Source organism: Phyllobates terribilis, unplaced genomic scaffold (assembly GCF_046119375.1).
Source record: "Phyllobates terribilis strain yellow unplaced genomic scaffold, ASM4611937v1 Scaffold_11__3_contigs__length_659146591, whole genome shotgun sequence".
NCBI classification, from domain to species: domain Eukaryota; kingdom Metazoa; phylum Chordata; class Amphibia; order Anura; family Dendrobatidae; genus Phyllobates; species Phyllobates terribilis.
The window spans coordinates 558,752,330-558,824,418 of NW_027362771.1; the positions used below are offsets into that span (position 1 = coordinate 558,752,330).

General features: G+C 47.9%; 2 protein-coding genes across 3 annotated transcripts in view; both read right to left on the reverse strand.

The window, feature by feature from the left end:
• BNIP3L (BCL2 interacting protein 3 like) overlaps positions 1 to 1,934 on the reverse strand; it is a 20,458-nt gene extending 18,524 nt beyond the window's left edge. The window contains exon 1 of the mRNA XM_073654069.1: positions 1,780 to 1,934. Within this exon, the coding sequence (XP_073510170.1) occupies positions 1,780 to 1,888 (109 nt within the window). The 5' untranslated portion in view covers positions 1,889 to 1,934. The remainder of the gene's footprint in view (positions 1 to 1,779) is intronic.
• Positions 1,935 to 14,048: 12,114 nt separating this feature from the next.
• PPP2R2A (protein phosphatase 2 regulatory subunit Balpha) lies at positions 14,049 to 49,574 on the reverse strand. Of its 2 annotated transcripts, none has more exons than XM_073654071.1 (10): positions 49,405 to 49,574; positions 38,423 to 38,497; positions 32,930 to 33,021; positions 31,371 to 31,533; positions 29,413 to 29,525; positions 29,121 to 29,298; positions 27,562 to 27,726; positions 23,029 to 23,198; positions 15,267 to 15,358; positions 14,049 to 15,173 (listed from the first exon to the last, which is right to left on the reverse strand). In XM_073654071.1, exons 1-10 carry the CDS (start codon positions 49,409 to 49,411, stop codon positions 14,894 to 14,896), a joined length of 1,335 nt encoding a protein of 444 aa, XP_073510172.1. In that variant the 5' UTR covers positions 49,412 to 49,574; the 3' UTR covers positions 14,049 to 14,893. The 2 variants fall into 2 exon arrangements, with proteins under 2 accessions (XP_073510172.1, XP_073510171.1); XM_073654070.1 differs by lacking the exon at positions 49,405 to 49,574 and adding an exon at positions 40,855 to 40,994.
• Between the last annotated feature and the right edge of the window lie 22,515 nt (positions 49,575 to 72,089).

Genomic DNA, 72,089 nt, shown 5'->3' on the forward strand with positions numbered 1-72,089 from the left:
ATACACTGGAGGGGGGGGCAGAGGATATACACTGAAGGGAGTGACAGGGGTTGGATGTTATACACTGGCGGGGGAGCAGAGGATATACACTGAAGGGAGTGACAGGGGTTGGATGTTATACACTGGCGGGGGGGCAGAGGATATACACTGAAGGGAGTGAGAGGGGGGTGGATGTTATACACTGGAGGGGGGGGCAGAGGATATACACTGAAGGGAGTGACAGGGGTTGGATGTTATACACTGGCGGGGGGGCAGAGGATATACACTGAAGGAAGTGAGAGGGGGCTGGATGTTATAGACTGGGGGGGTGAGGGGTCGGATGTTATACACTGGCGGGGGGGGCAGAGGATATACACTGAAGGGAGTGACAGGGGGCTGGATGTTATAGACTGGGGGGGTGAGGGGTCGGATGTTGTACACTGGCGGGGGGGGGGGCAGAGGATATACACTGAAGGGAGTGACAGGGGGCTGGATGTTATAGACTGGGGGGGGGTGAGGGGTCGGATGTTATACACTGGCGGGGGCAGAGGATATACACTGAAGGGAGTGACAGGGGGGGTGGATGTTATACACCAGCGGGGAGTGGGGGGTGAGGGGACGGAGGTTATACACTGGGGGGCCAGATGTTATACACTGGGGGGAGCTAAAGGAGAAACCTGAATCAGTAAGACGTGCGTCCCAGTACTCGTCCCACATAGTGCGGATCTGACACATGTGATCCCTCAGTGGTTATATTACACATCGCACATTCATTCCATATGACACATCCTGTTTATGTATGATCACCAGCCAGTCACACGACCGGCATTCACCACAGTGAGGCGCCAGAGGCGACTGTCAATTCCTAGGATGAATGAAGTAGATGCATAAATAACACGGCCAGCACTGATCAGCATTGTCTATGTATGATTCGGCAGCCATCATCCACATTACTATTGTTTACATTGGGTTTTTGTATTGTGTGTTTCACTTTTCACATCATTTAGAGCTTTATTAAAAAAAAAATATATATAAAAAATTATTAATCCTGCAATTCTCACACTGGCCACTGGGGCTATTTAAGACTGGCGCTTCCAGGCTTTTCAGAAGGAGTTTACAGCAGTTTCCTTATCATCAGAGGCAGGGATACAATTTTAAATATAGATTGTGATCGGTAAAAAAAATTTAAAATTTTAAAAAAATCCAAAACAAAACAACCACCCCAATTTAAACGACAGGCCATTCTCTGATGGTGGAGGATTCACCGATAATCTTACATCTAAGTGTTCCCATAGGTCATCTCTAGTGTCCCCAGGACACCCACAGCCTGGGATACAGCAGCTGTCAGCTGTGTGTGACTATGACAACACTGCAGGTCTCCACTAGTATTGAGGTGACAAGTTCCTACACACGAGTCCGAGCTCTGCAGCTTGTGTCCCTCTAAATGATGCAACACTACAACTCCCAGCAGGCGCGCAGCTCGCGGAATAGCGATATCACGTCACGTGACCCAGCGCTCAGACAATAACAACGGTTCGAGACGGCCCCGCCCACCAGTACACGCCCCTGCCTAGTGATTGGACTAATCCAAACATTCTGTTCTTAAGTCCCGCCCACAAGCCACAACGCTCGCTCGTGATTGGCTGCTTTCGATGTTTCTCTCTCACAGCCTTGTCCCCGTTTCTATCGCACACAGAGGCCAAGCGGGGACTGAATTGTTATTTCCGTCTCGATCCCGCGACCAGCACTGAATCCCGCGACCGGCTACGGGGAAGGAAGCGGTGAGCGGAGGCCACTCACCGTGCAGCGCGGGATCTTCCCCGTTGTTGTTGTCGGACATGACGGCGGCAGCTTCGGTCTGTTCTGGAGAAGGCGCCGCACTGCGTAGCCACACCCTGTCTGACGTCATCCCGCATCATCACCTGAGGAAAAGGAGGCGGGGCTAAAGCAATCACATGACTTTATAAATAAATAATCGTTTAACTCTTTGTAGGCTGCTGACGTTACGTGGCAGCCGCTGTGTGGGTCACGTGTCATAATGTTCTAGAACGGTTCATTTTTTTTTTTAAATCGCAGCTTCTGTTTGAAATGTCTCTGTTGCTCCTGGCAACCTGAAGTCGCCATTGTTTTACTTAACCCCTTCCTGCCGCTGCCATTTTTTAATTTTTGCATTTTTTTTTCCCCCAAAATTTTCTTATTTCTCCATCGATTTACCCCAATGAGGGCTTGTTTTTTTTTTTTTTTTTTGCAGGACAAGTTCTAGTTTTCAATGACCTCATTCATTTACTGTAAAATGTGGGGGGAAAAATCCCATAGATCGGACTTTTACGGACGAGGCGATATTGAATATGATTTGTTTTAAAGTTCTGGAAATGGAAGAAACGGGACAAAGATTTTAGAAGAGCGTTTATTACCATTTACTTTTGATTTTAGCCCCCCCTCCTCCTCCTCAGTGGATTCAACCCCACTAGAGTATTGCAGTACATAGTGAAAGTGAACCCCTTCCCCTCCAGCTGCCATGGCAACTAAAGATGAGCAGATAGATGCGAGTGGAATTGTATGGGGATTCAACTAGAATTCTACAAAAATCTGCATCCACCAAAACGCTGATTTTTAATTTTTTTTTGCAATTCACTTTTGTGCAGATTTAACCACTGGACGCCATTTTTCGGAACCATAATGGGCCATAAAAATGTTAAAAATTGTTATACACACCTCTTTGCGCCTTTTGGGCTGTGCCAGACTTCAAGGTGGGTTCTAGTCAGATGTATTGGAGGGCAATGGCATCACGACGTGGGCGGCGTTGTCTTCTTGTGCGCTTGTGTAGAGTCCTCTCAGGCGCCATAACAGCTGGAAGTCCGATACAGTGCGAGACGGCCGAAGATTCCGCGGCGGGTGATGGTAAGTAGCAGAGGGTGAGGGTAACGATTTATTTTTTTAAATATTACATTAGACAACCCAGAGCATAATAAGGCTATGTGCCCACGATGCGGAAATGCTCCAGATTTTTTCCTGAACGTTTCTGCATCTCACTGGCAGAAAAAATGCATGCGGATTGTACATGCGGATTGTACATGCAGATTGTACATGCGGATTGTTCATGCAGATTGTACATGTGGATTGTACATGCGTTTTCCTGCCAGGGACATGTGGAAATGGAGCTTTATTCACTGACATTTCCGCATGCGGGTTGTCAAGCGCTTTCCAAGCGATTTTAGCATCACTTGGAAAGTGCTTGTCAACTTGGTCACACTATATAAATCCATGCAACCGGCATGGATTTATATACTGTGACCGTAAAAGAATGGTAAAAAATAAATATTATACTTGCCTTCTGATGGCCCCGGTGTCCTTATCCGATCCGTCCGGTGTCCCCGGTGGTCTAAAAGGACCTTCCATGACGTAATTTAATGGGTCACGCACCCGCCGACGTCAGTGGTCGCGTGACCGGTCACATGACTAAATTACGTCATGGCAGGTCCTTTTAGACCATCGCGAACTGCCGGGGACACCGGACGGATCAGATAAGGAAAGTGCTTGACAACTTGGTCACACTATATAGATCCATGCAACCGCCATGGATTTATATAGTGTGACCGTAAAAGAATGGTAAAAAATAAATATTATACTTACCTTCTGATGGCCCCCGGTGTCCTTATCCGATCCATCCGGTGTCCCCGGTGGTCTAAAAGGACCTTCCATGACATCATTTAATGGGTCACGCAACCGCCGACGTCAGCGGTCGTGTGACCCGTCACATGACTAAATTACATCATGGCAGGTCCTTTTAGACCATCGCGAGCTGCCGGGGACACCGGACGGATCGGATAAGGACACCGGGGGCCATCAAAAGGTGAGTATAATGTATATTTTTTATTTTATTCTTTTTTTTTTTTTTACAGGTACTATGGTACCCGGGTCTGGAGGAGAGTCTCCTCTTCTCCAGACCCGGGTACCATCCACACATTGAACCGCATGTGCATATGTAGTGATGCGGATGTCATGCGATTCAATGCAAGTCAATGGCAGCGAAAACGCCGCAATTCCGAAATATAATTGGTAGTGCTGCAGATTTTTCCGCAATGATAATCCGCAGCGGAAATTTCCGCAGCATGTGCACAGCACATGCGGATTATCATTGGGGAACATGGCAGACCTTCTACCAAGCATTTTTTTTAAGCGTTTCTGCAGCGGAATTGCCGCTTCGGAAACGCTTAAAAAACGCATAGTCGGCACACAGCCTTAGGGTCGTTAAGTTCACAGAATAACTTCTCCGCAAATCGAGTTTCTCAGGACAACTCAGGGGAATTCGAATTTTGCCTGATCTGCTCATCCTGAATGGCAACCCATCAGCGCACGCTCACACCAACATCCAACCATTTAGAGTCAACTCACTGGGATCAAGAGTGGCTTGTAAACGGTTAAACAGCAGTACTCAGAGCCAATTCTGGTCGCTGCTGTTAGCAGCAGGTGCTGGCTGTATAACATAGCCGATCCCTTCCTGGTATGGAGCGGGTTCAGATCCTGAATTCGCTCCATACACCTGCACCCAGGCAGTGACATGTCATCCTTTATCCCAGTATGCTAATTAGAAGCTCAGTGCTACTTGGGCGTGGCTGAGCAATTCAATGCACCTTTTCACGCCTTCTATCTCTGCCTTTGTCTTGCTTGATTGACAGCTGTCCCACCTGAAATTCCTTCATAAGACTACTAGCACCTGTGCCTGCTGCTGCCCGTTCTGTGCATGCTCCAGTGCTGTTATGAACGGCGCAAGATTTCATTTCTGAGGGCCTGATTCGTCATTTGTGGGGATATTTTTTGTCATTTTTTTCCTCTTGCGGTATTGACTTTTTTTTCTTGCACCAAATTCTTCAAAATGGCGCAAGTGGTTCATGAATTTTGTGCAAGTTAAAAAAATAAATAAATGCTTTTTGTTTTTAACTTTTTTGTGTCTTTTTAGCCCAAGAAAGTCGCATGTTCTGCTAAAATGTCATCATTTCCAACAAGTATTTCAGGCTTAGGTAAAATCACCCAAGGGAACATTAGCACAAAAATGTTACAACTTTTTTTAAAAATGTCAAAATTAACGAATCAGCAGAAAACATGTGAAAACCTCATACTCTGCCCACAATGGCAAAGATCAGAGGTAAAAAGCTGTGCCCTCCCTGGGGACCCACCATAAACTTACACCCGCCATGCCTATCTCAGGGTCCCATCATAGACTGTTACACCCGTGCCCTCCCGGGGACCCACCATAGACTGTTACACCCACCATGTCTTCTCCAGGGACCAACCAAAGGCAGTTATACCCACAGTGTTCTTCCTGGAAACCCATCATAGACTGTTAGACCCCACCGTGCCCTCCTCAGGGACCCACCATAGACTGTTAGACCCCACCGTGCCCTCCTCAGGGACCCACCATAGACTGTTAGACCCCACCGTGCCCTCCTCAGGGACCCACCATAGACTGTTAGACCCCACCGTGCCCTCCTCAGGGACCCACCATAGACTGTTAGACCCACCGTGCCCCCCCCCCAGCATAGTTTGTTAGGCCCATCATACACTGCTACATGTACCATACCCTTCCCAGCATAGGCTGTTAGACCCACCGTGCCCTCCCTGTGGACCCAGCATTGACCATTACACCCACCGTATTCTCCCTGAGAACCCGCCTTAGACCGTAACATCCACGGTGTCCCCTCGAGGGACCCACCCTAGACTCATATAAATGGAGCAGTCAGGGCAATAGCAGTTGGATCTTGTAGATACGCCACAAGTGTCGATGGTGGGAGCAATAGTTTTACATAAAGGGAATGTCATCAGAAAAGAGCTTATTATTTACATCAGGCTTTTGTGTTAAACAGATGTTTGAGGGTTTTTTTAAATTCTTTTTCCTATATCACAGTTTGTATGACAGATGAGCTTTCACCAAATATTTCATGTTGAACTGGACCCAGGACGTAATAGTGGCTGCAGAGCGGAAGAAAACATTTTATTTTTTTTACATTTCTCCTCTCTGTTGCAGAGATATTAGCAATCAAAGTATTTGATTTTTAACCCCTTAAGCCCCAGAGCATTTTCCATTTTTGCATTTTCATTTTTGCTCCCCTTGTTCCCAGAGCCATAGCGTTTTTATTTTTTGGGCAATATGGCCATGTGAGGGCTTATTTTTTGCGAGACGAGTTGGACTTTTCAACGCCATTACTAGTTTTACCATATCCTGTACGGGAAAACGGGAAAAAAAATTCCAAGTGCGCTAAAATTGCAAAAAAAAGTGCAATACCACAGTTGTTTTTTATTTTATTTTTTACCACGTTCACTGAATGCTAAAACTAACCTGCCCTTCATACTCTACAGGTCATTACGAGTTCATAGACACCAAACATGTATAGGTTCTTTTATATTTAAGCGGTGAAAAAAACCTCCAAAATTTGGTAAAAAAAAAAAAAAAAAAATAGCGCCATTTTCTAAGACCTGTAGCGTCTCCACTTTTCGTGATCTGGGGCTGGTTGATGGCTTATTTTTTGCGCACCGGGCTGACATTTTTATTGATAACATTTGGGGTAGATCCGATGTTTTGATCGCCCGTTATTGCATTTTATTGCAATTTTGCGGCGACCAAAAAACGTAATTCTGGCGTTTAGAATTTTTTTCTCGTTACGCCGTTTACCGATTGGATTCTTTTTTTATATTGATAGTTCGGGCGATTCTGAACGCGGCGATACCAAATATGTGTATGTGGGGTTTATTTTTTATTATTTTATTTTGAATGGGGCAAAAGGGGGGTGATTTAAACTTTTATATTTTTTTATATTTTTAAAAACTTTTTTTTTTTTACTTTTTGCATGCTTCTATAGTCTCCATAGGAGACTAGAAGCAGCAACTATCCGATTGCCTCTGCTACATACAGGGGACGAGCAGGTCCCTTGCATGCAGCAGAAATGGTCCTGTGCTATGAGCGCCGACCACTAGGTGGCGCTCATAGCGACAAGATCATGACAACCACAGGCGTCTGCTGCAGACCCTGGGTTGTCATGCCCACCCATCGGCGACCCGCGATCACGTGACGGGGTCGCCGGTGGGCGGGGCTTATGACACGCTACCCAGAAGCGCGCGTTAAATGCTGCTGTCAGAGATTGACAGCGGCATTTAACATGTTAACAGCCGCGGGTGGATCGCGATTCCACCCGCGGCTGTTGCGGGCACATGTCAGCTGTAAGAATCAGCTGACATGTGCTCCGTTCAGTGAGGGCTCAGCGCAGCAGCCCTCACTGAACGGGCAGTACGCAAATATGCGTACTAATACGTCCCCGGTATTTAAGGGGGTTAAAGTCCAAGTGGGTGTTGTCAGACGATTTTCACTGGGGAGGGTTTACGTCTTCTCCCAGTATGATAATGACCAAAGCTATGCAGGCAGCAACACTCAAAGGAAGAACACAGCACCGTAACATACTGCAGGTTTCTTTGTGTGTGAGATGTAATGATATAGTCCTGATCTCCTGGTCTCACCTCCTGCATGATTAGAAAGAGAAAATGACTAACACCTTTCAGATAAAGTCCCTGAGGGGAAGGGGCAGCTGAGTTTAGCTGTGTCACATTACTAACCCTTCTATCAGCTCTCCTTTTCTAGCCCTGTCTGTTCTGTTGTACTGCCGCCCTCCTCACCATCTTGTCTGGAGATGTGTAAGTTATCACACTTATGTCTACTGTGCTCAACTTGTAATCTCTAAGAAGTGAGATCAGGGTGTCATTATCTTTCCCACAGTTGTCCAGAACATGCAGGTTACTCCTGTGAGAGATGTAATGACAGCCCGGTGAAGCAGGGTCAGATGTGAAATCACCTATTGTGATTGATGGATTCTGTGTTATTAGCTTTGTAGAGAGGTTTTATCAGTTATTGTGGAGGAGGAGGTGGAGGTGGAGGAGGAGAGCTGTGACATCACCTATTGTGAACGGTGGATCCTTTGTTATCCACTGTATATAAAGATGGTATCATTCATTGCACAAGGGAGGTGAGCTGTGACATCACCTATTGTGACCGAGGGATCCTGTATTATCAGCTGTGTATAGAGGTGTTACCCGTCATTGTAATCCGGACTATTGAAAAGTCTTCCTGAAAAGACAGAATTCGGGAAGAATAATTTAAAAATAGACCCAGTGGCGACTGTTAAAATATCAAGATTACTAATTTAGGCTTTTTTTTTTTTTTTTTAAGATAAACATTGAGATATGGGGAAAAAATGGCCACATTTCTTAACCCGACACGACATATGATGTGTATATATGTCATATGTCGTGTCTCTCCCTTTGATGCAGGCTCAGGTGATGAGCTCGCATCTTTCCCGACACAACAGCTGATTTCATCAGCTGACATGTGCCCCTAACACCCGCAGCTGTTAACGTATTAAATGCAATACTGCGGTCAATCTTTGACAGCGGCATTTAACTCGCGCAAACCGGATGCACGTCATTAGCTCCGCCCATCGGCAGCCGTCACATAATCGCGGGGCGACGATGGGTTGGCATGACAGCCCGGGGTCTGCAGGAGACCCCTGTCATTGTCATTACTAAGCTGCTATGAGCTCCATCCAGTGATCGGCGCATAGCAGATGATGATCAATTATACTGCACAAAGGAGGGCTACGGCCCCGCTCTGTATAACACGAGCGATCAGATGATTGCAGCTTCTAGTCTCCCATGGAGACTATTGAGAAAAAAAACAATCATTTCAAATTACCCTCCTTTTGCCCCATTCAAAATAAAACAAAAGCAAAATAAAAAAAAAAAAAATACACGTTTGGTATCGCCGCGTTCAGAATCGCTCGATTTATCAATATATCAAAATAATTAATCTGATCGGTAAACGACGTAACGAGAAAAAAAAATCAAAACGCAGAATTAAATTTTCTTTGGTCACCGCAACATTGCATTAAAATGTAATAAAAGGTGATCAAACATAGTATCTGCCCCAAAATGGTATCAATAAAAACATCAGCTCAGTGCGCAAAAAATAAGCCCTCACCCGACCCCAGATCCCGAAAAATGGAGACGCTACCGGTCTCGGAAAATGGCGTGGGTTTTTTTTTGTTGTTTTTACAAACTTTTGATATTTTTTTCACCACAAAGAACCTATACATCTTTGGTATCTCCGAACAGATAATGACCCGGAGAATCACAATGGCAGGTCAGTTTTACCATTTACTGAACATATAAATAAAAAAAATAATTCTGGAATTACACTTTTTGCAATTTCACCGCACTTTGATTTTTTTTTCCCGTTTTCCACTATACTATAGGGTAAAATCAATGATGTCGCTCAAAAGTACAACTCGTCCCGCAAAAAACAAGCCCTCACATGGGCATATTGACGGAAAAATGAAAAAATTATGGCTCTGGGAAGAAGGGGAGCAAAACCGGAAAATGGCCCGGGGGTGAAAAAAAAGGTATACCACGAAAGCATGATTTAAACCATAGGACATTTCCTGACGATACATTACCTTTTACCCTCTTCCTGACATCCACTCTACATGAATGGCACAAGTCGGGAGTGGGTATATGGAGCAGGCTCACGGGCTGAGCCCGCTTCATATCCGGCAGGTGATGTCTGTGTCACAGCCAGAATCTGCCTCTAAGACCATGTACACACGTGGCCTAACATTCGCGGGTGGTCTTGAGCTCCACCCATGACTGTTACATCACAGGTCGGCCTATGGGCACATTGAATGACATGGGATTTGTTTGCAGGGCGCTGATGGGTTGCTTTGACCGCCAGGCGTCCATTGAAGACCTTCGTGTTTGTCACTATGGAGCTTTGTTAAAACCCTACCTGTGACCGAGCTTCAAAGGTGACCGTGATTTTTACTATATGCTGCAATACTGTGGTAGTGCCGACTGCAGCGGGTGAAAAAAGTATTGACCATGACACCAATTTTCTATCTACGATGTGTTCTATACTTATTTTGAATATTCATGCCCTTTAATAAGCAGGCACAAGCTATAGCCCGGCAGTAGCAGGAGCTGCAGCGCGGCTAAGCTGTGTGCCGGCTATGAAGGAGAGTGAAGTCACTGCTCCCCGCGCACACAGAACCAGCGTGGGGAGCAGTGACTTCCGGCAGCTGATCTCTTCATGTGAGCCGCGCATGGCAGTGACGTCATGCGCGGCTCACATGGAGAGATTAGTGCGAGAAGACAGGATGCGGCGCTGGAGGAGAGAGAAGAAAGGCGAGTATGAGTGTTTATTTTTTTTTATGTGCAGTCTGATGGGGATTAGGGGGACCATGCATACTAGGGTATGGATGAGGGGGCCATACAAACCAGGGTAAGGATGAGGGGGCCATACATACCAGGGTAAGGATGAGGGGGCCATACATACCAGAATGGGGAATGGGGGTGACATGCATACCAGGATGGGGATTAGGGGTGCCATGCATACCAGGACGGGGATGAGGGGTGCCATGCATACCAGGACGGGGATGAGGGGTGCCATGCATACCAGGACGGGGATGAGGGGTGCCATGCATACCAGGACGGGGATGAGGGGTGCCATGCATACCAGGATGGGGATTAGGGGTGCCATGCATACCAGGATGGGGATTACGGGTGCCATGCATACCAGGATGGGGATGAGGGGTGCCATGCATACCAGGACAGGGATGGAGGGGTTCCATGCATACCAGGACAGGGATGGAGGGGTTCCATGCATACCAGGATGGAGGGATGGCAGGCATACCAGGATGGGGATGGGGACCACGTATAAAAGGAAGGGGTGGGGAATACATACCAGGATAGGGGATATTGTCAGCATTGGGGGATATTACCCCTATACCAGTGTCAGCAGAAGACCCCCTCCCCCTTAAAAGTGCATCATGAACACATTTTTTGCTTACATTTTTTTTTTCTCCTCCTCTAAAACCTAGGTGCGTCTTATAGTCCGAAAAATACGGTAACATACAGTAATAATAAAAATAAAAAAAAAAATTCAAAAACGAGTGATTCATCCCCTTCTTCCCAATTAAAATTTAAGTGCACCTTCCCACCTACTTGATTTCCCATTTATCTCTGCCGTTCTCGGGTTCTATCAAGCCAGAGGTAGCAAAGAATAGGTGGTGGAGATAGGAAAATAAGCATGTGGGAAAGTGTAGTTAGATCTTTGGCCACATCATGATTCACAGAGCGACTCTGTGCTTTGTTTGAACAGTCATTCTGTGCTTACAGAGTCCCTTTAAAGGTGGAAGCCCAGTGATGCACGTCTCCATTCACACAGGGGACTGTAACCCCTGTTCTGCCAGCAATCACATATTTATGGCCTGCTGTTTAATACCTGTATTTTGTGGCTCAACCCCTTTAAGCAAAATGATCATCACACATTCGTCATGTAGAATCTTTCAATTTTGTGGAGAGAACGGATGAAGGATCTACCACAAATCACAGTAGTCAGTGGTAAACTTTTTTTTTTCTGAATTATGTATGGACCTTCTTAAAACACTTGCACTATTAAAAGTGTCCACACCCCAGATAAGATGCCAGGTAAAAAAAAAATAAAATCCTGTATCATTTCAGAACTTTTTCCACCATTAGGCTATGGTGACACGTTGCAATTTTTTTTTTTTTTTCGGCAGACAAAACCTGTTCTCTCAGCAGGAAAAAAAGATGCTTACAAAAAGCAGGTTTTGCTGAATATTATACACGTCATTTGTCTACAGTACATGCTTAGTAAAGTTAATTTGGCTCACCAAAACTGCTACAAAAATGCATGTTTTTTTTGCAGGGTATTTTGTACTCTCTCATTGCTTTCAATGGGTGAAAAAACGCTGAAAGAATTATAAAGTTTTCCAATTCGTCAGGAAACAAAAAAAACAAGTGCATGAGATTTCTGAAGTCTCATAGCTTTCGCTGGTACTGTAAAACACAGATTTTAATTTGCATAAGAAAAAACTGTAAAAACCGCTGCAAAAATGCAACATGTCAACATAGGTTTAATGTCACCCATAATCTGTACAAATCAATCGAGAAAAACCAAAATCATTGAAAATTATACTAAAACAATGTGGTGGCATAAGTGTAAGCACCCTCTTATAATTGGGGATGTAATTGTGCTCAGAATTACCCAATCACAAGTAATCACGTTACATAGTAGTCAGTGCACAGCTGCTATCATTTACAGCGATTCTCATTAATGCCATAAAAAGTTTTGCTGTTCTAGATGGATTTCCCTGCCGGTTTCTTAGCTGCATTTTACAGCACCATCCATGGTCCGTAAACAGCTGACAACACAGCAAAGGGATCTCATTGTTAAAAGTTATCAGTCAGGAGAAGGGCACAAAATTTCCCAGCCATTAGGTATATCATGTGTAGACATCAAAAAGTGGCTTAAATTTGGCAGAAAAGGGGCATTACCCAGAACTGGACGTCCCTTAAAAGTGGATGAAAAGACCAGAAGAAAATTGGTCCGGGAGGCTGCTAAGAGGCCTACAGTAACATTAAGGGAGCAGCAAGAATTTCCTGCAAGTACTGGTCGTGTACAGCATGTGAGAAAAATATCCCGTATCCTTCATATGTGTGGCCTGTGGATTAGGGTGACAAGACAGAAGCCTTTTCTTACAAAGAAAACCATCCAAGCCCGGCTAGGTTTTGCCAAAACCTACATGAAGTCTGCCAAAAGTCTGTGGGAAAACGTGTTCTGGCCTGATGACATCAAAGGAGAACCTTTGGGGTCATAATTTCAAAAGGTATGTTTGGCACAAAGCCAATACTGCGCATCACCAAAGAAACACCATACCCACAGTGAAGCATCACACTCTTTAGAAGCTGGGTTAAGGAAATCGTCTCTGCCCACAGCAGCATAACATCATTAGATTGGTTAGAAATTAATGGACACCAAAAGTCACGCAAAGGGGTAAAAGTATTTTACAAGGTAAACCCCTACGGATTCAGTGTTTGTCAAAAAACTGTACGTGATGGAATTTGGTCAAGATTTTTACTGAGCTCAGTGATCGAAAGTACATAAAATTCACCTTACTTTTAAACTATTTTACCCTTGAAGACCTGTGAAATCTGTGGGTGACCTGAGTAGGGCGCTGTACAGAGGAGATGCCCTCGTAATGACAGATTTGGAGCTACTCCAATGAAGAGTGGGCAAAGAGCGCCAATCCTACATGTGCCATTATGAGTATAAACTGAATGCTGAAAGAAATTTAAAGGGTACTTCCACAAAGTATTAGTTTCAAGGGTGTGCAGATTTATGCAACCGCATTGTTTTAGTTCTTTATTTTTCTTTTTTCACTTGAAAAAAAAAAAAAAAAAAAAGAAGTTTATTTTTCAACTGAATTGTAGATTATGGGCGACAATATAGGTGGAAAGAGTTCTGAAATAATTCTCCTTGGTGTGATTTTTTTCATACCTGTATAGATATATTTATTCCCATATAGTCTAGCGGTTAGGATTCCTGGTTTTCACCGAGGTGGCCCGGGTTCGACTCCTGGTATGAGAATGCACATTTCAGAGGATAAACAGACCTCATGGCTTAGTGAACCCTGCATTGAGCCGGGGGTTGGACATGATGACCCTGGAGATCTCCTCCACCTCTAACATTCTACGGTTCTCTCTCCCCATATACACAGCGTTTCCTGCACTTAGGTGTCCTTTTTAATTCCGGGACAACTGTTTTAAAGTATTAAAGGGCTTGTCCTGTAAACAACATTTATGACCATATATAATGTCTGGGTGTGCAGCTACAGAGAAACCATCCATCTTGAGAACGTCAAGTCCCCTGTGTGAATGAAGCAGTAATGAGCGCCACTCCAACATGTCGTGAATGAAGTGGTCACTAATGCTGCATTCACCCAGGATCGGTGGAAGGTCTCACATATCCTGTGGAGAGGTCTTACATCTTTACAGACATCTTTGCAGACAAAGCCCATTATTGCTTCTTGTAACCTATATCATTGTATATATTAAAGTGGCGTTCCCAGTCATCACAAAAATAAAAAGGTCTGTGGCTAGGTGATAAGTGGTGAATGGGCACGCCCCTTTAAGTCAGAGTAATGAGTATTTCTAAGAACTACGACACATCCTTTCATTAACTTTTATTCAGTAGTTTTTTATCCTTCGTTTTTTGGCTTTTTTTTTCATTATTTTTTTCATTTAAGTCCTTTTTGTTTTTTTCCCCCCTTTCTCAAATCGCCAAACAAGGCAAGAAGTGATTACAGTCAGGTCGTCATTAAAAATGAGAGACCAAGACGACTTCTGGGTCATAACCTTGTCCCCACCCCCCATCATGCCTCCACCCCTGCCGCGCTCAGCCAGATTCCCTGTGTGCTTTCCCAGCCGTTGGATTTACGCCAGCGCAGGGCGCGACGAGCAGGAAATGGGACCTTTAGGTACGGAAGAATGAGCTTCTAAGATTGCTAGAAAGACATAAAAAGGATGGGGGGTGGGTGGATGTAAAAAAAAAAAACAAGACAAAAAAACCCCGCAAGAACAATATGGAGTGAAGAGGGGAGAAATGCACATATTAAAGCCACCCTGACCAGTCTGGTCCCAAGGAGAGGACCATACAGAGCACAGACTGGGACTGCCATTGACATCTCAACATAAAAAATATTAGACAAAAATGAAATCTACATATCAGGCAAGATGGTTAAAAAGAAAGAAAAAAAATACAGTAATTCCCCACAGGGCGAGAAGACAAGCAGGGGTAGGGATCGCCCTGTGCAGCTATAAAAAAAAAAAATAAAAAAAAAAAATGGAGAATCGATGGCACCTTAAACACTGGAAAAGTCAGACGGGGTGGGACTGGCAAGAGTTCCCGCACGGTCAGAAGTTTTCTTCAGTTTTGGAACGGGGTACGAATTCTAGGCTCGACTATTGGAACTAGTTGGGACTAAAAGGACTGTCCAGTATGGAAAGGCCAGTACTAATTGACCCGGTCCTGGAATATATACAGGTTATTGGTGGTGGCCACAGCAATGATGTTCTCTTTCGGGTGCCAGGCCGTGTGCAGGATCTTCTTGTTGAAGTCCAGACTGTCCACCGTGATCTCGTCCTTCTTCCGTTTGCCGCTGGCGCACACTTTCCGTGGTTTCAGCACCATGCGTGGCTTGCTGTTCTCCCGTGAGGCCTCAAGGGTGATGTCACGTTTGGTGTTGCGGTCAAACATTCGGAAAAAGTTGTTGTAGGAGCCAGTCATGACGACGCTGCGAGGGAAGAGCAGCACGAGTTAATGTCACAATCTGTGTGACGAGCAGAACAATTGCCTCCGTAGGGATCGGCGGCGTCTTATTACTTACTTGTCAGGTCCGTTCCAACAGCACTCAAACTTGTCAAAGATGCAGTCGTTCTCATATAAGGAGCAGAGCTTACTCCTGAGGTATTCATGTACCTGTGCAAGGAAAGCAGAGGGGATACTGATTACGGGGGCATATATCACACACTATGGACCAACGAAGGTGTCGTGTGCCGGAACCCCACCAACATGATCTTGACGACTTCTTCAAACAGGCACAAGTCAAAATCAAGCAGTTTGGTAATTGGTAGTAAAGGGACGAACCCATTTCCCAGGAGATGAGTATCTGCAGTGTGTGCAGAAAGCCTGGTGTAACGTCCTGCGCTTCAGCTGCAGACGGACTCATCTCAGTAATGTACAAATCCCCTTCTACCTTATACCGAAGGGAACAATTTTGACTGTAGACTTCAGCTACAGAAGTTCATAAACCCAGTGCAGGGTCCCCGCAGTAGAAACAACCACAGTTCACATCAGCTTCTTGATTAGCAAATGCATACATTGTTGTAAAAGCTGTTGTGATGACGCAGTCTAACTAGTCTTTCACTTATGCTTGTATAGGTATGACATATTCTTCAGCGGAGTAGAGATCATCATATAAGTCCCTGTGCCTAATGGGACACATGCCCATGGGCCAGTAGAGATCATCATATAAGTCTCTGTGCCTAATGGGACACATGCCCATGGGCCAGTAGAGATCATAAGTCCCTGTGCCTAATGGGACACATGCCCTTGGGCCAGTAGAGATCATCATATAAGTCCCTGAGCCTAATGGGACACATGCCCATAAAAGAGGGATTTTTGGTACTCACCGTAAAATCTCTTTCTTGGAGCCTTCATTGGGGGACACAGGACCATGGGTGTATGCTGCTGTCACTAGGAAGTTGACACTATGCAAAAAAAGGAAAACCGCTCCTCCTCTGCAGTATACACCCACCTACAGGCACCAAGCTCACCAGTTAGTGGCTAGAGCAGTAGGAGAAGCACAAAATAACCAACTATGTAATGCCCAACGGGGCACAACCGTGAAAAACTAAATGGGATGCCCAACAGGGCCAACAGGACATATGTCCAAAAACAGGGAGGGTGCTGTCCCCCCCAATGAAGGCTCCAAGAAAGAGACTTTACGGTGAGTACCAAAAATCCCTTTCTTTATCGCTTCATTGGGGGACACAGGACCATGGGACGTCCCAAAGCAGTCTCTTGGGTGGGAGAACAGAAGATGGTCACAGACTAGGTTAGACTTCGGCAACTGCTGCCTGCAGGACCTTCAGTGCAAGACTGGCATCAGCCGAAGAATAAGTGTGGACCTTGTAAAACCTTGAAAAGGTGTGAAGAGAAGACCACGTTGCAGCCTTGCAGATTTGAGAGGCCGAAGCCTGATGGCGAACCGCCCAAGAGGCCCCCACTGCCCTGGTGGAGTGAGCCCTTACTCCGGGAGGGGGAGGTTTGCCCGAGATGCGATGTGCCTCCAAGATGGTCGAACGTATCCAACGGGCGATGCTCGACTTGGAAGCAGGGAGACCCTTGCGATGCCCCTCAGGGATGACAAAAAGGGCATCTGAGCGCCGAAGGGAGGCCGTTCTGGAAAGGTACACACGTAGAGCTCTGACCAGGTCCAGTTTGTGCAGGGACTTCTCCCGTGGATGCACTACAGCAGGGCAAAAGGAAGGCAAAACGATGTCCTCATTAATGTGAAAAGCGGAAACCACCTTTGGCAAAAAGGAAGGCACCGGCCTGAGCACTACTTTGTCTTGATGGAATACCAGAAAAGGCGACCGACAAGAGAGGGCTGCGAGTTCTGCGACCCTTCTAATAGAGGTAACAGCCACCAGAAAAGCCACCTTCCAGGAAAGGAGAGAGGCTGGAATGTCCTGAATGGGTTCAAATGGAGGCTGTTGTAGGACGCTTAGGACCATATTAAGGTCCCATGGTTCCACTGGAGGGCGATAGGGGGGCACCAGGTGGGCCACCCCTTGAAGAAACGTCCTGACCTGAGGACGGCTAGCTAAGTTACGTTGGAATAGAATGGACAAGGCCGAAACTTGGCCCTTGAGAGTGCTGAGAGATAGTCCAGCCTATAGGTCAGACTGAAGAAAAGCCAAAATGACTGGCAAAGAAAAGGAAATAGGAGTCAGATGATCCTGTTCGCAGTGACGAAAAAAGGCTCTCCAAGTTCTGTGGTATATGCGCGAGGTAGCGGGTTTTCTGGCGTTAATTAGGGTCTGAATGACATTGTCAGTAAAGCCCGCCGTCTTCAACACCGCGGCCTCAACGGCCATACCATTAAATTCAGAGAACGAGAACTCTGATGAAGAATAAGACCCTGAGAGAGGAGGTCCGGACGGTCTGGTAGTCTCCAGGGGGAGTCGACAAGCAGATTTACCAGATCTGCGTACCAGACTCGTCTGGGCCAATCTGGGGCTACTAGGAGAACTGGTACTCCCTCTGTCTTGACCTTTTTGATGACTCGAGGGATCAAAGGTAGAGGTGGAAAGAGATAGGGCAGTTGGAACTGAGACCATGATATGACTAGCGCGTCCTGGGCGATTGCTAGCGGATCGCGGGACCGAGCTACAAAGGACGGAACCTTGTGGTTTAACCGGGACACCATGAGGTCGACGTCCGGCGTGCCCCACTGTAAGCAGATTTGGTGAAACCATTCTCCTGAGGCGAGGCCCTGCCGACTGAGAAAGTCGGCCGCCCAGTTGTCGACCCCTGGAATGTGGACTGCTGAGATTGCCGGGACCATCTTCTCGGCCCAAAGTAGCACTCTTGCCACCTCTTTTAGGACGAGCTTGCTGCGCGTTCCTCCTTGATGGTTTATGTATGCCACGGCCGTGGCATTGTCCGATTGTGCACGGACTGGGAACCCTGCCAGGATCTTCTGCCCGTGACACAATGCCAGGTAAATCGCCGTTATCTCCAGAATGTTGATGGGGAGGGAGGCTTCGTGGGGACTCCACCGGCACTGGACCGTGTGATGTAGAAAAACTGCCCCCCAACCGATGAGACTGGCATCGGTCGTGACCACCTGCCAGCGAAGCGGAAGGAATGATATCCCGGGTCTGAAGGAAGAAGGGCGGGACCACCAGGTTAGCGACCGTCTTACTTGACGAGGTAACTTGATGCGTCGATCTAGAGATGACGGATTCTTGTCCCAAGCTGAGAGAAGGGCTAGTTGAAGAGACCGGGTATGGAACTGGGCAAACGGAACTGCCTCCATGGCAGCTACCATCTTTCCCAGGACACTCATGCATAGGCGAAGAGAGTGTGGACTTGGGTCGGAGAGGATGTGGATTCCTTGTCGTAAGGAGTTTATCTTTTCCCTTGGAAGGAGGACCCGGGCACGGGTCGTGTCAAACTGCATCCCTAGGAAGGTTAAGCGTTGGGATGGGACCAGGGAGGATTTGTCCATGTTAATCAGCCAGCCTAACCGGGAGAGTGTGTTCAAGGTGATCTGGAGACTGTGGAGACAGTCCCTGAACGTGGGGCCTTTGATTAACAGGTCGTCGAGGTAGGGGATGATTACAATTCCCCTTGTTCGAAGAATGGCCATAACGGTCGCCATCACCTTCGTGAAAACCCTCGGGGCTGTGGCGAGGCCGAAGGGGAGGGCAGTGAACTGGTAATGCGCGTTCTTGAAGGAAAAGCGTAGGAACTTCTGATGTGACGCGCAGATTGGGATGTGAAGGTATGCATCCTGAATGTCCGCTGAACATAGATATTCCCCGGCCTCCAATGAGGCGATTACCAACCTGAGGGACTCCATCCTGAACTGTCGGATGCGTACATGTCGGTTTAGCTGTTTGAGGTCCAGAATCGGACGCAGTGAGCTGTGCTTTTTTGGGACAACGAAGAGATTTGAGTAAAAACCGGAAAACCTTTCCTGAACGGGAACCGGAACTATGACTCCTGAGCGCAGAAGAGAAGTGATGGCTTGGAGGAAACCAGGAAGCAGAGATGGTTGTGGGGGGCGGGACCTGAGAAAACGTGATCGTGGGCTGGAATCGAACTCTATTTTGTAGCCGGAAGTCACAATTTCTTTGACCCAGGCATCCTCTATTGCCGGGAGCCAAGAATCTGTGAATAGAAGGAGACGGCCGCCCACCCTGGGAGAAGTCCCAGGTGGGAGTGACCCGTCATGTTGAGGAAAACCTGTTGGATCGTGATCGTGATCCAGAGGACTTGGAGGAGCGACTCTTTGGGCGCCAGTTAAGCGTGGGACTAAAGGAGGGTTTACGACTGTCCCGCTGTGCTGGAGTACGGTCCTGTTGAGAGGAGGGGTTCGGTTGAGCGAACTGACGAAAGGACCGGAACCGAAGGGGGCGTCTCCTAGGAAAAGGGCATTTGGGTCTGGGCTGGGGGAGAGAGGTGCTCTTACCCCCAGTAGCATCAGAGATGATCTGATCTAGCTTGGATCCAAACAGCCTGGAACCTTGAAAAGGAAGATTAGTTAGAGATCTTTTGGAAGCCGGGTCGGTGTTCCAGGCTTTAAGCCAAAGAATTCTACGTAAGGCAACGAGATTACTGGAAACCCGGGCTGAGCATGCAGCGGAGTCTAGGGACGCCATAAGTAGATATTTTCCGGCATGGCCGATTTGATCAGCTAAGTCGGCCAGATCGTCCGGGGAGGCCCCTGCTAGGATGCCCTGTCTGAGCTGTTTGGCCCATGCGGACACCGCCTTTGATACCCAAGTTGAGGCGAAGGAAGGGCAAAGAGAGGTGCCCGCAGCCTCAAAGGCTGACTTAGAGAGGGCCTCAACCTGTCTATCCGTGGTATTCTTAAGGGAGGAACCAACCGGAAGTACCGTCTTGGCGGAAAGGCGAGAGACGGGAGGATCCACAGATGGGGACTCCGTCCATTTGCTGACAAAGTCATGGTTAAAGGGGTATAGGACGTTTAACTGTTTCTTCCCTGTAAAGAGCTTTTCTGGATGCTCCCACTGCTTTTGAAAAACACTGTCAAATTCTGCATGGTTAGAAGAAGTGCGTGCAGGACGCTTAATCTTTTTGAAGGAAACTGAGTAGTCCCGGGAAGGGCTCTCGTCTTCTGTAACATGCTGAGTCTGATTGACAGCCGTTATAAGGCTGTCTATCATGTCCTGGACCTTGGAATACAGGTCTGAGTCAGAACCAGAGTCTGAATCTGAAGCAGAGTTAGATCCCGGGGCGACCTCCGGGTAAGAGATGTGAGACGCAGGGAGCGTCTTGGAGTCTAGAGAGCTGGAGGATGAGCTTGCGTGAGTCCATTTCTGAGAACGTGCCGTCAGTCTGCCCCCTATGAGGCGGCAGGGGTGCCTGCGAATCGTCTGTGGGGACGTTCGGAGCGCTGGTGGCCGTGGATAACATAGGCAAACGTTCTGGCAAGCGTTCTAAGACCTGCACCAGAGATTGAGAAACCTTGGTGAGGTCAGAGACAGACTGTGACATAGCAAAAGCCCGCTCCGGAGGGGAGGGGGTTACCACGTCCTGAGCAGCGGGGGGATCTTGGGGTGCCAGCATGGCGGGAGGTTTGCAGGTCGAGCAGAAGGCCGTAGTGAGACCCGAGCCACTTAGTACCGCAAACAGCACAGGCGTAGTATGTGACAATGTGAGAGGGACGGACTGAGGGCTCCCTGGGTTTGGGCATATGTGCCTGACCAGGGATACTGCAAAGGGGAGCGATGTGAGCAGGGAGGGGTGGGGGTCGTGTGTCAGGACAGAGCCTACCCGATCCTGCAGAGACGCGGTCCCGTGTCCCCCTGAAGGCTCCGAAGGTGAGGCTGGAGCGGGTCACAATAGGTGCTGACGGAGTAGTGAGCTGCGTGCGGCGGGGTGATGGCGTCGGTGCAGAGGACGCAGTGTTGATGACGGAAGCCGCGAGGCTCCGATAGGCAGATGGGAAGGGGGGCGGGCTTGAGAGGCCCCCCGATGATAGGTCCGTGGAAGGCACGAGGGCGTGACGGGAGCGTCACTATGCTCCTCGGCTCTGGTTGGACAAATAGGAGGGGGCGTTTAGTTGTCGGAGCGGGACCGCCCACCGGACACATTAGCTGCGCATTATGAAGAAGAAGGAAGTGGCCCAGGGAAGCGCTGTTAAGCGCCATGTTTGGTGAGAGGGGGAGGGGAGAGGAAGGCGGGTAACGCTGGGGGGCTGGGACCTGCAGCTGAAAGGCAGGGAGTTCCTGTCTTAGCGGTCTGGGAATCGTCCCTTCTTCTCTCCTTCTGAGGATGGTCTCAGGATGCCTTCCTGGATAGGGGGGGGATCCTGGCTTTACCTCCTTCCCGCATCGTCTGGTCCTGGACGGTGCAGGAGACTGTATCAAACCCAGAAAACTGGGGGAAGGTCACCCGCAGGGACCACAGTCTCCCTCCCAGGCCGCTCCGAGGAGGGGGCTGGGGTGGGGAACAGGCTAGGACTGGCCACCGAAATCACCCTGAGATACCCTAAGGTGACCGGGGATAAGTCCTGCCCAGCGGGTCCGAGAGTGGGCGATGTGGGGGTAGCCACATTGCTCTCGGTCGCTAGTGGGTTAACAGGGGACGCAATGTGCCCTGTTAGCCTGAAGAGCTGTATATGAAAGAGAAAAAACAAGGATTAATAAACACAACAAGGTTGGATCTGTGAAGATCCAGGTCTTCCTCCTACAGACACTAAGCTTAAACTAAGCTTGGTGCCTGTAGGCGGGTGTATACTGCGGAGGAGGAGCTATTTTCTTTTTTTTGCATAGTGTCAACCTCCTAGCGACAGCAGCATACACCCATGGTCCTGTGTCCCCCAATGAAGCGATAAAGAAACAGAGATCATACAAGTCCCTGTGCCTAATGGGACACATGCCCATAAAACAGTAGAGATCATCATATAAGTCCCTGTGGCTAATGGGATACATGACCACAGGACTTTGGAGATCGTCAAATAAGTCCCTGCGCCCTACAGATTGCCCATGGGACAAAAGAGATCATCATATAGGTCCCTGTGCCCAACAGGACACATGCCCGTTGAACAGTTTAACAGGAAGCCAATTAACACATCAGTAATTTCTTGGGGTGGGGAGGAAACCCAAGCGAATACAGGGAGATCGTACAAACTGAATGCAGATAATATCCTTGCTTGGATCTGAACCAGGACCCCAGAGCCGGAGTGAGTTATCAGCGACCCGGAGTACCGCATGGTCATTTTACCTGTAGTCAGTAATGGCCTCGAACAGCATCAGTTCCCAGATTATGGCACCGTAGCTGATAACTGGGCATTACCACAAGTATTAAGTGCTCCTCCTCTTGTATGTATTAGGACTGTGCATAATTATACAGCTAGGTTCACACAGCATTTGTGCACTTTGCCCAGAGTATAAACCTGGAGTGTCTCCTGACTTCTATACTTTACCATCCCCACAGATGCGGAGCATATGCGTTCTTTTGGCCGCCTGTCTGGCTGCTGTGTGCCCTCATACCCCTTGTCTGTATAGGGCAGCGCTGTAGACTGCAGTCACCATGAAGTATACATACAATGGCTCCCTATGGGCTCTCTAACACTGCTGACGGAGCCTGCAGCACAAGAGTGCCTGAAGAAGGAGCGCTGCAGTTCTGCAACAAAATCCACAACCAAATCTAATGGATTTGGTGCTTAATTTGTGGTTGTGGATTTCTGCAGTGGATCCATTCCCCGTGGAAAATCCCTTCAGAATTATTTACTCCTCAGTAGAAGGAAAACTCAAAAAAATGTCTGTTTCCAGATTTTCATTTTAGGAGGGATTGTGCCCTCCGCATCCCAGGAGTTTCTCACTCACCTGATATGTTTCCACAGGACGGCTCTCCATGTTCAGGTCCCAGATTTTGACAGACAAGTAGTCCCTGGTCATCATGTATCGCCCATTGTGGCTGAACTTCACATCCGAAATGGAAGAGATGATCTCTGAGAAGAAGGACCGATTGCTGGGATCTTCTGGCTCCTCAAACACTAGAAATAAAAAGGAGGAAGGTTAACCCCTTAATCACTAGATCAGCCACCATCTTGCTCCTCCTAGGTATCCGGCCTGTAGCTGATAGCAGGGGCTGGTGCAGTGACTGCAGCCTCAAGTAACTTTGGGGTAAAAAATAATATGCAAAACAAACATTTAAAAGAAAATAAAAGTACAACTTCACATCTCTCCCTATAGAAGAAAGAGTTGATGTTTAACATGGTAGATTACACCCAGTCTGCCCCAGCAGCCCGGCCCTCCATGTAACACAAGGATATATAATTGAGTTGAGCAAAAAGATGGTGGTTCATCAGGTAGCCCGAGGACACTGGACAAGGCCTGCGAACCTAAGCGTGGGGCATCCTCGGCGTCTTGTCTGATAGTAAGGCAGTTATTTCAGAGGCAATGGACTAACACCCCTCTTCTTCTTATCTCTTCACAGGTACAAGCTCTGCATAATTTCCCTGCTTGCTGTGTCTGCTGTAATCTAATGCTCTGCTCCGCTGATGCACCTCACTGGTACATGCTCTGCAGAATTTCTCTGCCTTATCTGTCCCACTCCATTCAATACCCACATATGTCTGTCCCTTCCCCACTATAGATCTTATCTGATTTTTAGAGGTGCTAAACTGCAGAGACTAGAGTCCAAGCTCTGTGTTTGATCACCCAGCCATCTCCTGGTGAGACGACCAGCTGGTAATTTAGACATAAGCAGCTCCCACAATGCCCTTCACCTGATAGTTGAATGTGCCCTATATATTTAGAAGCTCTTTAAGGGGTGCACGCGTGCTGGGTTGTGCAGGCGTCTTCTTGTGCAAAGTGGCTTTGGAGATAAGTGGCAGTTATTTCAGAGGCAGTTAGTCAGGGCAGGAGTCAGGTAACCAACACTTTGACCACTTACTCTCTTTTAACTATGTTTCTGCTAGCTCTCACTTTTTCCTCTATAGTCCTCTACTTTCTAGTAACCCCTCAAATCCCTACACCTAGTAAGGAACTTTTCATCTCTCCCTCCATCCTCCCCACTCATCCCACCTCCTCCTCCGAATTATTCCTCAACATTCAATCCTGGATCTCCAAACACAGACAGCCACCTCATGCTCTCTCTTGCACCCACCTGCTAACACTTTCTCGCTCCTCCTCACTGCTGGAGATATCTCTCCAAATCCTGGTCCTCCTCACCATATCCCCACAGTTACTTCTACCTCCTATCCACTACCTTCCACAAACTGTCGCATCCCTTCTAACCTCATACCCATCCAACTAATCCCCACTTCCTCAGTTTCTCTAACAGGAGCTCTATGGAACGCTCGCTCTGTCTGCAACAAACTTTCCTTCATCCACGATCTTTTCATTACACACAAACTTTCCTTCCTCGCCATCACTGAAACCTGGCTCACCCCCTCTGACACAGCCTCCCCAGCTGCACTTTCATATGGCGGATTCCACCTTTCCCACACCCCCCGCCCCAACGGCAAACATGGCGGAGGCGTAGGTTTTCTCCTATCAGAACACGGTGCTTTCACCCAAATCCCACTGCCACCCTCCATTACACTCCCCTCTTTTGAGGTGCACTGTGTGCGCATCTATTCCCCCTCCAACTGGCTGGTGTTTACCGACCCCCAGGGCAAGCCACCACCTTCTTAGACCACTTCACCACCTGGCTGCTTCACTTCCTCTCCACTGACATCCCCACTATCATAATGGGTGACTTCAACATCCCCATTAACACTTCCCACTCGCCTGTCTCTAAGTTTCTATCTCTCACTTCCTCCTTCAGACTCACTCAATGGTCTTCCACACCTACCCACAAAGATGGCCACACACTGGACCTCATCTTCACCTGCCTCTGTTCCCTATCTAACCTCTCTAACTCACCACTCCCTCTCTCGGACCATAACCTCCTCACATTCTCTACCCTCTCCTCTCCAGGCGCACAATCCCCACTCCACAAACTTACACTCCCTCGCAAAAATCTCAAACACCTTGACCTACACTCACTCTCTGAATCCCTCCTCCCTCTTACAGACCTAAATTCCTTACACGATGCAGACGTTGCTGCTGCTTCATATAACACCACAATAGCTGCAGCTCTAGACTCGATCGCCCCTCTCACACATACCAAAGCTCACACATTCAACAGGCAACCCTGGCACACTAAACTTACTAAAGAACTGCGCCGGGCCTCCAGGGTTGCGGAGCGGAGATGGAAAAGGTCTCACTCCATCGAGCACTTCATCGCATTCAAGCAATCCCTCACTAATTTCAAGTCCGCACTCACTACAGCAAAACAAACCTACTTCTCATGTCTCATATCCTCCCTATCTCACAACCCTAAACAGCTATTTAACACTTTCAACTCTCCTTCGTCCCCCAGCACCTCCTCCCTCTTCTCTCATCTCAGCCGACGACTTTGCCTCATTCTTCAAACAGAAGATTGACACCATCAGACAAAACTTTTGCCTAAAGTCCACACAACCCCTCCTCATATCTACTCAACCCTCCTCCTCCAAACCCCACTTCTCCACCATTACAGAAGGTCAAGTCTCCTCTTTTCTCTCCAAATCACACCTCACCACCTGCGAACTTGACCCAATCCCATCCCACCTCATCACTAACCTTACCACAGTCTTCATCCCAACCCTAACCCACCTCTTCAATCTGACACTAACAACGGGTGTCTTCCCCTCATGTTTCAAACATGCCGCAATCACACCTATCCTCAAAAAGCCCTCCCTTGACCCTTCCTCTCTGACTAGCTACCGCCCCATATCACTTCTCCCCTTTGCCTCAAAACTACTAGAACAACATGTCCACCTTGAACTGTCCTCCCACCTCTCCTCCTGCTCCCTCTTCGACCGCCTGCAATCTGGCTTCCGACCGCATCACTCGACTGAAACTGCCCTGACCAAAGTCACCAACGACCTACTAAATGCCAAATCCAAGCGACACTACTCCATCCTCCTCCTTCTGGACCTGTCATCTGCCTTTGACACAGTGGACCATTCCCTCTTACTCCAGATTCTCTCATCTCTTGGCATCACGGACTTGGCTCTATCTTGGATCTCCTCATACTTAACAGACAGGACATTCAGCGTCTCCCACTCACACACCACCTCCTCATCTTGCCCCCTATCTGTCGGTGTCCCCCAAGGTTCAGTTCTAGGACCTCTGCTCTTCTCCATCTACACCTTAGGCCTGTGACAGCTCATAGAGTCTCACGGTTTTCAGTATCACCTCTATGCTGACGACACACAGATCTACCTCTCTGGACCCGATATCTCCTCCCTACTAACCAAAATCCCACAATGTCTGTCCGCCATCTCATCCTTCTTCTCTGACAGATTTCTAAAACTCAACATGGATAAAACAGAGTTCATCATCTTTCCACCCTCTCATTCACATCCCCCATCTGACCTAGCCATCAACGTCAATGGCTCTTCACTCTCCCCAGTCCCACAAGCTCGCTGCCTTGGAGTAACCCTGGACTCTGATCTCTCCTTCAAGCCACATATCCAAGCCCTTTCCACTTCCTGCCGACTCCAACTCAAAAATATCTCCCGGATCCGCACATTCCTCAACCATGAATCTGCAAAAAACACTTGTGCATGCCCTCATCATCTCCCGCCTCGACTACTGCAACCTCCTGCTCTGTGGCCTCCCTTCCAACACTCTCGCACCCCTCCAATCTATCCTAAACTCTGCTGCTCGACTAATCCACCTGTCCCCCCACTATTTCCTGGCCTCTCCTCTCTGTCAATCTCTTCACTGGCTCCCCATTGCCCAGAGAATTCAGTTCAAAACCCTAACCATGACATACAAAGCCATCCACAACCTGTCTCCTCCATACATCTGTGACCTAGTCTCCCGGTACTTACCCGCACATAACCTCCGATCCTCACAAGATCTCCTTCTCTACTCCCCTCTTATCTCCTCCTCCCACAATCGCATACAAGATTTCTCCTGTGCTTCCCCCCTACTCTGGAATTCTCTACCCCAACATATCAGACTCTCGCCTACCGTGGAAACCTTCAAAAGAAACCTGAAGACCCACCTCTTCCGACAAGCCTACAACCTGCAGTAACCACCGCTGCACGACCAGCTCTACCCTCACCTAATGTATCCTCACCCATCCCTTCTAGAATGTGAGCCCTCGCGGGCAGGGTCCTCGCTCCTCCTGTACCAGTCGCTGACTCGTTTTGTTAAGATTATGTAAATGCTTTTGTTATGTATATCCCTATCACATGTAAAGCGCCATGGAATAAATGGAGCTATAATAATAATAAATAATAATAGTAAGCCCCAACTAATATAAAACAGAAGGATAAAAGACACAGTAAGAGGCCGGATCAGGCTGTAACTCACACTTGGAGTGGCGGTCGCACAGCGCGGACTCGCGCATGTCGCACAGACGGATGGTGCCTTTGCTGCTGCTGTATACAAAGGTGTTGCAGTGATGCGGGTGGAACTCCGCGGCCGTGATCACTTCTGTCAGCTCCTCCATGTTGGCAGGCTTAATGTCTACAATATCTGTAGCGGGGAGTGAAGGTCACTTACTACACAGAAAACCCCAAATGTAAAGTTGAAGCTCCCGAGCCATGGCAGTCACCACCAATACACTGCAACATGCAAGACGAGAAAGAACCTCGAGCCAAAGCTAGAGACCCCCGCACAGTTACAGGAATACAGGGGGCGGCTGTTCAGAAATGTCACATGTATAGTATAATACAGACACTCGGGATCCCCTCTAAAGCTGCCCATACACCTCAGACAGTGGTAAGCCGAATCAAAGCACCCCCTTTATACATCTTCCTATGTTGTCAATGTGGATGGGAAAAAAAAGAACTTCTGGTGACCGCTCATCTCTCGCAGGAACAAAACGTTCCGCTGGGCTCTCCTCATCCAAGACATTAACTATCGGGGGGAATAGTAGGGAGCCCACCATACACATCATATGCTTGACCAATCCCTCAAAAGTTGGGGGGGGGGTGCAGACAATTTTAATCTAGCATGCATACTTAGGGGAGAGCTCCTAAAAAGTACTTAAAGGGGCTGTCCTGGACTTTAATAATCACGGCCATTAATGTTAGATTGGAGGGGGCTTAACTTTCGACATCGCCACCAATCGCCTTATTCAAGTGTGGAGCAGTGTCTGGTATACAGAGAATGTAATGGCTGCCAAAGGGCCGTATGTAAGGGCACCGAGAGCCAGACCCCCAACAGTGTAATAAGGACAGGCAGACGCCAGAATAAACCCACTAAAGAAGGGATGTCAAATTTAAACACACAGAAAAACAAAATGAAAAACTTGGACAAAGTCGAGGGTCAACAAGTATACAGTATAATGTGCCCCACATAGTCCTCCATACAGAATAAATGGGCCCCACATAGCCCTCCATACAGAATAAATGGGCCCCACATAGTCCTCCATACAGAATAATGGGCCCCACATAGTCCTCCATACAGAATAATGGGCCCCACATAGTCCTCCATACAGAATAATGGGCCCCACATAGTCCTCCATACAGAATAATGGGCCCCACATAGTCCTCCATACAGAATAATGGGCCCACACAGTGCTCCATACAGAATAATGGGCCGCACACAGTGCTCCATACAGTATAATGGGCCCCACATATCCTCCATACAGTATAATGGGCCCCACACAGTCCTCCATACAGAATATTGGCCCCACATAGCCCTCCATACAGAATAATGGGCCCCACATAGGTGTGGTGATTCTTGCTGTCGGCAGCCAAATATAACCACTCTGAGGGCCAGATGTGGCCTACAGGCTGGAGTTTGACGTGTGTGCCCTAGAGGGGAAAGAGGCAAAACATGGAGACTTTTTTTTCTACAAGCAACAACCCCTGTAATTCTCCTTCCCATTTTTAATTTTTTTTTTTCCTTTGGAAAAAGGATACTGAAGCTCCTGTCTGTGATCTCCAAGTGCCAAAGATTGACCCGCAGGTCGTCTGCCGAGAGATAGGTCTCATAGTCGCTGTTTACAGAGATGGAATTGATGTGATACGTGTGGGCGTTGGCGAATATCCTACGAGGACTGGCTTCAACCATCAGGTCCATGGGGCGGAATACTGGCACCTGGGGAGGGGAAAAAAACACAGAAGTAAGACCCAAAATGTGGCATCATAGGAGCCGCACCTGATGTACATGTGGCACCTGGATAAAGCCGACCCAGAGCCGCGAAGCCCTTACCCTGAGAGTGGTCACAGTGGTCGGATCCCTATACCTCCCATTCTCCTCCTTCAGGTTATAACCTTCTGGTCTCTTGTCACGTTCACTGATTTTCCACAATTTGATAGTTTTATCTGTGAGAAGGAAAAAAAAAAAAGGAGAATAAAGGAGATAAAAGGCCGATTCATCATATGCATTTTAAGCTATTTTTCTTATTTTGACTTGCGGTATTCAATGATTTATTTTTGTGCCATTCTTCTAAACGTCTCACGCGATTCATGAATTTTGCACAAAATAATAGACTTACTTTTTACCGAAAAAAGCCTACTATTTCTACTGAACTGTCACAACATTTCCGCAAAAATTTCAGTGGTACATAAAATGACTCCAGGGTGAGAGGTGATCCGTATGTCATTTGCTCAGAAATGTAAAAAAAAAAAAAACAAGTTGCTAAAGTCACAATTGATGAATTGGCCGAAAACATCTGGAAAAATGCAAACGACAGACATAATGCTAAATATATAAAAAAACAAAAAGAAAAGAAACCACAATACATGTAAAAGAAGACTAACCCTTTCACAACCCTGGGATTTTTCGTTTTTTGCATTTTCGTGTTTTGCTCCCCTTGTTCCCAGAGCCATAGCGGTTTTATTTTTTGGGCAATATGGCCATGTGAGGGCTTATTTTTTGCGGGACGAGTTGTACTTTTCAACGCCATTACTAGTTTTACCATATCGTGTACGGGAAAAGTGCGGTGAAATTGCAAAAAAAAAGTGTTTTTGTTTTACCACGTTCACTGAATGCTAAAACTGACCTGCCATCATTATTCTCCAGGTCATTACGAGTTTGTAGATACCAAACATGTAGAGGTTCTTTGTTATTTAAGTGGTGAAAAAAAAAAAAAACAGCGCCATTTTCTAAGACCTGTAGCGTCTCCATTTTTCGGAATCTGGGGCCGGGTGAGGGCTTATTTTTTTCGCACCGAGCTGAAGTTTTTATTGATACCATTTTGGGGTAGATCCGATGTTTTGATCGCCCGTTATTGCATTTTATTGCAATGTTGTGGCGACCAAAAAATGTAATTCTGGTGTTTAGAATTTTTTTCTCGTTACACCGTTTAATAGATCGGGCGATTCTGAACGCGGCAATACCAAATTTGTGTATGTGTTTTTGTTTTTTTTTAATTATTTTATTTTGAATGGGGCGAAAGGGGGGAGATTTAAACTTTTATATTTTTTTCATTTTTTAATATTTTTAAAACCATTTTTTTCCCCACTTTTTGCTTGCTTCTATAGTCTCCATAGGAGACTAGAAGCAGCACTTGTCTGATCGCCTCTGATACATACAGGTGATCAGCAGATCACCTATATGTAGCAGAAATGGTCCTGTGCTATGAGTGCCGACCACTGAACAGGGGGCTACAGCCTGTGCGTACTAATACGTCACAGGCTGTAAAGGGGTTAAAAATGGTGCACGTTAAAAGAAATTATGCAGAAATGAAAAACAGGCAAAAAGCACTAAAAATGTGAAAAAAAAAAAAAACGAGACAAATACAATAATGAATCGGGTCCTATAAGTGTTGGTGTTTTACAGAAATAATGCTTAAAGGGGTTGTCCACTACTCCATATCACACAGAGCAGCCGCGCTCACTTCTGCCAGATGTATGCAGAAGGCGAGAAGAGGGAAGCGGTCGCTGACTGGTCGTCACGCGATCCTGGCAGAGACTGTCAACACCGCTGGAACCGCGCCGAGTATAAGGCCACGTTCACATGTTCAGAATTTTGCATCAGTATTTTGTAAGATCTAATAGCAAGACTTGGGGGGGGTAACGCACCATCCAGACTCCAGACATATATATATGTCCTTTTTATATGGACGACTTGTGGATCATACAGCGCTGTATTACAGCCGCGTTCTCAGCGGTGGCTCCCATGTGACACTGCTAACAATAATAACCAGGGTCGGACATTTCTCTCACCATTTGTAGACAACAGGAACTGTGCGGCATTCTTCTGCGGCAACCATCGGATCTTGTTGATCTTCTCTTCGATTTCTAAACTTTTCAAGTAGTCGAATTCAGGCTCGTGGCTCTGGAAAGTGCTATAGACACTATATTCCCCTCTGTGATAAGGGCTTTTACTCTGCAGAGACAAGGCACATGGGAACAGTGGGATTACCACATGTAAATCTGCTGAGCACCACTAGATGGCAGCAGAGGACTGTGGCACTACATGGCGGCACGCCTTCAGGCGCACACAGCTCAGCAGTGCAGTAAAGACGCCGGCCGATCAGGTTACTTTATTCTCCGCAGTCCCCCAGTACAGCAGCAGGAAGAACCAAACACCGGAGCTTTCTGCAGCGTCTTATGGACCACTTGTATATATTTTTTTGCCCTCATTTTGGGGTATAGATCATAATGCTTGATTTCTCTTTTTTTTATAGAAGGGAATGGAAAAAAAAGAAACCACAATTTTGAGCACATTATGAATAACAGTTTGAAAAAATATTTGTATCTTTTCTATTCTCTGGGAGTCCTTACTGTTGCTCTGCCACAGTACAATTTTTGATTTTTTTTTATATAAATAAAAAAGAAGTGTGTGTTATTTTTTTGTGGGGTGGGAGAATGAAGAGAGGGGCTTTTTTATTTTATTAACTTTTTTTTATTTTTAAAGTTTACTTTAACTGTGATTGTCACACTAACACTAGAGGACTACAATCTGCGATGCTTTAACCACTTACATATTGCATATTAAGGCTTTGAAATGCTATATTAGACCGGGTTCACGCACCCAACACTCACAACCAGAGTAAGGACCGGCCATGGGTCTGCTGACCAGAACTCAATTTGCACATACATAGCTTTTTCAAATACAAGTCCAGCAATCCCTTTACAAGGCCAGCCAATTTCTGCGCTACTGAGGAATCAGGGTTTTATATGCAAATGGGGCTGAAGAGCTATGATAGATAGGAAGCCTCTGTCACTCCAGCTCTATTCCCACGGTCCAGCGCCGCCTCCTTGAATGATGGCCTCTATGCTGTGTGATGTCATGCAAAAGGAGCAGTCAATAAAGCAGGAAGAGGCAGCACTGAGTGGGGAATAGAGCTGGAGTGACAAGAGGCTTCAGATCTACCATAGCTCTTCAGCCTCATTTACATATCAATTCAAACACCGATTTCTCAGTAACAGAGGAACAGACTGGCCATGTAAAAGTATTGCGGGATTTGTCTTTGAAAGAGCTACATGTGCAAATTAGTTTTGGGCAAATACAAACTTCATCGCAGCCTTCTGCTTCCATCCATTGTATAATGGATCCAAAAGCATTGGTGCGAAAAGAGACTACGCTACGGAAAAGCGGACACCTTCTTCAAATCCCAAAAGAACGCAGCAAACTCTACTAAGAGCTGACGGGAAGGCTTTACAATGACAACTGGACAAACCATTTGATAAAAACAGTTAACATCACAGTAAAGCTCTGAGTGCGGATGAAGCCTATGGCCACAATTGCAGCTGAGCCGCAAGCGTCCGACCATACTGACCTCCTGCTGGAAGATGACCACACGTCCTCCTTTATCTCCAGTGGCTAATAATTCTCCAGAATGGTTGAATTCTACTGTAGATATGATATCGGCTGCAAAGACAGAAGGAGACGCAGGTTATGGACATTCCCTGTGTAGTGGATACAGGAGAGAGTGTGGAGGGGAATTTATCACCCTGGACAAAGCAAGTCAGAGGACTCATGGTGGACCTCACTGGCCATGTGCATCGTGGTAGTCAATCAATGGGCAAGTAAGCCATCCGACTAATCACGTGACCAGTAGAGTCTAGTTTAGCTGGGACTCTTCTAAGTCCTTTCGGACGGCCATCACTAGAAACAGTCTCATCATTGCTCATATTTTCAGTGATGTCATCCTACATACGAGCTGAAGGACCACCAGTCTGTACCACTCTGCGCACTGTGAGTCAGATAATTGCCCCCACGGATTTACACCTAAAGCTCAGCTGTGAAGGCGCCTCCCGTCAGTTCCTTCTCGGCCATGTGTCCTCCCTATATTTGCCTGGTAAAACTGACCTCATCCAACTAGTACAGAGAACGCCCCTTACCCAGACCATAGGCACGAGTGCCAAGGAGAACTACTGTACATATTCCAGCAGCAGTTGTACAATTCTGACTGTGCGAAAAGCTCCTTTACCCTTTCACCCGCCGATACAGCAGATGCCGTTGTTCAGGAGTGAGTGAATGTGGCGCGAAAGGACCCCCAGGATCGTGGCCTATTCTGTGTGCCTGCAGATCGTGGAGCCGTGACAGCGTGCAACAAGCTCACTGTAAGGATTACACTCCATCTCCAGCTCCCGTCATGTGCAGGCTAGCTTTTCATCCACTTCTCTCAAACTTGTATTGAAAGAAGTGGATGAAAATCTAGTTGGCCCGTGATCTCCAGCATCAAGTGATCGCCTTCACGAGCTGAAAATTGTGTGCAATCCTTACAGTGTGCACATTGTCGCGACAATCAGCTGTCACAGATTGTCTGGAAAGCCCCTGTGTCATGTGTCTAATCACAGGGGGGTCTGCTAAAGTGAATGGGGATCCAGGGTTGAGTCACCGGAGCAGCAGTCGCTCCATTAATTACCTATGGGACGGCTCCATTTAAATGTGGGACAAAGGACCCCCGTTTTTATGAGCAAAGGACCTGAGTGATCAGACACTTAGCTGTAATTGTGGGATAACACCATTAAGCTTTAATCCAGCACCCAAGGGGCGGCAGGTCAGTAGGGCAGACAATCACGGGTAATGATATATTTAATGCCTTTGGTCCTATTATACAGTATGGACACCCCCATATTCGTGCATACGTCTACAGCGTAGGTGGTCCTTACCGAAAATTCAAAAAGATAGCAGCAATGTGTTCTCCAGTGGCTGCTAATTACATTAACCACCCATGTCCCCCAAGTATGTGTATAAAAATTAATATATTACAGATCTGACCATCCGGTGATATCGGCCACCACCGCAGCTGGGATATGAAATCTGGCAAGAGTGTTGCTCCCTGCATTTGGCAGCCGGCGCTTGCATCCAGGGCTATGAAGGTGCGGACGGCTGAGTTTAGGCCTTATATCACTCCATTAGGGAACTGGGTTCGCATGTACAGGAATAAAAAAAATACATAAAAGAGGCCACCAAAGCAAGATGTCCCAGACAGGATGATCGGAATAAGCCATCATTTGCGCGAACGTTGCCCCATGTATTAACTAGTGAATAAACCCGGATAACCAGACATCAGGTTGCAGCTGTGTAATATCCTGCACATTACACGGCCTAATACCAGGATCGTCACCTCCAGAGGCCGCCCTGACACTGACCACATATCTAAGGCCTCAGACCCAGAGCAGCTGCAAAAATCACCCCCAGGCAGCCAGCGCTTCAGCATAACATACACCCCTGGAGTAAGCCACCGCTGCCGAGTCCGGACATGTCTGGGAGAACAGGTCTGGGAGTTTACATCTGGGTGGAGAAAGCAAAGTTATCCTGCAAAACGCCAAAGTAATCACCCACTAAGATGGAAAAACCCACAAGTCAGGTGAGCGCTGCACACAAGCCCTGTATTGTCAGGCCGCACATGGGACCTGGCAACAAGCGAATCTCCACTTCCCGGAGCCGAGGACACGCTGTGCACGGCTGCTAAATACCATCATCACAGCACCTCCACCAGCTCCTACTGACCGATGAATCCATATACGCCCGCCAGATCCAGCAATATATGCAGCAATACATGCCCACCGGATCCAGCAATATATGCAGCAATATATGCCCGCCAGATCCAGCAATGTATGCCCGTCAGATCCAGCAATACATGCCCACCGGATCCAGCAATACATGCAGCAATACATGCCCGCCGGATCCAGCAATACATGCCCGCCAGATCCAGCAATATATGCAGCAATACATGCCCGCCGGATCCAGCAATATATGCAGCAATACATGCCCGCCGGATCCAGCAATATATGCAGCAATACATGCCCGCCGGATCCAGCAATGTATCCAGCAATACATGCCCGCCGGATCCAGCAATGTATCCAGCAATACATGCCCGCCGGATCCAGCAATGTATCCAGCAATACATGCCCGCCGGATCCAGCAATGTATCCAGCAATACATGCCCGCCGGATCCAGCAATGTATGCAGCAATACATGCCCGCCGGATCCAGCAATGTATGCAGCAATACATGCCCGCCAGATCCAGCAATATATGCCCGCCAGCTCCAGCAATATATGCAGCAATACATGCCCGCCGGATCCAGCAATATATGCAGCAATACATGCCCGCCGAATCCAGCAATATATGCCCGCCGGATCCAGCAATGTATGCAGCAATACATGCCCGCCGGATCCAGCAATGTATGCAGCAATACATGCCCGCCGGATCCAGCAATGTATGCAGCAATACATGCCCGCCGGATCCAGCAATGTATGCAGCAATACATGCCCGCCGGATCCAGCAATGTATGCAGCAATACATGCCCGCCGGATCCAGCAATGTATGCAGCAATACATGCCCGCCGGATCCAGCAATGTATGCAGCAATATATGCCCGCCAGCTCCAGCAATATATGCCCGCCAGCTCCAGCAATATATGCCCGCCAGCTCCAGCAATATATGCCCGCCAGCTCCAGCAATATATGCCCGCCAGCTCCAGCAATATATGCCCGCCAGCTCCAGCAATATATGCCCGCCAGCTCCAGCAATATATGCTCGATGAATGATCTTTCATGCCCCTGTGCACCTCCGGGAGCAGTTATCGCTCCATCGTCTGGCAGAAACGTACGGCTAGCCACTATTACTTCCTCAGCTCATCATCCCTGTCCACAAATCCCTCCACTGGATAAGTGATAACTGCTAAAGCAGACGTCTGACCTCCACCTCCTCCGTCAGTCCTATACACAGTGATCGGAGGCTGCCGTGCACCCGAGACTACAGCTAAATACAAACGGGGAACACGGTACCCCAGGTCTGGTGATAATTGGTGGCTTCAGTGGCTGGACCCCCACCAATCTAGCCTTTCATTAAGACTAATACTGATTTGACGTGTACTGCTTAACACTGGGTGTCGGACATTAGTTGTGTGCTTGGAGGAAGTACAGACCACCGGGGTATACAAGATTGGAATAGATGACGGGGAACGAAGCCCGACCCTGGCTACAGCATGTTCACACCTCCCGCTCCTTTTGTCCCCTGGGTGGCAGTGCACATGGCAGTGGAGGGGCTTCTGATATGGGCGACAGCGTGCCCAGTACATCATGTATCCAACATGGCGACTGCTCAGCTTGGATCTTCTATATTTGTCAAGTAAGAGGAGATCGGTATACCAGTATATCCTTAGTGCGACCTCTAGATACAACATACTACAAATTCAGCATGGCCAAGAACCTCCCAATATCTTGAGAAAAGGGCACAGAGCATTCCCCAGTCACTACAGGCCCAGTAATGTCACCCAACAGGTTCCATCATATGACTGCAGGGGAGGACCCTACAGGAAAGCTCCAGCGCCTGACGAGACATCAGCCAGCATTACCTGTAGTCACGGACCCCTCTGATTGTACCGTGCTACAATAACACGCTGAGCTTAGGCCAGGGCCAATCAGGCGTATGACGGGTGCATCTGTGTGCCCATACTACAGGAGCAAGCCTTGGCCCGAGCACAGGTCCAAGGACCCAAAAGGAGAGCGCCATAGAGACCTATCAAGCTTCAGAGCCTAAACCATGGGCAGGCCGGGACTAGGATCCATCACTGCTCCTCTGAAGGGCGCCTAGAGACTGGGGTTAGCCAACCCTTCCTAAATGGCCCACTATGTGACAACATATAGTTAGGGGCTAACCTCACAACTCCTCATAAGGCCAGGTTCACACAGTCCGGGTTCACACAGTCCGTGATCAGATTGCAATACTGGGCTTGACCAGCGGGTCTCCAGACCTGAACTATCTGCTTCATTACATTATATAGAGCAGGTATCTCAGGTCTGCCATCACCATTCAGGCTTGGTATTACAATCGGAGCACGAGCCTTATTTTTCAGCTATGTGAACACGACCTTATATTCATTAGCTATAAAGTGTCGCAATGAAGTGACACGGTTGGGATATGCTGAAGACAGCTGGATCCCCAAATATTCCAGACTAATGCCTAAAGAGTGTCTTTTTGGCAACGGCCAGGCCTGTATATACCAGTATAGATTATTGCCCTTTTTACTGAACCTCCCTATGCTTGTAGCTGATGGGGAAAAGAAAACTAAACCAGTAACATACTTCAGTATGTGTTGCAGGAGATCAGCCGTGCCCCCTCTCACAGTCCTGTATTTGGCTATCTCCATATGAAGCAAAGTAGTCATGGAGGTACCTAATGCGGCTCTAAAGGAGAGGACTTTCCAGCAAGAAAGTCAGGTCCAAACTTCCCAAGTTATGGATCCCAAAACCCTCTGCAGTGATCCGCACTGTGACAGAGCGAGATCTCACGCTCCGCACTAACCTAGCGCTGCCGCACCATCATTAGCGCGGTTACTGCTTAGTAATCCATGCGTAACGCTCTGTCAGCGCAGAGCAAGATCTCACGAGGACGGCCACAGAGGGCTGTGGGATCCAGTGCTCGGCATTTCAGACATGAGCTTTGCTAGAAAGTTGGGTCTTTGAGGGGAGCATAGGGACCTACGTCACCACTTTTTTTTGTAAGTGATATTTAGAAGAATCACTAGACTGAGGCTGCTCACTCTACTCAAAGAGGATAGCCCCAGCCTGGCGATGGGTATTCTCTAAGTCTCAAGTGATGTCCAAAGTGATAGTTCTGTATTCACAAGCATGGGGTATACAGGCATTACAGACACCAAAACCTGATGGAGGGGTACACGAATCACTCTGCATCAACTCCAATAGTGCCCTTAATATCGGTGTCCGTGTGAGATCACCAGAACATATACAGTCAAGTGTTATAAATAATCAGTTTAGTCAGTGACCAATGAAGACAAAATATAAAATGTCGTTACCTTCGGAGACATCGTCTTCCACCGCTCCCTTCACCTGAGAAAAACACCATTGAATATCATTGCCTCCGCCAGCTCCTGGGGGAAAGAAGGAAACAGGTCATTAGGATGAGGACAGTCCTAGATATCCAACTACAGTGTTCACATTAGACAGACTACAGATTACACACAATGCAGAATTAGCTGGTATATTGGATATGAAGAGTCCAGTGCAATCTCACCGGTGGGCCACATTGAGTCACCACCACATATCCCACCTCCCGTATTCAGCCAAACATCTCCATACACTATAGATTGACCTTCACTATAGAGGCTGGAGGAGCTTGCACATGACGGACGCTCTGTTCTGTCTTTTGAAGACCACACATGTGAGCATAAACCAATGGACACCAAGACTAATGCACAAGCGAACACGTAGGGCCGCCAGTGCCTAATGAGTGAGTGACCAAAGTATTAACCAACCATCATTATCATAGATCTCTACAGAGGAACGGTGCACCAGGCACGGAGGCTGCTAGATAGACGCTCATTTTTCAGACAATGGACCTCAGGTCGGGAATCTCTATTGTGTGGTGGCCATTCTCGGGGTCTGGTCAAGGCGGATTGTGGGGGAGAACCAAGTCCATCAATCCCCACTCTCCATAAAAAAGGAGATGCCCTTCTAGTCAACCATTTCAGGATTGTAGTTGGTGACACTGTCTTTTTTCTAGTCTATGAAGGCTGCTAAAGACTGGTTATTACTGATCAGCCAGTATGTTCTATTAACTAGTGTTGAGCGAATTTGTTCGACTTTTCAAATTTGGGTTTGTGTTCGGGGTTCCCGCTTGTTCGCACCAAAAAAATCAGCTCCGCTTATGAACATCCCTGATTTGCCACGCAGATAACATAACATCTGCGTGACAGAGTGGCAAATCAGGGATGTTCATAAGCGGAGCGGATTTTTTTGGTGCGAACAAGCCGGAACCCCGAACACAAACCCAAATTTAAAAAGCCGAACAAATTCGCTCAACACAACTGTTAACCCATTCGGGTGCTCGGGTGATATGTTGAGTCACTCCGTGTGCATGATTTGCGACTGTTTGATAACTTTAATACATGTCAGGAATGCGTAAGATACAGGCATTCCTCACATGTTATTAAAGCTGTCAAACAGTCGCAAATTATGTGCACAGAGTGAGTCAAACATAACACCCGAGCACTCTGAAGAAACTCGGAAAACACCAGAGCATGCTCGTAAATCTCGAGTAACGAGGAGCATGCTCGCTCATCACTACTGGTTATCCATCCCCAATCTATGGCCAGAAGACAACTTTGATTGTGCCACCAAGAGCACAAAGTCACATTGCAAATGTGATCACACAACTATACAGCTCAATGAGACTACAACAGCATTTAAAAGGCTTCTGGGGTGCTGGGTGTATGATCGGCGGATACATACGTCCTCACAACTATGTGCAGAAGCCAGTAGCGCCACTCACTCCCCCCAATGTGGAAGTTGTCAGTGTCGGCTCAGCCCCTTAAAAATCCAAATCTGCTGGAGATTAGGTCTCAGATCACAAATGACGCACAGTAACATACAACTAGGACTTGTTAGGCACAAGCCATGCAAATCTATAAGGTGCTATCAAGCTCCATCTGACGGCCGCTATCATGCAAGCACCATATTCTAATTTATAGGACAGCACCCCCAGTGCAGAAGTTTGAAGTGCTGGGTGACACCTTTAGATTGTAAGCAACCAAATCTCACTCTAAAAAATGGCACGTGTTTGGTTGCCAGTCCTCCATGAGCCTTCTGTAAAGTAATGCCCACACCACGGCCCTGTGATGACAGATCTACGGCAAACCATGCTGAAAGAGCCAGTATAAAAGCTAGTGGCTCGCCAGATCTCCTGCCGGTCTATGGAACCTTACCGCAGGGCCAAACTACAACCAAAGTCAAAGTTAGGAGAACGCCGCTCCACGGCAAGAGCCAAGGGTAGCATAATACCCCCAGAGAAGCCGGGGACACCCACCGTACACAATGATATAGAGAAAGACAATAGATTTATATAGCTTGGATGCACGATTAGCATTTGCCCGGGGCAGGCTGGCATCCAGGGCAGGCTGGCATAAAGCTGGCATCCAGGGCAGGCTGGCTTAAATCAAACGTAGCAATAACAGTGGTTAAAAGTGACCATAAAGGAGCGATATAGAGATTTAACACAACAGTAAAATGTGAAGAGACACGGCATAAACCCTCGCAAACACAAGGCTATAAAGCACATAGATTAAGAGCCTGTGACGGGCACACCTCGATTTTAATGAATCTCATTTAAGCTATACACGAGCTGCGGCAATCTGCGGAAACGTCTCATAACTTATTACGAAAGAGAGCAGCAGGGAAGCAGTCAGAATATGATGGGCAGGGGTCCTTACACCCCCACCAGATACACTACCCAGAAACACGGCTCGCGGGGAAAACTTCAGAAACATGGATTGCGTCTGGGAACACAGCTGCCATTCACAGAAGTCCCGGACCGCCCTCGCCATATACAGTTCCTAGTTCCGCTGACACAGGAAGGAGCCGTGTCTCAATCTCCCCAACCCTGGGGGGGGGTTGCATGCAGGCGCTGAACTCTGCCATGTAATAACATGTCTGCCACATCTAGTGCCCAGGAGGAGCAATGTAAGAAAAATGCTGGCCGGCTAACTGAGGGTTAATTGGCTCCCCCCATCCCCCTCCATGACTGATGTGCTTTGTCAGGATGCTGCTGGGGGAGAAACAATGTATGTGCAAATAAAGGCAGGCCCTCCCTGCAGGAAGATGATGAAGGGCTGGCAGCAGCAGGCATCCGGTCCTGAGGAGGTTGTGTGCATGATGGGAGCGATATGGAGGGGAAAGCCCTGCTCCCGGAGAACAAGCTGCTGCTTTAGGCCGTGTTCAGACATCAGTGAATCACATACGTGTTCTGCCCGTTGTATTCACAGATAGAACACGTGCCCATTATAGTCTATGGGCCTGTTCACATGTCTATGTTATTTTGGGGACACTGTATCTGCCCAAAAAAAAAAAAAAAATCACAGACATGTCCACTGTGATCAGTCACAGATGAAAGTCACCCATACAAGTTTAGTTGGATGCCTGCCCCCGCCCATTTCCTTTTTGTGTATGTGAAAAATCACGGAGGTCTGAATAAGGTCTACAGAGAGCTGTACAGCTCAGACAGAAAACCTGGGCCAGGAAAAATGCTCTACAAGATACAGGAAGTTTGATGTGTATGGGACAGTAGGCCGACACTGGCAGCACCATGCACGACTGCAACAGAGCACTGACGCGAACCAAACCGTCACATCACCGGCCGCTGCTCAAGTGTCCTCGATTCTCTGCAGCCATTACATTGCACAGAGTCCATCCACACCTCTACAAGTCACTTCAGGGAGCAACAATGCAAGAAGCATTACAAGTCACCTGTGGGAGAACCACCACCAACTCAGGATCACCATCCAACACCGGCTGGGAGGAGACAACGCTGCGCTTTAATAAATGGACACCTAAGAACGATGTAAAATCATGATGATAAACCATCACTGGGTCCACCATGGCTGGATATAGGTCTAGTGGAAAAGCCTGCGCAAGTCCACAGCGTGGCAAAAACGCCTCCGTCGGCCCGCCAGTCCACAGTCTACCAGAAACGCCTCAGACGGCCCGCCAGTCCATAGTCTACCAGAAACGCCTCCGTCGGCCCGCCAGTCCATAGTCTAGCAGAAACGCTTCCGTCGGCCCGCCAGTCCATAGTCTAGCAGAAACGCCTCCGTCGGCCCGCCAGTCCATAGTCTAGCAGAAACGCCTCCGTCGGCCCGCCAGTCCATAGTCTAGCAGAAACGCCTCCGTCGGCCCGCCAGTCCATAGTCTAGCAGAAACGCCTCCGTCGGCCCGCCAGTCCATAGTCTAGCAGAAACGCCTCCGTCGGCCCGCCAGTCCATAGTCTAGCAGAAACGCCTCCGTCGGCCCGCCAGTCCATAGTCTAGCAGAAACGCCTCCGTCGGCCCGCCAGTCCATAGTCTAGCAGAAACGCCTCCGTCGGCCCGCCAGTCCATAGTCTAGCAGAAACGCCTCCGTCGGCCCGCCAGTCCATAGTCTAGCAGAAACGCCTCCGTCGGCCCGCCAGTCCATAGTCTAGCAGAAACGCCTCCGTCGGCCCGCCAGTCCATAGTCTAGCAGAAACGCCTCCGTCGGCCCACCAGTCCACAGACTAGCAAAAACACCTCCGCCGATCTTCCAGTCCACAGCCTAGCAGACAAACCTCCATTGGCCTGCCAGTCCACAGTCTAGCAAAAACGCCTCCGCCAGTCTACAGCCTAGCAGACATGCCTCTGTTGCCGGCCAGTCCAGTCTAACGGACACACTTTCCTTAAATATGATACCCATTTTAATTTGCTGAGCTAAATATATCATTTGGCTACTTAATGACATTCATGAGGCAGATGAGCGCTATTGTTATTCTGTCCCTGGCGCCTGGCCAGACTCTCTAATGTCTGCTCTTGTCCTGTGGAGACCAGGAGGTCGCAGAGCCGAGCTCCTCGTGGGGGCAGTACACCCTAGGTTACTGTATTGATCAATGGGACGGACTTTCCGTTTCCCTATGACTTGGAGCCGCACAGGGGTCACGTGGTCTTATAAACCACTGACTGGTCAGTGCTGGACTGAGCCCAGGAGCAATGCGGATACACCACACATGCAAGAGGGGAGATGTGACAATGATGGGAGTGATGTCCTATAAACCATCTGGAGGAACAACTCCTGAGAAAGATGAAAGATGCAAACATTTCTTCTTACACCAAAGCTGGTCTCTACTGTGAGTAAATACGAGGGGACAGACTGCTGGAACTTGTTGTTCCAAGCCTGCTGTAGATCCACACGTGGGTTAATTGTGGTGTTCTGAAAAAGGATGTCCAGCATTTTCAAACGCAAGGAAGAGCAACTCTGCGTCATTGAAGTGAATGGGGCTGAGCTGCAATACGTCACACAACCTAAGGACAGAAGTGGCGCTGTTTGTGGTAGAACGTAACCTGGTAAATCCCCTACTGGTCGCAGATTACATCATGCTGCAGCTAATGAGGCCAGTGATTGGCTGCAGTTGTCACTGCTGCTCGGTAGGAAGGAGGATTTTTTTTTTTCTACATCCTTCTCTTACACTTTTCTTGAACCCTGAACATGCTCTTTAAAGGGCTAACAAGACACGAAAGAAACCGGGCTACTTCCTACCACCAACAGTGCCACTCCATCCTCAGGCTGTGTGAGGTATTTCAGCTCTGCACATTCATTTCCACAAAGCAGAGTTGCAGTACCGGAAGTGGCCTATAGGCAAGCGGGGCACCGTTCATGATACAAAGCAGCCATGTTTTTCTCATCTAAGGTTTGCGCTCAGACACCGGCTGTATGTACAGAAAACGCAACGGAAATAAGGCAATGTACGGAAGAAGACGGCGCGACAAGGATCAGCCAACACCGGGGGAGGGGGCGGGGGTGAAAAAAGAAAAGGAACAGCGGCCCTCTCACCAAGGAATAGTGCTGCCCTGTATAATGGGGACACCTTATATACATGCGGGGCATATACCATATGTATACACCACCCCCACCCCCCATACAGTACAGACACGGGACACGCATGTATACACCCCCCATACAGTACAGACACGGGACACGCATGTATACACCCCCCCCCATACAGTACAGATACGGGACACGCATGTATACACCCCCCCCCATACAGTACAGACACGGGACACGCATGTATACACCCCCCCCCATACAGTACAGACACGGGACACGCATGTAGACACCCCCCCCATACAGTACAGACACGGGACACGCATGTATACACCCCCCCATACAGTACAGACACGGGACACGCATGTAGACACCCCCCATACAGTACAGACACGGGACACGCATGTAGACACCCCCCATACAGTACAGATACGGGACACGCATGTAGACACCCCCCATACAGTACAGACACGGGACACGCATGTAGACACCCCCCATACAGTACAGACACGGGACACGCATGTAGACACCCCCCATACAGTACAGACACGGGACACGCATGTATACACCCCCCATACAGTACAGACACGGGACACGCATGTAGACACCCCCCATTACAGTACAGATACGGGACACGCATGTAGACACCCCCCATTACAGTACAGATACGGGACACGCATGTAGACACCCCCCATACAGTACAGATACAGGAAACGCATGTATACACCCCCCATTACAGTACAGACACGGGACACGCATGTAGACACCCCCCATACAGTACAGATACGGGACACGCATGTATACACCCCCCATTACAGTACAGACACGGGACACGCATGTATACACCCCCCATTACAGTACAGACACGCATGTAGACACCCCCCATAGAGTACAGATACAGGACACGCATGTATACACCCCCCATACAGTACAGATACAGGACACGCATGTATACACCCCCCATACAGTACAGATACAGGACACTCATGTATACACCCCCCATACAGTACAGATACAGGACACGCATGTATACACCCCCCATACAGTACAGATACAGGACACGTATGTATACACCCCCCCCCCATACAGTACAGATAAGGGACACGAATGTATACCCCCCCCATACAGTACAGATACGGGACACGCAAGTATACACCCCCCCATACAGTACAGATACGGGACACGCATGTATACACCCCCCATACAGTACAGATACAGGACACGCATGTATACACCCCCCATACAGTACAGATACAGGACACGTATGTATACACCCCCCCCCCATACAGTACAGATAAGGGACACGAATGTATACCCCCCCCATACAGTACAGATACGGGACACGCAAGTATACACCCCCCCATACAGTACAGATACGGGACACGCATGTATACACCCCCCCATACAGTACAGACACGGGACACGCATGTATACACCCCCCATACAGTACAGATACGGGACACGCATGTACACCCCCCCATACAGTACAGATACGGGACACGCATGTACACCCCCCCATACAGTACAGATACGGGACACGCATGTACACCCCCCCCCCCCATACAGTACAGATACGGGACACGCATGTATACACCCCCCCATACAGTACAGATACGGGACACGCATGTACACCCCCCCCCCCATACAGTACAGATACAGGACACGCATGTACACCCCCCCCCCCATACAGTACAGATACGGGACACGCATGTATACACCCCCCCCATACAGTACAGATACAGGACACGCATGTATACACCCCCCATACAGTACAGATACGGGACACGAATGTATACACCCCCCCATACAGTACAGATACGGGACACGCATGTACACCCCCCCCCCATACAGTACAGATACGGGACACGTATGTATACACCCCCCATACAGTACAGATACAGGACACGTATGTATACACCCCCCATACAGTACAGATACAGGACACGTATGTATACACCCCCCATACAGTACAGATACAGGACACGTATGTATACACCCCCCATACAGTACAGATACAGGACACGTATGTATACACCCCCCATACAGTACAGATACAGGACACGTATGTATACACCCCCCATACAGTACAGATACAGGACACGTATGTATACACCCCCCATACAGTACAGATACAGGACACGTATGTATACACCCCCCATACAGTACAGATACAGGACACGTATGTATACACCCCCCATACAGTACAGATACAGGACACGTATGTATACACCCCCCATACAGTACAGATACAGGACACGTATGTATACACCCCCCATACAGTACAGATACAGGACACGTATGTATACACCCCCCATACAGTACAGATACAGGACACGTATGTATACACCCCCCATACAGTACAGATACAGGACACGTATGTATACACCCCCCATACAGTACAGATACAGGACACGTATGTATACACCCCCCATACAGTACAGATACAGGACACGTATGTATACACCCCCCATACAGTACAGATACAGGACACGTATGTATACACCCCCCATACAGTACAGATACAGGACACGTATGTATACACCCCCCATACAGTACAGATACAGGACACGTATGTATACACCAGGGCTGTGAAGTCTGAGTTGGAGTCGGTTTTGGTGGAGTCGGAGTCGTGGAATCGGAGCCCATTTTGGTGGAGTCTGTATAAAATGGATCAACTCCGACTCCTAAAATATATAATAAATTGGGTACAGTAGTTCAATGCAGTTTGTGGGGAATATTTTTTCAGAAGAATTTGGGAAAGTTATAAAATGTCCTATAAATGTCTGTGCTATTCCTGATCTAAGGGTCTAGACTTTAGGCTGAGATTAATCTGTGCTACAGTAAATTTATCACTTAAACATGAGCCGTGTATGAGGGAGTCGGTGTCATGGAAATTGAGGAGTCGGAGGTTTTGCTTTACCGACTCCACAGCCCTGGTATACACCCCGCCATACAGTACAGCCATGTATGTATACACACTAATATAGTACAGATAAAGGATGTATACTGTACATGTACACAGATACAGGACATGCATACATACATAGCCATATAGTACAGCTTCAGGACATCTACTGTATGTATATACATAGAACCATATAGTGACATGTAATTAAAGGGGAGCAGACAATGGATACATGCTGTCCTAACCGTAGGCAGGCGGGTCCCTGGAGGCTTGTTCCCACCCACTGCCAATGACTGACAGGTCTCTCCGTACATACACATGCAGGTAGCGACCTGCCACTCACAGGGCGCGGGCGGGGAGAAGCCGCCAGGGACTCGCCTGTCCAACTAGTCTCCTGTGTGACTTGGTTCCCGGTGGCTAATAATATGCTTTTCTCTGTACACACACACACACACACACACATTATATATACACACAAATATGTCCTTTATCTGTACATACATGTGTACACAGAACTTTAGTGACAATACACGTGTGTAATATATATTTTATGTACATAACATGTAACTAAATACATGTACAATTTATCTGACCTGTATGTACAGATGAGTGTATACTATGGTGGGTATAGATTTGGAGGACCCAGTCCATTAGCACTCTAACGGTGGATAGGAGCCCTGAGAAGAAGCTGGCCTTGTCACACCGCTATGATGACAGCACATCAGGCCAGTCTGACTAATCAGAAGGAGCGCCGCAGATGCTGGAAGGTGGTACTGAGGTCTCATACAGTGATCACGGGCATGGCTGATGAATAGGGTGGTGTGTATATATATATATATATCCCTCTATCTGTACTATATATGCACATGCTTACAAATAGGAGTGTGCATTATATACCTGTACTGTATGTACATATCCCATATCTGTGCTGCATGTACAGATGTGTGAGTATGACATCTACACAACCCCCTCTATATGCTCCAGGATTACGTGTGTGTATGTATCGGGTAGATGTATGCACTATCCAATATACATATATTGCACTGACATGTATGAATAGTAAATACACTTGTATGAACATGCTGTGAGTGTGTGTGTGATATATATACACACAGACACACACACGTGTGCATTGCGACTGTATACATGTGTTACACTTGTTATGCTTGTATGTGTGTGTATATATATATATATATTTTTTTTTACACATACATAATGGATGTCACACACTTGTATATACATATATATATATACATATACACACACATATCTCAGACCTGTATGTACTGCATATCATAATGCAGTACATACAAGAGTGTGATATATTCATATATCTGTGCGCTGCATAATATATACAGGGTGGTCCAAAAGTAGGTGGACAGAAAGTGTAATAAGGTTATGAAGGGGGAGATTTATCAAACATGGTGTAAAGTGAGACTGACTCATTTTTCCTTAGCAACTAATCAGATTCCACTTTTCATTCCTCACAGACTCTTTGGAAAATGAAAGGTGGAATCTGATTGGTTGCTAAGGCCAACTGAGCCAGTTTCACAGATAGATCTCCCCCAAATCTGTTTTCTTTTCAGATAATTCAGATAACACATAATGGCAAATAATATAAATACAGATCAAAGAAAATGGATTTTAACAGAGTATTGGAAATCTCAAAATGCTGAAACCGTTAGAGCAAATTGGGTTGAAACATTTGGTACTCAAGCCCCAAAGAGACAAACCATTTACCGCATTCGTGACAAATTCAATGCCACTGGCTCAATCCTTAATGCTCCAAAAACTGCTCGACCCAAAACAGTCTGTACAGAAGATAAGAAACAACTTGTTGCTGAAACATTTGTTCAGAGTCCAAAAAAGTCCACAGAAGAGCCTCTTTGGAATTGGGAAATTCACGAGTTTCTATCATGCGAATCCTGAAATCTATTGGGTGGAAAGCTTATCGTCCACGTCTAATTCATGGTTTATTGGAGGATGATCCAGAAAGGCGGCTGCAATTTAGTGTTTGATAAATCTCCCCCTTCATAACCTTATTACACTTTCTGTCCACCTACTTTTGGACCACCCTGTATATATATATATATATATATATATACACATACATATACACACACATGCACATCCAATATATGAGAGGTAGTCTGTATGTTACACACATAATGCACACAGATAGATATGGTACACATAATGGCTGCAGCACATACAGCTATGATTATATACACACACAACCCCTCTATATACAGTATATGTTACATACAGGTGTGATTGTGTGTGTGTGTGTGTGTGTGTGTATGTATATATATATATATATATATATAGAATGGACAGTGCACACATACAGATATATATATATATACACACACACACACACACGTCCCCTCCATGTGAGCCCCCGTCTGTCAGGCCGCACACCTCCTCCCTCCGCCGGTCACTGTGGATGCGCTGCTCCCGCACACACAGCCCGGCTCCTGTCTCTCCCTCCCGGCACACATTACCGCATAATGCCCCCGCCATTATCCCCAGCCGGGGCTTCTCTCTCACCCGCCATGCTGCCCCCTGGCCACTGCTGGTCCCGGGCTCCGGATGGAGGCGGATACCGGGGGAGGCCGCTGCCCGGGGCGGGAGGACCGGACTCTGAGGCCGCGGCTTCAAGATGGAGGCCGCAAGCAGGGTGACGTCACTGGGCAAGGACCGGAGGCGGGGCTGCGCGGAGAGGGAGGTGTCGTGCGTGACGGCAGGATACTACGTCAGCGGGAAGAAGGAGGGGAGATGTGCTGTGAGGAGATCGGGTGTGCGACTACCTGACTCTACGGCGACCATTGTAATCGTCACTAGTGGTCACAGATACAACACAATGATACTTCCGGGAGGCAGGATCTAAACTGCTCTTGTTGCCCATAGTAACCAATCACAGCACAGCTTTCATTTCACAGGCTGCTCTTTGAAAATGAGAGTTATGCTGTGATTGGTCACTATGGGCAGCAAAGGTGGCTCTACTAAATAGATCGCCTGAATGGCCCATAGCAACCAATCACAACACAGCTTTCATTTCACAGACTTCTCTTGGAAAATGAAAGCTGTGCTGTGATTGGTCCCTATAGGCAACAAAGGCACCTCTACTAGATAAACGTCTGCCGTAGAGTTAAAAACATTAGTTTTGTTTCCCGGTATTTTAGGCTCTTACTATTGTGTTTACAAACTTTATTCGCCCCTTTCTCCAGCAGACAATTTTCCATTTCTGCTCTTTAATTTTTTTCATTTATTTTTTCATTTCCGTTTTTTCCCTTCTTCCAAGAGACATAATGTTTTTATTTTTCCATCCATGTTTTTTTTCCCAGTTTCGGCATTATTGGCGTGTGTTTTTGTTATCCAGGTGCTTTTATTATGCTTGATGAAACATTGGGCGCCCATTTTGATGAATTTGGCACAAATTCCTCCTGATAAGACAAGAAAAAAGTGCAAATAATGAATCAGGGGTCCCTTGTCTCTTCATTATGGTCGGCATATATACCCTTTGGAAACCTCCCGATATATGTGTTCCATATGTACCATACTATGGCACATGTCGTCCTCTATTTTTCCACACCATCTAGCCAGTGGTAAAGATTTTTTATATTGAAAAGTGTCGTCAACAAGGACGTGGAATTAAAAAATGACACAGACTGCCCAGATGTATGCAAAAAAGACATGCTCATCTTACAAATCTCACGAGAACATGGCTGCCCCCTTCCGTCCATGGTCTATGTATAATGTCTCCCAAAACTCCATAGAGTTTAATTCCGGTGAGGAAGGGGCCAGGTCACTGTTCCTTCATCGTTAAAGGAGTTGTCCACTACTTTTTATTATCCCCCTAATGTATTCCCCCGGGGCCCATAAGGGTTTTTGTAAATACTCTGTGCTGCTGTTTCTGCCTGTGAGTGGCGCTATCGCTGGCCGCTCACAGGCATTACATGACCCCCGGCTGCAGCTGGCGCTGACATCCCCTGACGTCACATCAAGTTCCGGCTGCAGCCGGGGGTGACTTACTTCTGCGTTCCACCGGTGGCTGCTGGGTTGTTGGCGAGGTTATCCTATGCGTCACACCCAGCATCCACCGCGCGCTCTCCCTCTCCTCATTCATTGTGAAAGTTCGCGGTGGACGCTGGGTGTGACGCGCAGGGTAACCCTGCCCACAGCCCAGCAGCCACCGCGGGGACCCCAGCGCTGAGTCACGCCTCACTTGATATGACATCACTGGCGGGTCACGTGATGCCTGTGAGCGGCCCACGATAGCGCCACTCACAGGCAGTAACTGCAACGCAAGGTAATTACAAACACCCTTATGGACCCCTGGGGATAAAAAAAGTAATGGACATCTTCTTTAAGGCCGTTACTGGCAGCTGAGCAGTGGAGACTTCGATGCTGTGATGGAGAGTTGTCCTGCAGAAATGTCATGGATTTCTTGAAGGATGCTGACTTTTTCCTGTACCACTGCTTGAGGAAAGTGTCTTCTAAACACTGGTAGTAGATTTGTGAGTTGATTTTGAGTCCACCTTCAAATTGAGAAGGTCCAACTAGCTCTTGTATAAGAATACCAGCCCAAAGCTGCACCCTACCTCCACCTCACTGGTGTCTGAGTAGAAGTGGAGGTCTCAGCCCATTACTGATGTTACACGCACGCCGCTAAGTTCAGATAGGGAGAGACGGGTTTCATTAATTCTTTGGAATCCTGGGGGAACAGTTACTCAAGGCGACCATAGACCATGTGCTGCAGCTTCTCTCAGGCACACGATACATTCAGTTGCTGACCAGACACATCTGACAAGAGTCTTTTTCAACAGTTTAACAGTGGAATTTAATCTGAAGCACGGCCAGTGCAATGCAGGAATATTACAGCAACAATCTTCATTACAGTACAGTCTGAGTTTCTTGAGCAACCGGCTCCAGTAATAGTACACTAGTTTCTTCACAAGGCACAGTATTACAGTCTCTTCAGTAGCATAATTCAGCATAGATTAGATCTCTTAGCAGCACACTTCTATGCATACACAACCACAGGCTTTTCCTTCACAAGGATACAATAGTACACAGCCTTATCCTGCGTGGAGATGGAGGGGGGAGGGTTTGATGAGGGAGATGATCCCTGTGACACAAGTCTTCCAGTCCTTATCTTCCTGCCCGATAATACTCTGCACTGTTAGTTCAGGGAGTTTATCTGACCTGTGTTTGTGTTTAGTTTCTCTCCTGATCTGAATCCTGTTCAGTTGCCTTCTGTCAGATCCAGATAACACACCACCTTTCTCTTCGGCTTCAGCCAGACTACAATAACAAGTTCCCCACAATCCCCTTCGGGCTCTGCTAAAACACTCCCTGTCTCCTGTGACTGTGTTAACCCCTCTAGTTGCTGGATGCTTCTTGAGCACAACACTTCCTGTCTCCTGTGCTTGTGTTATTTGTAACAGTTGCTGGATTGTTTGGAAGCAACAGCACTACTTCCGCATGTCACACTGATCCAGCGACGTGCCCATCCATCTGCTCCGTAAAGCGTCACTGTCATCTCATCAGTCCGTAAAATCTTTGAACAATCAGTTTTCATCTATTTCTTGGCCCAGTCTTGATGTTTCATCTTCTGTATCTTATTCAGTGGTGGCAGGATTTCAGCCTTCCTTACATCAGCCATGTCTCTGAACACCTTGTACTTCTGTGTACATCTGTGTCTTGCTTTATGGTGGTCGGGATTCACCCTTCCTTACCTTGACCGTGTCTCTGAGCATTGAACACCTTGTACTTCTATGTCTTGCTCAGTGGTGGTCGGGTTCAGCCTCCTCACCTCGGCCATGTCTCTGAGCACTGAACACCTTGTACTTCTGTGTCTTGTTCAGTGGTGGTCGGGCTCAGCCTCCTCACCTTGACCGTGTCTCTGAGCATTGAACACCTTGTACTTCTGTGTCTTGCTCAGTGGTGGTCGGGTTTCAGCCTCCTTTCTTCGGCCATGTCTCTAAACACTTATACTTCTGTGTCTTGCTCAGTTGTGGTCGGGTTTCACTCTTTCTTAACTCGGTTGTGTCTCTGAGCACCCTTTACTTCTGTGTCTTGCTCAGTGGTGGTCGGGGTTCAGCCTTCCTTACCTCGGCCGTGTCTCTGAGCACTGAACACCTTGTACTTATGTGTCTTGCTCAATGGTGGTCGGGGTTCAGCCTTCCTTACCTCGACTGTGTCTTTGAACACTTTATACTTCTGTGTCTTGTTCAGTGGTGGTCGGGTTTCACCCTCCCTTACCCCAGCCGTGTCTGTGAGCACCTTGTACATCTCTATCTTGCTCAGTGGTGGTCGGATGTTACCCTTCCCTACCTCGGCCGTGCATCTGAGCACTGAACACCTTGTACTTCTGTGTCTTGCTCAGTTGTGGTCAGGTTTCAGCCTCCATATCAAATCAGTGATTGAGGCACCATGCAACGCTGGTGTGAGACACTAGACAACCAATACTTAGCTCACTCACTTCCATAAGCCATTATCTCCTTCTCTAACAGCAACCACTATAGATATTATTACATGGAGCTGAGAACAAGCCTAAAAATCTGCAGCAATATTTGAATGTGCAACCTTGGGCTTTGCTATGTATTTTTTTCTGTGTCAGGGTAGGTGGACTCCTTTTGCCCAGGCACTTAAAAGACTAGACACACCCCTGGGGGAATCCAGCAGTATTGTGAATGCAGCTCTGAAGGTAATCGGGAAACGAGGGGAAATTTTGTCATTTTATAAACGGGATCAGGGGCGGAACTACCGCCCGTGCAGCCGGTTCATTGAACGGGGGCCCCGAGGGAGAGGGGGCCCCTCCAGCAGGGCCGCCATCAGGGCATGACTGCCCTGACTCCAGTATGGGGCCCAGCCGGTAGGGGCCCCCTTGGGGGCCCCCCTCTTGTGCGTCTCTCTCCTCATGGGGCCCCCGGCCCCATGCTAAGAGCCGGGACCGGGACATCTCAGCGCTGCGCTGCTGCGGCAGTGCTTTCATGATTCCCCTGACTTCCGGTCATGTGACGGCGCCGTCACATGACCGGAAGTCAGGAGAACCTGGTGTCAGCGATTTGGACGAGCGCCAGGATTCTGCAGGGATCGCATGGGGGTAAGTATAACAAGTTTTTTTTTTTTTTTAAATACAATTTACTAGGAGTGGGGGGAATGGGAGATGCACATGTGGTGGAGGGGGATGAGAGAGGTGCACATGTGGGGGAGGGGGATGAGAGAGGTGCACATGTGGGGAAGGGGGATGAGAGATGCACATGGGGGGGATGAGAGAGGGGCACATGTGGTGGAGGGGGATGAGAGAGGTGCACATGTGGTGGAGGGGGATGAGAGAGGTGCACATGGGGGGGATGAGAGAGGGGCACATGTGGTGGAGGGGGATGAGAGAGGTGCACATGTGGTGGAGGGGGATGAGAGAGGTGCACATGTGGTGGAGGGGGATGAGAGAGGTGCACGTGTGGTGGAGGGGGATGAGAGAGGTGCACATGTGGTGGAGGGGGATGAGAGAGGTGCACATGTGGGGGAGGGGAATGAGAGAGGTGCACATGTGGGGGAGGGGGATGAGAGAGGTGCACATGTGGGGGAGGGGGATGGGAGAGGCGCACATGTGGGGGAGGGGGATGAGAGAGGTGCACATGTGGGGGAGGGGGATGAGAGAGGTGCACATGTGGGGGAGGGGGATGAGAGAGGTGCACATGTGGGGGAGGGGGATGAGAGATGTGCACATGTGGGGGAGGGGGATGAGAGATGTGCACATGGGGGGGATGAGAGAGGGGCACATGTGGGGGAGGGGGATGAGAGATGTGCACATGGAGGGGTGAGTGCTGCACATGGGGGGATGAGAGCTGCACATGGGGGAATTGGGAGAAAATGAGCTGCACATGGGGGAATTGGGAGTAGGGGGATAACGAGCTGCACATAATGAATGTGGGGTGGGGGACAGTAAATGATAATTGATGATGGGGTGGGGAGAGCACGGACATGATATAATGAATTGGGGCAGGGGGTGCATGTAAATAATGAATGCGGGGAGCAGGAAGTATAGAGTAGGGGGCGTTGCGGATGCAGGAGTGTAACTGGTAACAAATTGGCGGAAAGAGTAGAGGTTCTAATTAAATTATATATTAAGTGCCTATTTACAGTTAATGGGGGCACCGTGGTGGATTACAATTTATATTTGGAATGGTAGGTTGCATAATAACTAACCATATATTGATGGTGGATGCACGTCTGTATTCAGCTGCGTAATGTAGAAGTTGGGGAATGTGCTCTAGATAACTGTGTTATTTTATGCAGAGACGAGTCCTGGCTGGAAGACGTGATGGCGGTCTGTGCTGGATGAAGGAGAAAAGCGTAGCTGAAGGACTTCACCTAAAGACGTCACCAGTGAGTCAGTGTATTACATGTACACTTACACTATATACTATGTACCGGGCTCCTGTGTATAATGTCACTGGTGATCACTGTATTACCTGTACACTGACACTATATACAGAGCTCCTGTGTATAATGTCACTGGTGATCACTGTATTACCTGTACACTGACACTATATACAGAGCTCCTGTGTATAATGTCACTGGTGATCACTAGATTACCTGGACACTTACATTATACATACCATGTATAGAGCTCCCGTGTATAATGACACTTATGGTAATATTAGTAATGTGGTGGTAATATTAGTAATGTGGTGGTAATATGTGGTCTGGTCATGGTGTGGCAGTTTTTCCCCCTTCTGTGTGGTATTATTCGGTCACTATGTTGTGGTAATATGTGGTCTGGTCATGGTGTGGCGGTATTCCTTGTATGTGGTATTATTGGTCATTTTAAAAAAAAAATGTATATGACACATTCCCTTAGAGAAAACTAAATAAAAATATATCTAAAAAGAGTATTGGATATTTTAAGAAAATTTTAATAGGTTAGAGTAGGGCCCGGCCAGAAGAGTCTACCTTATCGTGGTGGCGGCTTTAAAAATCTTTTGGCCAAAACAAAAGCTGATGGCTATGTATGTGGCACCGTCACATGGCCGAACGTCAGGAGAGCCTGGTGGCAGCGACGTGGACGAGCGCCAGGATTCTGCAGGGATCGCATGGGGGTAAGTATAACAAGTTTTATTTGTTTTAAATACAATTAATTAACTAGGAGTGGGGGGGATGAGAGATGCACATGGGGGGGTGAGAGATGCACATGGGGGGGTGAGAGATGCACATGGGGGGGATGAGAGATGCCATGGGGGGGATGAGAGATGCACATGGGGGGGATGGGAGATGCACGGGGGGGGTGGGAGATGCACGGGGGGGTGAGCTGCACATGGGGGGGCGAGAGATGCACATGGGGGGGTTATGTTTACATAACTTTGTTGCCTTATGAAGCGCAGGGGGGGGGCCCCCAAAAATTTCTTGCACAGGGGCCCACTACAGTCTGTGTCCGCCCCTGAACGGGATAACAGATTTACAATGCCAGTTTACATATTTGACATGCACCATATAAGAGGAAGTACTTGACATTCAGAGATATGATCACTTAGCTCAGAGGTAGACTAACAAGGATATATTTAGTATGCATCCATAGTGCACACATTACAGGGACAGAGGACACAGGTAACTTTGTAAACTAAATGAATACAAATTAGAAGAAATGTCTTTTTTTTTCTAGAAACAGCGCCACACTTTGTCTATGTTCTAAGTATGGTATTGCAGGTCAGCCTCATTCACATGCCAAGGATGTAGTCTTGTTTTTTCTTAAAGCAGCCAAATGCTATTATAATGCATTCAATATGGCGATAACCTGATTACTGTGGGTCCTGCTCCTGGCAAACAGCTGACCCTGCCAAAGAAAGCCAGGGGTTTACTGCCAATAGCAGCAAACTATGTTGCCCATTAGTTGGGGGACCGGTGCCAAAAGCCCCTCCATCTGGAATCTCTATTTCAATGTTTGAATACAATGGTGGAACATGGAGACATCAGCTCCTTGCTCCACCATTCAGTCTGTGCATCTTAATCTCAGTGTTTTGGGAGGGGGGGAGGCTGCGGGGGCATCATACTGTGTGGAAGACTGTGAGGAACTTTACTGACTGTGGGTGCCACAATACTATGTGAGAGGGAGGGGATGGGCAGTGGGGGAAATCATACAGGAGTGGGAACTGTGGGGTTAATCATAATGTGTGAGGGTTTGTGGGGGCCATCAAACCATGTTGATGGTTTTGGGGGCATCATACTGGTATTATTATTATTATTATTTATATAGCACCATTGATTCCATGGCGCTGTACATGAGATGGGGTTATATACCAAATACAGATATCACTTACAGTAAACAAACTAACAATGATAGAACGGTACAGAGGGAAGAGGACCCTGTCCTTGCGGGCTTATATTCTACAGGATGGGGAAGGAGACAGTAGCTGGAGGGGTTGCAGTAACTCCGGTGTTGTTGGTTGAGGTGGCAGCAAGCAAGGTCATGGCAGGAGGTAAGCTAGTTTGAAGAGATGGGTTTTCAGGTTCGGTCTGAAGGATCAAAGTGTGGCGGATAATCGGACGTGTTGGGGCACAAAATTCCATAGGATGGGGGATATTCGGGAGAAATCTTGGAGGCGATTGGACGAGGAACGAATAAGTGCGGAGGAGAGAAGGAGGTCTTAGGAGGACCGGAGATTACGTAAGGGAATATATCGGGAGATTAGTTCAGAGATGTACGGAGGAGAAAGGTTATGGATGGCTTTGTAGGTCAGTGGTAGTAGTCTGAACTGGATACGCTGGACAATTGGGAGCAAGTGAAAGTGACGCGCCCCCAGGGCCGTGGGGTACTCGGCTGTCGGGCCTCTGGTTGCCGGGGAAAATCACGGTGGCTGGCCCGGTCCGTGACCCAGGGTGGTCAGTGAAAAGGGGAACTTCTATTATATGAGGTTTTTGGGATTATTCGTGACGCCACCTGTGGAATGCGGCTAAGGGGTGCCGCCGCTGCGGGGCAGTCCTCTGAGGCAGATGGTAGGGCAGCTTGTGATGGAATGGCTCCCCACAGGTGGAGCGGGCCTCAGGGCAGTGTGGGGGATGTACTGGATGGTGGTGCAGGGGAGAGACGGCAGGATGGTCCCGGAGGAAGGATGGACACTCACACGGGGGTAAGCTTCAGTACCTTTACTGGTGATGCTGCAGGCACGGTCCAGGATACTCCAGGTGAAGGGCGCACTTTTGGACTCTCCCCAGTGAGCGGTTATAGGGCCTCCTGATCCGTTGCTTTACTCTCTAAGCTTCTGGCCTGCCTGGAGCTGGGCCTAGCTTGGTTACTGTCTCTCTCTGCACCTGCTGACCTGGTGGTAGGGCCTTCTCTTTGAAGATCACTCTCCCTGGACGCTGGGACCTCCGTGACTCCTAGCCCTGGTACTTTAGTCAGTGTTTGGTGAACCTGGGACCTGTAGCCCTCCAGGGGTTCCGGTGGTTCCTACTGGGTGTAAAGGGTCCCTGTAGGCACGGACCCGGTGTCCGGTATATATATCGGGGTGAGCCTGGTATGCTCCTCTGCCCCCTCACTACTTCTTCTTTCTCCTCTCGCCTTCGGCCCACTCAAGGCCCTCACTAGGCTTCCACACATGCTGTAGGCCTTGGCTCGCCTAAGCACAGCAGCTAGCTTGCTGCTTTCTTCACTGCTCTCTGAGCGTCAGCACACTCTCAGCTCACTCTGAGCTCTGTCCCTCTCTGTGTCTCAGCAGGAACTAATCTCTCACTCAGCTGCCTGGCTCCACCCTCCCTAGGTATATCCCTAACGGGCTCCCTCTGCTGGTCTGAGGTGGTAGGGTGGTGGCGTGTGAATGTGTGAGGGCCTCTTGTGGAGAAGTCCATCCATGCACCCTTCTGGGTTCTGTGGCACCAATGCGCAGCAGGGCGCCACAAAAGGATTTACAAATGGGGTAGCGGAAGAGTAGCGAGGCGAGAGATGGACCATCCGCACAGCAGAGTTAAGGATGGACTGGAGGGGTGCGAGAGTGTTAGCAGTAGGCCACAGAGGAGGATGTTTCTGTAGTCGAGGCGGGAGATGATTAGGGCATGCACAAGCAGCTTAGTAGATTGATGGTTGAGGAATGGAAGGATTCTGGAAATATTTTTGAGCTGGAGGCGACAGGAGGTGGCGAGAGCTTGGATGTGGGGTTTGAAGGACAGGGCAGAGTCAAGGGTTACTCCGAGGCAGCGGACTTCCGGTACAGGGGAAAGAGTGATGTCATTTATTGTGATACAAAGATCATGTGGGGAAGATACGCGAGATGGGGGAAAGATGATGAGTTCAGTTTTGTCCACATTGAGCTTGAGGAAGCGAGAGGAGAAGAAACAGGATATGGCTGATAGACATGCTGGGATTCTAGACAGCAGAGAGGTGACATGTAGGCTAGAGAGGTAGATCTGGGTGTCATCAGCGTACATACTTTGTATCATACTTTGTGGTGGGTGGGACATCATACTGTGTGTGGGGGCTGGGGAGATATCATAAATGTGTATAGGGGGCTGTTAATTTATGGGGGGTCTGTAGGCACATTATACTGTGTGGGTGGCAGTATGGGTATTATGCAATATAGAGGGCACTGTGGGGAGATCATCCAGTGTTGAGGCTATGGTGGTATAATACTGTGTGTGGTGGAAGTATCACACTGTGGGGAGGCACTAAGGGGTCATCTTCCTTTGTTGGAGGGGAGTGTAGGGGCATCATACTGAGTATGGGGGAGCTGTGGGAGCAATCATACTGTAGGGGGGAGGAAGCTGTAGGGCCATAATACTGTATGGGCGGGGGGGCAAGCATTTGTTTTTTTGGGGGGCTGTGGGGTAATAATTAGAGATGAGCGTTGTTCTACTCGAACTGTTCGCCAATCTCAAATTCGAGCTGTTTTGGGCGGTGTTCGAGCCGGTCGGCGAACACGAACAATTTGAGAAAAATTCGGCTGTTCGAGGTTATGTTCGATAACTGTTCGTGCACCAAAATCATAACTGGATTTTTTCTCAGTAATGATGAAAATTAATGTTAATACGCAGTTTGAGTGTACAGCGGGGTGGGGGGAGGGGCAGGGGATGGATCTCTGCAGGAACAATGAAGATCTCCATTTTTTTTTCTCTTTCCCGCATTTGCAGTGGGGAGGTGCAATCTGTCAGCCTATCAGCAGCGCACACACGGAGCGAAGTGCTTTTTTTCACACAAGCAAGGGCATGTGTGATTGGCAGTGTATGTCACATGTCCTTGCCCTATAAGACCAAGCCATTTTCCCCGTCGCCACCATTTTCTCACTGCTGCAGCTGCGTGTTAGACGGCACCGCTGTTGCTGTGTGCGCTATACCTTGTTAATTTCAAGCCAATTTTCGCACAAATATACAGATAGCTTGGGAGTAGGGAATAGTTGTGATTGCAGTCCTTTTAAGGACTAGGTTACAGCATTTCCTACGACTTTTATCAGGCAGGTCTGTGCTCTTAAATAGATAGATTGTGGGAGTAAAGACTAATTGTAATTGGAGTCCTTTTCAGGACTAGGTTACATCAGTTCCTATCAGTTTTTGCCAGGCAGGTCTGTGCCAGTGCTGTGCAAGTTTTTTTCACAGCATTTGGCTGAATCTAGCAAAGCTAATCCTTTTTGGCCTATTGCAGAGTGTGTTAGTCAGTGGAGTAGCCTATCTGTGTTGCAAGATATACCACCTGTGTATAGAATACCAATTTTTTTACTGCACCTAGTGAAGTAAAATCTTTTGGGCATAGCATCATTCTATTAGTCCATCTATACTGACCTCCATCAGGTTGCAAACTGAATATAATTTTTTTCTGCATCTAGCTCTGAAAAAATATTTGGGCTTCTAGCGGTGTGTGGGACTTGGTCTATTAGTCCATCTATACTGACCTCCATCAGGTTGCAAATTAAAAATAATTTTTTTCTGCATCTAGCTCTGAAAAAATATTTGGGCTTCTAGCAGTGTGTGGGACTTGGTCTATTAGTCCATCTATACTGACCTCCATCAGGTTGCAAATTAAAAATAATTTTTTTCTTCATTTATCTCTGAAAAAATATTTGGGCTTCTAGCAGCGTGTGGGACTTGTTCTATTAGTCCATCTATACTGACCTCCATCAGGTTGCAAATTAAAAATAATTTTTTTCTGCATCTAGCTCTGAAAAAATATTTGGGCTTCTAGCAGTGTGTGGGACTTGGTCTATTAGTCCATCTATACTGACCTCCATCAGGTTGCAAATTGAATAAAAAAATTTTCTGCATCTAGCTCTGAAAAAATATTTGGGCTTCTAGCGGTGTGTGGGACTTGGTCTATTAGTCCATCTATACTGACCTCCATCAGGTTGCAAATTAAAAATAATTTTTTTCTGCATCTAGCTCTGAAAAAATATTTGGGCTTCTAGCAGTGTGTGGGACTTGGTCTATTAGTCCATCTATACTGACCTCCATCAGGTTGCAAATTAAAAATAATTTTTTTCTTCATTTAGCTCTGAAAAAATATTTGGGCTTCTAGCAGTGTGTGGGACTTGTTCTATTAGTCCTTCTATACTGACGTCCAGCAGGTTGCAAATTGAATATAATTTTTTTCTGCATCTAGCTCTGAAAAAATATTTGGGCTTCTAGCGGTGTGTGGGACTTGGTCTATTAGTCCATCTATACTGACCTCCATCAGGTTGCAAATTAAAAATAATTTTTTTCTGCATCTAGCTCTGAAAAAATATTTGGGCTTCTAGCAGTGTGTGGGACTTGGTCTATTAGTCCATCTATACTGACCTCCATCAGGTTGCAAATTAAAAATAATTTTTTTCTGCATCTAACCCAGCCAATAGTTTTGGCCTAATACCACAGTTTGGCCACTCAGCTCTGCTCGGTTACCATCCATTGTTTTTTTGTGCAAACAACTCCAGAGTTGTGAATTAGTTAACCACCAAAATGAGTGGAAAAAGGCCTGCTGCTGGTGGAAAGGGGAATAGGCGTGTTGGGAAGGGGAAAAAAGGTTGTGTCCGTGGGGTAGGTGCAGAAGAAAGACCATCTTCCAGCCAAACTAAAATGTCTACTTCTTTTAGCGGACAATGTGATAAGATCCCTTTCTTACGGCCACGCCAATCGCTACAAATTCCAGATGAGGCACAAAAACAGCAGGTGCTTCAACGGATATCAAGTGCTCCTTTAAGTGGGCTCTCCTCCACATCAACTTCAACATCACAAATACTCCAGTCCTCAAAGGTGTCACCCAAATCGCACTTGCTTCCTCACAGCTCCCAAATCTCCAGCTGCCCGTCTGAGTATGAGGTAGAACAGATGGTTGAGTCTGCAGAGCTGTTTACTCATACTATAGCCTGGGAATCAGAGGTCGACTCCAGCGCTTCTGTGAATCCAGACGAGGAAATGATCTGCACTGATGCCCAGAATCTTTATGAGTCGGATCCAGGACCAGACGCAGAAGGTTCTGACCATAATGTAGACCCTCATTCCCAAACTGTAACTCCTGTTGGTGGAGACAATGAGGAAGACGATGATAAGACTCAAATACCTGATTGGAGCGACAACTTTAGTTTTTTGTCAGGGCAGGAACAGGTTGGCTCTGAGGACGACGGGTGTGATAACGCACAGGGTGATGATGATGAGGTCGGAGATCCCACTTACTGTCAACCCACAGTCAGCCAAGAGATGAGGTCAGCAGAGGAGGTGGAGGAAGATGCTAGTGACGACGAGGTCAGGTTGCGCCTTCCTGGACAGAGACGTAGTACTGGAAGCACGTCAACAACTGCATCCTCAAACACAACTCTGCCTCTCACCACAAGTCGTGGTGGCTCTTCAGGTCGCATGGGTGCTAAGCCTTGCATAGCCTGGGCATTTTTTCAGATCGATAAAGATGACCCAACTCGTGTTATCTGTAACATTTGTCAGCAAAAGCTAAGTAGAGGCCAAAAAATACATAGTTTGAGTACTTCATGCATGAACCGGCACATGGACATGAAGCATAAGTTGCAGTGGGAAGCTCAGTGTGCTACAATGCGATCTAGCCGGCCGGGCCAACCACCGTCTGCCATATCTTGTGCATCCGCGGCCTCTTCATCCTCTGTGACTGGGGGGACAGCAGTCACACCTGTTTTGGGGCGCAGACCTGCCACCTCTTTACCCGCAACAGCCAGCGTGATTGGCAGGTCATCATTTTCTTTGGAGGTGGTAACACCAGCTGGTCTTGAGCGCTGTCCAACATCGATAGCACCACCTTTGGATCAAGGCAACCTAACATGTCCGCCTGCATCTTCCTCACAGACCGGCAGTTTGCCGGGGACACCCTTATCAACCCCGTCTAAGCACAATAGCCAGCCCTCGGTCCCTCAGATGTGGACAAGTAAAAGACCATTTCCTCCTAGCCATGAGAAAGCTAAGAGGTTGAATTTCACCATCTGCAAGCTCTTGGCTACAGAAATGCTGCCTTTCCGCCTGGTGGACACAGAGGATTTTCGAGACCTTATGTCCGTCGCAGTGCCCCAGTACCAGATGCCCAGTCGGCACTACTTCTCAAAGAAAGGTGTGCCTGCGCTCCACCAGCATGTCGCACACAACATCACCGCTTCTTTGAGAAACTCTGTGTGTGACAGGGTGCATTTCACCACAGACACTTGGACGAGTAGGCATGGACAGGGGCGTTACATGTCGCTGACTGGGCACTGGGTAACTATGGTGACAGCAGGACAAGGGGCTGCTGTCCAAGTCTTGCCGTCCCCACGAGTTGTGCGTCAATCCTCTTTATGTCATTTTTCCTCCACTGCTTCTGCCTCCTCAACCTCCTCTCGGTCTTCCACCTGCACCCAAAGCCTGTCTGGTCATGCCACAAGCTTTCTAACTGCGCAGAAGGGATCCTGCACACCTCCTTACTATGCTGGCAGTAGGGCTCAACGTCATCAGGCTGTTTTTACATTGAAATGTCTGGGAAATGTGAGTCACACAGCTGAGGAGTTGTGGTCAGCTCTGGAGAACCAATTTCATGAATGGTTGTCTCCACTGGACCTGAAACCAGGGAAGGCCGTGTGCGACAATGCTGCAAACCTGGGTGCGGCCCTTCGCCGGGGCAATGTCACACACGTGCCTTGTATGGCTCACGTGTTGAACCTGGTTGTCCAGCAATTTTTAGCCCACTATCCCAGACTAGATGGCCTTCTGCAGAGGGCACGGTCGCTGTGTGCTCACTTCCGCCGTTCGCATCCCCCAGCTCAGCGACTTACATCTCTACAGAAGTCGTTGGGCCTGCCACTTCACCGGCTAAAATGCGATGTGCCTACCCGGTGGAATTCAACTCTGCACATGTTGCAGCGACTGTGGCAGCACCGACAAGCTCTGGTGCAATACGTTCTGACGTATAGCCTGGGCCAACGAGATTCAGAGGTGGGGCAAATCACGCTGGAGGAGTGGTCTCAGATCAGGGACCTATGCACCCTTCTGCACAGTTTTGAAATGGCGACGAAGATGTTTAGTGCTGACGATGCCATTATCAGCATGACTATTCCGGTGATTTACATGCTGGAGCACATGTTAAACAGAATTCGGAGTCAGGTGGTGGCACAAGAGGAGGTGGAGGAAGTAGAGGAGGAGGAGTTGTATGCGGAAGGGCTAACATCTGCAAGGTCCAGACGGTCGGCAGCACCAGGGCGGCAGGCATGTGAGGGTGGGGGAGATGATTTTACCAGGGCGCATGGTAGCAGCCAAACTAGTGAGGAAGGTGCAGGAGCCCAGGAAGAAGTGGAGGACGAACTGATGGAAGACTCATCAGATGAGGGAGACCTTGATCACATTTCTGTTGTGCGAGGTTGGGGGGAGAGGACAGAGGAAGGAAGCATGATTGTTACCTCGCCACCAACACAACAGGGACTTGGTGCTCCTGGATGCGCAACACACATGAGTGCCTTCTTGCTGCACTACCTGCAACATGACCCTCGAATTGTGAGAATTAGAAATAATCCTGACTACTGGGTTGCCACACTGTTAGATCCCCGGTACAAAAGTAAATTTGCAGAAATTATTCCTGCCATAGAAAGGGATGCACGCATGCAGGAGTATCAGCAGAGACTGTTGCAGAATCTTACATGTGCTTTTCCACAAAATACCAGTGGTGCACGTAGTGAATCTCACAGTTCCAACTTGCCAACCGTGGGACCGTCAAGTGTTCAGCACTCAAACCGTAACAGAACCACAGTATCTGCTGGTAACATCAATTTTGCGGAATCATTTCACCACTTTTTTAGCCCATCCTTTGCAAGGCCACAGGAGACAAGAAGTCTGACACATAGTCAACGCCTAGAGACGATGGTACAGGAGTATCTCCAAGTAAACATTGAAGCCACGACTGTGTCACTGGACCCTTGCTCTTTTTGGGCTTCCAATCTGGATAAATGGCCGGAGCTAGCCACTTACGCCTTGGAGATCTTGTCATGCCCCGCAGCCAGCGTTCTGTCTGAATGTGTGTTCAGCGCTGCTGGTGGTGTGCTGACAGATAAGCGCACGCGGCTCTCCACTGATAATGTAGACAGACTCACGTTCATAAAGATGAACAAATCATGGATCCGAAACGACTTTTCTACCCCTGTGTCATCCTGGGGAGAGTAAAAGCTTGATGATTGGTTAAAATCACCCTACCAACCGTTTTAAGCTTTCAAATTACTAATCATGTTTATCTGTATCTTGACTGGAAAATAATTTGGGCTTTGTAGCAGTGTGCAGCACTGATCCTATTAGGCCATCTATAATAAGCTTCACCAGATTTAAAATTAAAAATAATTTTTAGCTGCATCTAGCCCGGAAAATAATTTTGGGGCTCCGAGATGCGCAAGACACATAAGTGCCTTCTTGCTGCACTACCTGCAGCATGACCCTCATATTGTCAGAATTCGAAGTAATCATGACTACTGGGTTGCCACACTCTTAGATCCCCCAAACTTTTCGATCAACCTTTTCATTTTAATAAAGACCAAAAAAATGGTCATTTTTGAAATTATAAGCATTAGCAGGTTGTTAGAAACTGAAATCAAACAGTTTTCAACTCAAAACTTTATTCTAGGTGATGTTACATTTTCACATAGGACCCCTTGTTCGAAAGGAGCTTCTGAACTCTCTCGTCCATTGAATTTGTCAGGTTTTGGATGGTTTCTGCTTCAATTGTTTTGCATGAGGACAGAATACCCTCCCAGAGCTGTTGCTTAGATGTGAACTGCCTCCCGCCATCATAGACACTCCTTTTAATGATGCTCCAAAGGTTCTGAATGGGGTAGAGGTCAGGGGAGCATGGGGGTCACACCATAAGTTTGTCCCCTTTTATGCCCATATCAGCCAGAGATGCAGATGTTTTATGTGCAGCATGAGATGGTGCATTATCATGCAGAAAAATGATCTTGCTGTGAAATACACGGTTCTTCTTCTTGAACCATGGCAGGAAGTGCTGTTTGAGAAAATCCACATACATTATGGAGTTCATCTTTAGCGCCTTCAGGGATCCTAAAGGGGCCGACAATCTCTCTCCCCATGATTCCAGCCCAAAACATTACTCCACCTCCTCCTTGTTGGCGCTGTAGCCGTGTTTGCGTGGGGTGTCCATCAACCAGCCATCCTCCACTCCATTCATCTGGACCATCGAGCGCTGCACGGCACTCATCCGTGAACAAAACAGTTTTGAAATCAGTCTTCATGTAATGTTTGGCCCACTGGAGCCGTTTCTGCTTGTGTGAAGTGGATAGAGGAGGTCGACAGGATGGCGTATGCACAGCTGCAAACCTCTGAAGGACCCTGCATCTTGTTGTTCGGGGGACGTTGGAGGCACAAGCAGCTTCAAAAACTTGTCTGCTGCTATGACAAGGCTTTTTTGCCGCTGCTCTTTCAACCTGACGTAATTGCCTGTAGGAAAGAGTCCTCAATTTGCCCTTATCAGCACGCACACGTGTGTACTGTGAATCAGCTACATACTTCTTGATTGCCAAGACACTTCATCCTGATCATCGCACAATGTTGATTGTAGTCATGCCTTGACCTAAACACTCCACAATTTGTTGCTTCTCAGCAGCCGACACATCCTTTTTCTTTCCCATTTTGGCAGAAAATGTAGGCTGCTTAATAATGTGAGAGAGCCTTCTTAAGTAGTCTTGCCTTTCATTGGACACACCTGCCAAACTAATTAGCACAGGTGTCTGCAATTGCTTACAGTGATATAAAGAGCCCTGACACACATCACCATCAATGAGTTTAACTGACAAACAAACAAATTCTTCCCTTATCACTCCTAAACACTTTTTGCATAATAATTTGGAACGCGGTGTACATGTGCTATTCCACAAAACACCAGTGGTTCACGTAGTGAATCTTACAGTTCTAACTTGCCAACCGTGGTCTGTATGGAGTTGTTCAATAAAGGGCCCAAAATTAAGATAACATAGATGGGAGAGGTCTCTATGAATAGGAATTCCTAAGTATTTGATACCCTGTGAGGGCCAGGCAAAGGGAAAGTTGGACTGGATGGAATCCTATATGGATTTAGGGAGGGAGACATCGAGGGCCTCAGACTTCGCTGCATTGATTTTAAAATTTTACCATGTAACAAAGTGATCTGTTTCAGCCATAACAGCAGGGATGGATATATGTGATTGAGTGATATATACTAGGACATCATCAGCAAATAGAGAGCACTTGTACTCGGTGCCTCCCACCTCAATCCACCTAATATTGGGGTTATGGCGAATTGATGAGAGCAGGTGCTCCGTCACTAGGATGTATAAGAGAGGGGACAGAGGACATCCCTGCCTTGTCCCATTGGTGATTGTGAAAGGTGATGAAAATGTTCTGACGCACCCCCTGGGCCTTGGGACACCCGGAGCCGGACCCTTTTTGGTGGATGCTGGTGGTTGTAGTCTTCGTGGCGGCGATCCGGTTCCGTGGCTCAGGGCGGTCAAACCAGTGGCGGAACTATTTATGTGGTTTTGATGTTTAAATGTCCGACTACGCCACCCGTGGATTGCGGTCAGAGTGAACCGCCGCTACAGGGCAGACTGCTAAGGCTGGTGTTGTGGGTGCAGCAGAGCGTAGCATAACTCCCCACGGGAGGAGTATAGCCTCAGGGCAGTGTATGCGGAGGATGGGGGTGATGGTGCAGGGCAGCAGCAGTAACGACACGGAGTCAGTGATGCAGTTCAGGGCCTTTACTCACAGTTCTTATTATCCAGACCACGTCTGCAGGTAACGGCTGCCCACGTCGTACTGTGCTCACCAGGTGAGGGGCTCAGACAACTCCCAGATAACTTTGGAGCGCTTCACAGGACCCCCTTTGTGTGTCCTTTGTCTGGCCTTTCTTACCAACACTTCTGTCCGGCTGCCTCGGGCCTCCTCTTGGTAAACTTGGCGCCAGTTTCCCTGACCCTATGTGGTGCCTTCCTAGCGGGTGGAGCAAGGGGCTGCGCCACATAAAATGTCAGAGCCTCCGGTTTCTAGCTGAGGGTCGTTTCCTGCCTCCACTAGTTCGGGGACCGGTCTCCCCCTTTGGCCTGACCCCTCCACGCAGGTGGATTCGGGCGTGCGGTGGCGACTCGCCCGTCCGCACCCCTGGGATCCCTTCATTCCTCGTTCCTGGAGCCTTCTCCGCTCCTCTTCCTTCCTTCTCCCTCTTGCAGGCCTGGGCCTCTGTTACTAGGCCCACCTCCGGAGCAGAGCTCATGCAGAGCCCCTGCTCCCTGCCACTTCTGCTCAGACTTCTCTGCACTGAACTAAGATGGTGCCCACCTTTTATACTCCCTTCTCAATGCACCCAGAAACTGCTTCCTCCCTGCTCCTGCACTGCAGGGTTCCCCTTCCTCAGTGTTCCCTCCCCCCACTCCAGCCAGGGACAGGGACTGTCGTGCCCATCTCAGGGGCATATTGGTCGCCCTGCCCCACGGCAATGTGGTGTAATGCATGCAGGTGTCGGGTCCTGATCCACACTCCATCCTTATCTGAGAGTGAGATATCACACCTCTGGGTGAGGTGCAATACGTCTGCAGCAACCGAGCCCTCGGTGCGACAGTTCCATTTATCTTCAGCCTAGGTGACGTATTGTGATACAGGGCCGTGATTTTGGCTATAAAAGGGTCCCCTAGACCCCTACCCCAAGCTTTTTAAGAGAATCATATATGGCGTGCCAGGAGACTCTATGGAATGCTTTCTCAGCATCCAACGAGAGTATCTACTTACAAATTTTTAACTGCATCTAGCCCAGGAAATACTTTGTGCCTAGTAGCAGTGTCTGCTAGTCAGCGGATTATCCCGGCTGTTAAGCAAGCTACACCACCTGTAGTTTGGACACTTAATTTTTTCAAAGGAAATGCTTCGGGACCACGGGATACTTAGTGAAGAGCATCAGGAGGCACCCCAAGGCATAGGGGCTGGGACTGGCACTAGGATGCCTTGCGGTGGACAGCCGAGCTCGATCCTTATAAAAGCTTTTTAACTGCAGCAGCTTTAGTGGACGCTACTGGAGCTGGAATTACGCGGCTGCTGGCATGAGACTTGCCCTCCAATAGATCCTTGTAAATGGATTTAAAGTGTATTCATTCAAATTAGAGGGACAATTTAAATTAAAAAGCTTAGAGCTGCCTCCACCACAGGGGGGCTCTCTCGACCCACCAGCGGACAGGCACCAGTATTGGGAGAGGGGGGCTGGCCGTCAGTGTTCACCGCGGCTCTGGCACAAACCCGGCGACACGGAGGTGGCACGGGCAGGAGCGGACTGGCCGTCTCGGCTTCTCACTTTTTGGATTTTAGAAGGGCATGACATGCCTATATCTGTGTCTCCCCCTCCTTTTACTCCTCCACCTCTTTTCTTTTCGCATGACTATATGTACTTGTCACTTTTCCATGTGTTAGTTGTGTCTTCTGAGCAGTTTGTCAGCTTTTGGACACCTTTGAAGGTGTTTTCTATGTGTTTCTATGTGTTTTTGTTTGCCTGCCATTGGTTTTAACGGTGTTCGAAGGTGTTCGACGAACAGTTCGGCGAACACACGGGTGTTCGACGAACCGAACCGAACTCGAACACTACGGGGGTGGCTCAACACTAGTAATAATACTGCGTGAGGTATCATGCTGTATGCGGACATCATCCTGTGTTGTAGGCATCGTGCTGTATGGTGAGCACTATAAGGACATGATACTGTGCGGGAGGGACTGTGGGGCATCATACTGTGTTGTGGGACACTGTAGCAGCCTCATAATGTGTGTAGGGAGAACTGCAGTATTATCATGTGGGGCTGTGGGGGCATCATACAGTGTGGAGGGCTGTGTGGACATCATACAGTTTTGTGGCTGTAGGGGTGTCCATAAGTGGGTGGATCATACTGTGCAACAGTGTGAGGGTCTGTGAGGGCTTCATAGTGTGTGGGGTCACTGTGATAGTGTCATGATGTCAGGGGTAACTGTGGGAACAATATATTGTGTGGGAACCACTGTAGGGGTTTTATACTGTGTTGGGAGCATTGAAGGGCCATCATAATTTGCTGGGGGCATTGTTGGGTCATTATATTGTGTGTGGGGTTTACTATGGGACCAAATTTTGCGAGGTAATTTATTGTGAGTGTACCATAGAGTGTGGGGGAAATTTTTGGGGGCATCATTCTCTATGGGGGCCATGAAAGGGGTATCATAGTGGGTGAGAACATGAAGGGGCTTCAGTACGGGCCCAAATATTGTGTATGTGCCACAATATATGTCCCCCTCCCTATGTTTAAAAGTTGGGAGGTATGCTCTTCTGTGACGGAGCCTATGCTCTGGGAATCCGTCTACTCCATGTTATTTTTTATTTTTGGGGGAGGCTGACGAGGGGGCCCAAATAGGGGCCCCATGATTTCTATGTTTTCCCGTGCAGGAAGCTTTGGCCAACCATGCATTTCCAATGCAGTGGCTGATGCAGAAAAAATGTAGAAATACATGGCAGCCATTTATAAGAATTGGTCGTCTATACAATAATAGAAGGTCAAATCAAGCCCACCAGAATTGGAACTACTCCTCTATTCGGGTTCGTAGTGGGGGTTCCTGGACAGGGGACCCTTATGATGCCATAACAGGCCATATGGAAAGTGGATGTCTGCATTAAAGAGGATATATGTCACCCGCAAGTGTTCAATACTACACAGTGCTATGCTATTTCCCTAACTCCCATTTACTCATAGGAAACCAACATAGTATAGCCAGCTTAGCTGCTTCCTTAGCCCTGACTATTGTGGCTGACGCATAGAAACAGGTATTCCCGTGTCAGCCATGAATGGGAAAATATTCCCTTAAACGGCCTATATAAAGGGGTTGTCCACTATGATGATGTCACAGTGATGTCAAAGTACAGGGAAAATACACACAGTGATGTCACAGTACAGGGATAATAAACACAGTGATGTCACAGTACAGGGATAATAAACACAGTGATGTCACAGTACAGGGATAATAAACACAGTGATGTGACAGTACAGGGATAATAAACACAGTGATGTCACAATACAGGGATAATAAACAGAGTGATGTCACAGTACAGGGATAATAAACACAGTGGTGTCACAGTACAGGGATAATAAACACAGTGATGTCACAGTACAAAGATAATAAACAGTGATGTCACAGAACAGGGATAATAAACACAGTGACGTCACAGTACAGGCATAATACACACAGTGATGTCACAGTACAGGGCTAATACACACAGTGATGTCACAGTACAGGGATAATAAACACAGTGATGTCACAGTACAGAGATAATACACACAGTGATGTCACAGTACAGAGATAATGCACACAGTGATGTCACAGTACAGAGATAATGCACACAGTGATGTCACAGTACAGGGATAATAAACACAGTGATGTCACAGTACAGGGACAATACACACATTGATGTCACAGTACAGGGATAATACACACAGTGATGTCACAGTACAGGGATAATAAACACAGTGATGTCACAGTACAGAGATAATGCACACAGTGATGTCACAGTACAGGGATAATACACAAAGTGATGTCAGAGTACAGAGATAATAAACCCAGTGATGTCACAGTACAGGGATAATAAACACAGTGATGTCACAGTACAGAGATAATACACACAGTGATGTCTGTTACGCACATGCCCGGACTGACTGGCGTGAGCGTGGTTAGTGATCCCACTGGACCATGAACCGAGGAGTGCCTGGAGGGGCGTGACTAAGTATCAACTCGGTCCGACCAAGGTCGCACGGCAGCTC

Bases quoted from the DNA above. Each gene is read 5' to 3' on its own strand.
- PPP2R2A (XM_073654070.1), bottom strand. From the start codon at position 40,948: ATGGCGAGGGCGGTCCGGGACTTCTGTGAATGGCAGCTGTGTTCCCAG. The intron at 27,727-29,120 runs GTATCCTTTTTC...TCCCCGCTACAG, and splicing joins GATCACAGACAGGAGCTTCA to ATATTGTAGACATTAAGCCT. The intron at 15,359-23,028 runs GTGAGTGAGAAA...TTCCTTGCACAG, and splicing joins GTCCTGTGGAAACATATCAG to GTACATGAATACCTCAGGAG.